At 37.4% G+C, this 72,089-nt stretch overlaps 2 protein-coding genes across 3 annotated transcripts; one reads left to right on the top strand and one right to left on the bottom strand.

The window, feature by feature from the left end:
- Positions 1-13,713: 13,713 nt before the first annotated feature.
- Positions 13,714-33,754, bottom strand: keap1a (kelch-like ECH-associated protein 1a). Its single transcript, XM_028437797.1, has 12 exons — positions 33,561-33,754; positions 25,203-25,814; positions 24,293-24,492; positions 24,049-24,205; positions 21,568-21,660; positions 20,930-21,076; positions 20,745-20,851; positions 19,812-19,941; positions 16,992-17,188; positions 15,659-15,864; positions 15,046-15,222; positions 13,714-14,079 (listed from the first exon to the last, which is right to left on the bottom strand). The coding sequence occupies exons 2-12, from the start codon at positions 25,401-25,403 to the stop codon at positions 13,829-13,831; spliced, it is 1,866 nt and encodes a 621-aa protein (XP_028293598.1). The 5' UTR covers positions 25,404-25,814; positions 33,561-33,754; the 3' UTR covers positions 13,714-13,828.
- Positions 33,755-46,473: 12,719 nt separating this feature from the next.
- crlf1a (cytokine receptor-like factor 1a) lies at positions 46,474-70,746 on the top strand. Of its 2 annotated transcripts, XM_028438027.1 has the most exons (10): positions 46,474-46,501; positions 49,516-49,676; positions 58,949-59,227; positions 60,478-60,607; positions 61,185-61,354; positions 65,653-65,810; positions 66,638-66,712; positions 66,794-66,887; positions 68,819-69,003; positions 70,258-70,746. In XM_028438027.1, exons 2-10 carry the CDS (start codon positions 49,586-49,588, stop codon positions 70,279-70,281), a joined length of 1,206 nt encoding a protein of 401 aa, XP_028293828.1. In that variant the 5' UTR covers positions 46,474-46,501; positions 49,516-49,585; the 3' UTR covers positions 70,282-70,746. The 2 variants fall into 2 exon arrangements, with proteins under 2 accessions (XP_028293828.1, XP_028293829.1); XM_028438028.1 differs by lacking the exon at positions 46,474-46,501 and having other exon boundaries at positions 49,297-49,676; positions 68,819-69,007.
- The last annotated feature ends 1,343 nt before the right edge of the window (positions 70,747-72,089 follow it).

Below are 72,089 nucleotides of genomic sequence, written 5' to 3'. Positions count from 1 at the left end.
TTTCCATGGTTTTCCTCTTTATTTAGGTTTTTGTAGCATTTTCTCTGCATTCTTACCTCCCCTAAGGAGGTTCTATTTTCACTGTCGTTTATTTATTTGTTTATTAGTTTGTCCATTAGCAGGATTACGTCAAAAGTACGAAAACTGATTTTAATCAAATATAGACCTTATGCTACCTGTATCAAACTCAAGGCCCGGGCTCCAAATGCAGCCCTATAAAGCAGGGGTTCTCAACCTTGGGGTCTGGACCACAATTGTGGTTTTGAGACAGTATGAGGGGGTTGCCAGATGCCTTCAAGAAACAAAGAATATGTTTTTGAACAATTTGAGCTATTTTTGCTTATTTTTACCCTTTTTCTGCAACAACACCAAACGTTCCACATTTTAACCAATTTTCATCACTTTTTCTTGCCATATTTTTGCTCCTTTTAATGTATTTTTGCTACATTTCTCCCATTTCTGACACTTTCCACTTTCAAAACATGTTTAGCACTTATAAACCCTTTACACCACTTTTACACCTAATGTCACATATGTTGACCCATTATTTTCACTTTTAACCTCTTTTCACCACATTTCATGATTTTTTTTTAACAATTTATCCACATTCACCATGTGTCATGTCCATTTTTTGCCAGTTTAAACTAATTGTTCCAATATTGACACTTTGAACCCTTTTTACCACTTTTTCCGTCAGTTTTTGTCTAATTTGCAACTTTCAACCAATTTCTGTGGTTTTTAAAAATCCTATTTCACCACTTTTTATACCATTTTTGGTCATTTTTATCCCATTTTATTTCTGATTAAAACAAGGATTTACATCTTTAAGATGACTATATACCATGGCCCAAATGATCACAATTACACAAAACAACCCAAAAACACAAACTTTTAAAAAAGTTACCAATTGAACACTTTACTTTAACTTCTACAAAGTAGCTCTATACACATGTATTATTTGTACATTGACAAAACAACCTCCCACACTGTGAAACCTGCACCTCCTCATATTTTTATTTAAATTATATGTATAATTCCTGCAAGATAATTTTTGTATAAGTTAGCATTTCATTTATTCATTTAAGACAAAAAGAATCTTGCTGGAATTATTATGTGGAAGTCAAAGGAAACATCAAAGCGATCAGCGGACGCCTCTGATGAAGACTGGCAATTGTCAGTGGAAACATGTCAGGAGATCAAAGCGGATTTGTCTGAATACATGAAACCATAACATATCAATCAAAAAAGAAGACAAAAATAATTTTGCTAGAATTATTATGCAAAAGTCAAGGAAACTTCAAAGGAAAACCTCAAAGCGATCACATCCATGTTCATGCACATGTTGACAATTCAAAATCTTTGAGTTGAGCTGAAGTGCAGCCTTTTTTACAGATGTCAATATTCTGTTGCTATCATCTGATTGCTGCTTCTTTCTATGCAGTTTGCATGTTCTCCCTGTGGATGATTGTATTGTATTTATCGTGTGGTGTGTTTCAATAGATTTTCTTTGTTGATTTGCATTGTTTGACTATTATTCAAACACAAAGGCTTCTCACAATTTATTTATTATCTTGTTAAGCTTAATTAAGTAACGATTGATCAGAAGTCATCTGTAAACAGACGTAATTTCAATATTTCATGTTTCCGACTCTGACTCTTTCTCCTGCTTCTTGTTGTGTGACCTCAGTGTTAAAAAACAATTTGATTTAATAATTAATGTGTGGGCCACTCCCAAACGTTTCCCACCAACGTCTCTTTGCTGCGGCTCGTCTTCTCTTCACTACGTTCACTTCTGCTTCGTTTACACTCAAATATGATTAAATATTGTTATTCAGTTATAATGAAATACATAAACATATACAAAGAAACATTGTTATAGGATTTCTACAATGTGGTTGTTTTCAACTGCTACATTTGTGTCTTATCTCTTTAAGAGTGTGTGCGTGTGCAGAGGGCCGATGCAGCGTGTGTGCGTGTGGTGTGTGTGTGTGTGTGTGTCAGGGACAGGCAGTGTAGTGTGTTGTTTTTGTGCTGTAGCTGTGGGAAGGGCACAGCTGACTGTTTCTGTGTGTGCATGTGTACGTGCACGCTGGTGTGTGTGTGTGTGTGTGTGTGTGTGTGTGTGTGTGTGTGTGTGTGTGTGTGTGTGTGTGTGTGTGTGAGAGAGGAATGGAGAAGAAGAAGAGCACGTCTGTCTGTGCTTCAGCTTCAGCTGTTTATGAAACATTCAAAAGATGGAAATACATTTAAAACAAAAGAGAATAAACAACAAAAACAAGTGTTTGTTTTAATGTTTTATTGTGTATCTCGTATAAAAAAAGATCATTTTCAAAATACCTAAGTATGAACATTTTACATGTGAAAAGTACTGCAACACTTTTACAACTACAGGCTTTTATTGGCTTTCTTTAATTAAACAAACAAGTACATTTCAACATATAGTGACAACCTGTGGCCCAGGGGCCACATGTGGCCCCCAACGTAAACGCAAAAAAATAAAAACAGCAAAAATAGACCAAATGACTGCAAAAATACATTAAAAAAATATCTGCAAAAACACATAAAAAAAAATAACTGCAAAAATACATGAAAAATGAATCCTTAGACATGTACAAACAATGACAAAACGAAACACAACAGCAACAAAGTGAGAGAAAAATATACAAAACGACTATACATATTCAGAAAAATATACAAAACAGCAGCATAAATGTACAGAATAACATAAAAATATACACAAAATGAATCCAAAAACACAGAACGACAATAACAAAAATGACCACTAAAACACAAATATGCAACAAAAACATGGAAAAAAAGAAAAATATACAAATTTCAACAAATATAGTAAAGTAACTACAAAAACAACAAATAAAAAAACGCACTCACATCTTTGCAGCCCTCACAAAGCTGCATTATTTATTCATCACAGGTGATCATGGATATACACTGTATGTAAAAAATAAATGATGGTTTTGTTTTTCTTTACATTTTTTTTCTTACACTTGTCATTTTTGTAACATAAATATTTTTTATTAAATAACAGTCACTATTGAAAACAAAAACCCATAATAACAACAAAAATACAAAAAAAAATACTTCAAAATCCTAAAACAACAATAAAACTGCACAAAAATGACAGAAAAACACACACAAAGCAACAACAAAAGTACATAAAACTATGCAAGATGAAAGAAAAATACACAAAAGGACATAGCATTAAGACAAAAAAAATAATTGTATTTTGTGGGGTTTTTTTAATACATTTTTCTTTCTTACACTTGGAATTTAAAAAAAATAAAAATAAAAATTTTGATTATATAACAGAGAAAAAAAAACTTTTCCTGTCTGCCTTCGGCCCCTTGTCTCACTCTCTCTCTCTGTTGCTCCTCCTCATCCTCACACTCTGACCCACTTTATGTCATCTCTCTGTTCATCCTTCCTCTCCATCTCTCACTCTCTCCTCATCATTTCCTCTCCTTCGTTCTCTGTCCATCCTTCACTTTTTTCCTACGTTCATCCTGATCTTTTGAACTAATCCTTTTCTTCTTATTCCTGATAACTTCTGTCTTCCGTCTGTTATTTCCTAAACTTTCCCAGATTCTTTCCCTCCTCCTCCTCCTCCTCCTCCTCCTCCTCTTCTTCTTCATCAGTGAGTCTTTCTCTCTTCTTCCCCTCTGAGCTACAAAGACATTTATCATTATCCTGAGATGATCGATGCTTCTCACCACATCTCCAGCAGCATGACGCCCCATGCATACAGATCCACCTTCAGCCATAGACAAGTGTAGGCAACTGGTGGCCCGGGGGCCACATGTGGCCGTCAGTCAAACAGAAAAATACATAACTTGATGGAAAAATATACAGAAGGACAACAAAAATAGATGACAAAAACCCAAAAACCCAAAATGAGAAAATAGATGACGCAATATAACAGAAAATGACAGAAAATAACAGGAAAAATACACAAAACAACAGATAAATACACAAAAGGACAAAAACTGTTTATAAATTACTCAAAAGACCCAAAACTACAACAAAAATATACAAAAATACTTCAAAAACCTAAAACAACAGAACTGCACAAAAATTAAAAAAATACACAAAATTACTACATGCAAAATAAATGAAAAATACACACACAAAAAACACAATGCAAGAGAAAAATACACACAATGACAATGAAAATGAGTCCATGACACACAAGATGACAGAGAAATACATAAAACAATGACAGAAAGTACACAAAATGACTCCAAAAGTGTGAGTGCATGTGTGTGTGTAAATTCCAAGCTAGTTTAGGTTAATTGGCTGTGAAAAAGAGGGGGCGTGTCCCTCTCCTCTATGACAGCCTTATTTACATGGAAACGCTGTAATTAGCCTAACGAAGCACACACACACACACACACCTCAATCATTCCAAACCTGTATTTTTCATCACTCCACGTCTCTCATTCATTCATACGTTCATTTCTGATTGAATGGCGTCATTATTGCTGCCAATCAGTGCGTTTGTTGGATGTTTGTCAATCATCATCTTCATCGTCATCATCGTCATCATCACCTCCTCAAACACATCCACTCTCTACATCTCTCAGCATCACTTCCTTTTTCTCTTCTTTTCCCGCTTTGTGTCACTTCAACATTCATCAAAAAAACCAAAGCTTTGTTACAGCAACGAGAACATCGTTAAACATTTACCGAGGTAAAAGTGAATAAAAAAAACACTTAAAATGAAAGAAAAATAGAGAAAAGTACAACAAAGTTCACAAAAAGACTCCAAAAACACACAAAATGAAAGAGAAATACACAACAGGGCGGCAAAAAAGACCCACAATGGGTCAGAAAAATACACAAAATCAAAAAGAGTTTCACATGAAAAAGGGTTCAAAGTGTTAGTATTAGAAGAATTAGTTTAAACAAATAATGGGCACGAGAAATGGTGAATGTGGTTAAAATGGCAAACATATTCATGACATGGTGAAAAGAGGTTAAAAGTGACATTAAAGGGTCAACATATGTGAAAAAGTGGTGGAAAGTGTTTATAAGTGCCAAAAATGTCTTGAAAGTGGAAGAAATGTGCAGAAAAGGCATTGAAATGTGATGTCGAAGTGTCAGAAATGGGAATATTGTAGCAAAAATGCATTAAAAGAAGCAAATAAATGGCAAGAAAAAGTGATGAAAAAAGATTCAAATATGGGGAGTTTGGTGTATTTGCAGAAAAATGGTAAAAACAAGCAAAAATGGGCTCAGATTGTTCAAGAAATATTCTTAGTTTCTTGAAGGCATCTGGCGACCTTCTCCCAGTGTCTCACGACCCCAATGGGGCCCTGACCCCAAGGTTGAGAACAACTGGTCTTCAGGATTCCACATCCCACAATGCACCAAACTTTTCCCACAATGTTAATACAGAGCAAACAAACCCTTCATCCAACCTTTATCATCCAACCTTCATCCATCCATCCCCCTCTCTGCGCTTTCTTTTCCAACAGGAAATGAATCTCCAAAGCCATCGTTGGTTTTCCTCTCCCCTGTTGTCACTAATGTTTACAAAATAACTTAAACCATTGCATTGTCTACAACAATATGTATCTTGGCCTATATCTGGTGTAAATGTAACTATTTCATAAAATCCTACTTATTTTGGATTAATGTTGATTAGTGAGTGGAAGGTGAGTGTGAGTAACCATTCTCAATGTGACGTTCTTTTAGTTTTACTACCGTAGCCTGGTGGCCTCTTTTCCTTTGATTTTGAACTTGTGACTTTTGAACTTATATTGACACAAAGTGTTATAAATGCACGTTTAGTCCATTTTGGGAAATTTGTAGTCACTAACCTTTGCGGCCGTCTGATTATTACGTCACCTAGTGGAAGTGCGTCTGATTGTCAAAACAAACGTGATGGACGTTTCCTAACTACTCTCCTAACACCTTTCCAAACCATCCACGGGTTAAGGAAAAGTGGGTAGAAGAGAAAAAAGGAGGGAGTATTCAGACGCAGCCCAAAAGTCCTTAAGGAGAGCTCTTCTTCTCTGCTTGATTGTCTACTACCAGACCACAGAGTTGGAACTGTCGCCCCCAGTGGTCACAGATTATTTTTTGATTCACAGTTGTTTTGAGCCTCTTTATGTTAACAAAACAGGTTTATATCGACAGCTTTAACTTTTCCTGGATTTTTTTAGAGCAACCAATAGCAGCACAAGTGCTAAATGATAGAAAATGCTGCTAAATAATCTAAAAAGCTACAAAATCAGGCTGAATGTTTCACTCCAATAGAAAACAATGGGATGTTTACAGGCAGTGGGGCCCTGTGACATCATCAATCATGTGATTTTAAGATGGAGGAACACAGGCTCTGAAACTGTAAAGTAGTCACATTTCTGAAATTTAATTAAATGAATATGGTGCAAAATAATGCGTTTTGTTAGACATAGATTTACTAATAAGTATATTTAGAAGATTTTTGGACACATTTCCAAAAGAGTGGAGGATCCCTTTAAAGAATAGGACAAATGTAAATGGTGAGACCAGAACGCTCAACACGGTACTTACCGGAATAGATGCCACCCAGTCAATCATTGACGTAATAAAGACAAAACAATAGACTTTATCATGGATCGTCTCTAATACTCATCAGTAACACTTCATTCCAAAGCGTCAGTCATGGCTTTGGTATGAGCAGCAAACGGCCAAGTTTGCAAAAGAAGAAGAAGGAGAGCTCCCAGGCTTTTCTTTACATTGACCTGAGAACCACGTGTTGCTGACCTGCGTCTCAATTCACATCCAGATTGTTCTTTTCCTGTTTTTCTTTCTTTTTTTGGTGTGTGTGTGTGTGTAGTGGATGAAGTGAGTGCACACACACACACACTGTCAGCAGATGTTATTTACCTTCAGCTAGTGAAGCGTTACACCTTCTTCTATTAAACAGGATTGATGAGTGGCTGATAACGAGCGCTAAATGTCCTCTGCAATCATTAACCGTTCGATCAGTGGACGAGACGCTTTGAAAAACACAAAACGCGTCGCGTTGCAGGATTGTTGGATGATTTCAATTTTCAGACTGAACTAGACAAAGTGTTCCTGCCAACATGTTGGAGGAAGTGTTGACATCTTGTGTTTCCATTACTCTTGGAAATGCGTAAAATCTAAATAGTTCAATAAAAGTTGGTAACGGAAACACATGAATTTCCAAAAAACACTCAAATATTGCTAAAAAGTAATATGTTAAGGTTTAATTTATTCAGACAACTTTTTTTTAGGAAATTTACTTTGATCTCTTGACATGTTTTGACTGCCAACTGTCATTCTTCTTCAGGGGCGTCTGCTGATTGCTTTGATATGTCCTTGACTTCCACATAGTAATTCCGATGAGTTCATTTTGTTATTCTTTTTTAATCATATGTTAAGGTTTAATTTATTCAGATAACTTTTTTACACATTACATCAAAGCGATTTACTTTGATCTCTTGACATGTTTCGACTGCCAACTGTCAGTCTTGTTCAGAGGCATCTGCTAATCTCTTTGTGTTGTGTACAATTTCCTTGACTTCCACATAGAATTACTCTATGTGGAAGTTGAGGAAACATCAAAGCGACCAGCAGATCAAAGTAAATTTCCCAAAAAAAAAGTCTGAATAAATGAAACCTTAGTACATTAATTTTAGCAATATTTTAGTGGGGTTTTTTTTAATTCAGGTGTTTCCATTACCAGTTTTTATTGAAATATTTAGATTTTGCACATTTCCAAGCGTAATGAAACACAATCAGAGACGTCATTACTTCCTCCTCCATGTTGTCGATATTGGCAGACGCTAAATCTCCGATATTTACCAATCACTACATTGATTGATTGGTGATAATTCCAGCAAATTACTTCTGTCTTCTTTTTTAAATCAATATGTTAAAGTGTCCTTTATTTAGACAACTTTTTTCAGGATATTTACTTTGACTTCTTGACATGTTTTGACTGTCACTGCCAGTCTTCTTCAGAGGCGTTGATGAGTTCTTTCTGGGCGTGGCCAACCTGTGTCCAGCCTTGACAGGACTGTCAAGTTGGCCACGCCTAGAAAGAAAGAAGGACACATCAAAACAATCAGCAAATTCCTCTGAGGAAGACTGACGGTTGGCAGTCGAAACATGTCAGGAGATCAAAGTAAATATCCTGAAAAAAGTTTGTCTGAATAATTGAAACCTTAACATATCATTTAAACATAGTAAGTCTGGGATTTATCACAAACAGTAGAGATGAGCTTTTCTTTTCCAATTCAGACCCTAATATTAATCAATACAGACATTGATTGATTGTTGAATGATGACATGGATGTTGTAATAAAAGATGACCATCTCTGGGTCAGAGCTTTATTTTTCTGGCATTGTCACACAGGAGGAGGTTGAAGGTTTGAATCCGTATGTTGTCGACTGTCTGCAGGGCCTCTTTCCCTGAACCTCCCCCCAACCTTTCCCCCATGATTCCCAACCATGTGCTCTGTCCTCACGGTCGATTCCACCGCTTTCTCTTTCACACACACATATAGACACACACACACGCCCATTCCATCCTTTTGCCTTTGCTCACTGCCCATATCTTTCTCCTTCCCACCCCCCAGCCTCCCCCCACCACATCCCCCATGAAACACTGCAAGTGTGTGCTCTGTCTCACACACACACACACGCGCACACACACACACACAAAGACGCACAGAAACTGGTGCTTTACCTCCCCTAGGAGTTGTTCTTAACTCGCTGACTGAGGCACGCTCTGTGTGTGTGTGTGTGTGCGCATGGGTGGGGGGATAGCATGTTTTTGTGTGTCTGCGCTGCTGACTCCACACATGATCCCCATTAAAAGCTGGCGGGAGTAGACACACACACACACAAACACTACACATGCACTTTCATCTGCACACACACACACACACACACACAAACACTACACATGCACTTTCATCAGCACACACACACAAAAACACTACACATGCACTTTCATCTGCACACACACACACAAACACTACACATGCACTTTCATCTGCACACACACACACACACACACACAAACACTACACATGCACTTTCATCAGCACACACACACACACACACACACAAACACTACACATGCACTTTCATCTGCACACACACACACACACACACACACACACACACACACAAACACTACACATGCACTTTCATCTGCACACACACACACACACACACACACACACACACACACACACACACACACACACACACACACACACACACACACACACACACACACACACACACACACACACACACACACACACACACACAGGTACACGCTGGAGTTTCATCCCTGAGGAACTTCCTCAAACCAGTCACGGATGTGGAGCTAAAAAAAAAAAAAAACAACATTTCATTGAATGTTTTCATAGATTTTCACGTCTACAAACATCACTTCGTTGTTCTGGACACAAACCTGTGTCGCCTCAGGCACAGCACCTCAGGCACAGCAGTAGCACCAACGACGAGAGGCGACAGTGGGTGTGTGTGTGGGGATCGGTGGGTGGTTGTGTGATGTCATCGCCGTGTAAAAGCTAACAATTCCTTGGCAACCACAGGTGTCCAAGGAAACCAGATGTATGTAGAGTTTTAGGCCTGATGGAGGAGTGAAGATCACGTGCAGCTGTGAGAGTGAACGGATGAATCTTGAAAAACTAGACGTGAAAAACTCCACAAACATCAGCAGCTGCTCGACTCCAGGAATTCCTCTTAGATCTGAGACAAGGTTTGGAGTCAGAAGTTTTGCTGGAAATTGTTTCAACATGTTGTGTCTCCAAATGTTGGGTCACACTTTGTTCCTGTGAATGTCAACGAATCTTCAGTTAATGTTAGCATCGCATTAGCAACATGTTTGTTAGCATCACATTAGCAATGTGTTTGTTAGCATCAGATTAGAAATATATTTGTTAGCATCACATTAGAAACGTATTTGTTAGCATCGCATTAGCAACGTGTTTGTTAGCATCATATTAGAAACGTGTTTGTTAGCCTCACATTAGAAACATGTTTGTTAGCATCACATTAGAAACTTATTTGTTAGCATCACATTAGAAATGTATTTGTTAGCATCGCATTAGCAACGTGTTTGTTAGCATCACATTAGAAACGTGTTTGTTAGCGTCATGTTAGAAACGCATTTGTTAGCTTGACATTAGAAACATATTTGTTAGCATCACATTAGAAATGTGTTTTTTAGCATGACATTAGAAACGTGTTTGTTAGCATGACATTAGAAATGTTTGTTAGCATCACATTAGAAATGTGTTTGTTAGCATGACATTAGAAACGCATTTGTTAGCATGACATTAGACATGTTTTTTAGCATCACATTAGAAACTTGAGCCTCCGATTTAAAAATGGAATTCACGTTGTGAAACTGAAAACAATTTCCCTTCTCTTCATAATTAAAATCAGGCCCTTTACTAAAATACAAGATTACACAAATTAACAAAAAAAACCTTTAAAATTACAATTTAATTTAACAGTAGCAATGGTAGCAATGACAGCAACGATAGCAACAAAGCAATAGTAGCTTTAGCAGCAACTGTAGCAACAGTAGCAATAGTAGGAATAGTAGCAGCAGTTGCAACTGTGACAACAGTAGCAACAATAGCAATGGTAGCAACAGTATAAATAATAGCAATAGTAGCAACAGCAGCAGCAGTTGCAACAGTAGCAACAGTAGCAGCAATAGCAACATTAGCAACATTAGCAACAGTAGCAACAGTAGCAATAGCAGCAATTGTAGCAACAGTAGCAACAGTAGTAATAGTAGCAGCAGTAGCAACGACAGCAAAAGTAGCAATCGTAGCAACAGTAGCAATAGTAGAAAAATAGCAATAGTAGCAATAGTAGAAAAATAGCAATAGTAGCAACAGTAGCATTATAACAAAGGCATCAGTGTGAGAGGTAATCAGTGGTAAATCCTCATCTAAACGACACCCAGTCTGTCCAACAATGGCTCAGCTGGACTTTTAATCCACTTAAAAGCAGAGGAGCTCTAGGAAGGGTTCGACCTATCACGCACTCGCACGCTCGCACGCACATGCACACCAACGTGCACGCACACATCCAAAGTGAAATATTTGTGCAAGTATGCACAGAAACGAAGCTTTTCCTCATGAACACATACAGAATGTTGCTTTTTCTCATACTTGTCGACAAATAGAGCAATGCAACACATTTAATATTAGCAATGCAACATGTTCAATATCAGCAACGCATTGTGGATATATTTGTGGATTTGAAAAACAAATGTGAAAACCTGAAAAACACATAAAAATCTAAATTAAAAAAACACGTGAAATCAAAAAAATGTGAACATTTAAAACATATGAAAATCTGAAAAACGTGAAATTCAAAAAAAAAAAAACGTGAAAAAATGCATGTGAAAATCTGAAAAACACATGAAATTCTTAAAAAACATGAAAATTTGAGAATCACGTGAAAATCTAAAAAATGTGAATAACTGAAAAACGTGAAAATATGAAAAACACGTAAAAATCTAAAAAACATGAATATCTGAAAAATTAAATTGTGGACATATTTGTGAATGTTTTTCAGTTAAATCTCTGCCATTATTCCACTTGGTTTCCTCCCTACGTCAGTATGACTAACACAAACATGACAAAACAAAAGAGGTATCGTGTTATTTTGGTTACAAAAAGGAACAGTAATAACTTTAGAGAATAAAAATGTTTTTCTGTCACAGTTTAATAGTTTAGTTTGAACTACGAACACAATGTGACACTTTTTCCTTTTCTTCCAGCGACGTTATGCCATTATCTAATTTGAAATGTACTAATTCCTTATTCTTGCGGAGGGAGGGTGAACCATTGACTGGAACAGCTGCTTCATGACCCAAAAAACTGTCAGTCTTTCCCTGGAATAAATTGTGGAATGTACCATGTTTGGGAACAGCGCGGGGGGGGGAGCTGGAAACAGGCCTGTGTCACAGAGCGGGAGTTAACGACGTGTGGACAAACACAACATCTACACAACTGTGTGTGGGTTGTGTTGCTGTGAACGGGTGGTGTAGAGTGTGTGTTGGTGTGAAGCTAAAGGTGAAGCTAAAGAGCGACCCCCCCTCCCCCCCTCCTCCGGAGGTCCGAGCGTGTTTCTTTAGGACCCATAGTAGAATCAATTCAGAGAAAGGGGAGCTTGAAACCGTCCACCATGCTTCGCTCTGAGTCTGAGAGAAACACAGTGAGAGCAGGAGGCAACACGGCAACATTCAACACAACAGGCAACATGCAACACACACGGCAACCCACAGCAACATAACAGGCAACATGCAATACAACAGGCAATACACAGCAACTTGACAGGCAACCTACAGAAACACAACAGGCAACATGCAATAAGACAGGCAACATATGGTAACATGCAACACACACACAGCAACACAACAGGCAACCCACAGAAACACACGGCAATATGCAATACGACAGGCAACTTACAGCAACATGCAACAGAACACAACCCACAGCTATATGCAACACAAAGCAACATACAACACAACAGGCAATACACAGCTACATGCAACCAAGAGCAACCTACTGCAACCAACCTCTTCAGAGACATATGGGCAACAGGGGGCTCGCGGGCCACAAGTGGCCCTCGCTCTGGTTCTCTGCAGTTTGGAGTTATTTTGATGTCATTATATATATATTTGTTCTCACTTTAGGTTTTTGAAAACATTTTTTCTATTTTTTTGTGTATTTTTGTTTTTATTGTGTGTATTTTTTATTTTGTGTGTGTTTGGAGTCATTTTGTGTGTTTTTGATCGAGGGCCACATGTGGCCCCTGTCTGTGGTCAGTAGTAACGTTTACCTCAGTGCTATGTGCACGTCGCTTTGTGCACGTGCTTCCACACCAAAGTCACCTTCATGGCCCGAGCATCACAATGAACACATTAGCTTTACTAGAGATGTTGATGAGGTCATCCCTTCCCAAGGTCACACACCTACAGGCCTAGGGCCGCTAAAGCCCCGCCCCCTTCAGCTCCTAGAGCCCCGATTGAGCGTGCACGTGTGCATTCCTCTAATTCATCTCGTGCACTTTTCTGTATGTTTGCTATTAGTTAAACACGTTGGAAAAGTTTACGCCTCACACAGCGTCACCTAAAGCAAAGGTAGGCAACTGGAGGCGCGGGGGCCACATGTGGCACTCGGTTTAAAAACTACACATCTATACACAAAATGAATAAAATGTCAACAAAAATTACCCAAAATGCATTAATAACACACAAAAACAATAAATTAAAAATGAAATACAAACAAAATAACACAAAACAACCACAACACGAGCTAAGAATATACAAAATATGAAAAAATACACAAAATATGAAAAAACACACAAAACAAGCAAAAATAGACAAGATGACAACAAAAATGACATAAATAATACACAAATAAAATACAAACAACAAAATAACACAAAACTACTACAACACACAAAATGAGCTAAAATGTACAAAACAACAGCTAAAATAGACAAAATGAAAAAAATAAATAAATAGAGAAAACACCTGACTTTGGTGATTGAGGAGATCAAAGTAAATCTTTATGGTGAGGCTCCTCCCCCTCCTTTAGAAGCTGTGATTCTCAAGCTGTGGCTCCATCTAGTGGTGAAACATCTGCATTACAAACAACTGGGAGAAATGAAACCATTAAACACATTTTCCCTCACATTTATTTATTCTAAAATCATTCTGTACAAAATAGATCTATGTTTAGTGTAGATCTGTGTGAAAAGGGGGCGTGGTCAACAGCCAAACGCTGGTAGCGGATCAATAATCCCAGTGTGAGGATTGTTCATCTGGAGGCTGACTTCCTCTTCCTCTTCCTGTCACATGGTGGGTACTTCCTCCTTCTTCTTCCTCTTCCTCCTGCTGAGGAAGGTTCCCGGGGCAGGGCTCCATGGTAACGGCCACTCCCATCCCGCTGCGCCCGACCGACATGTTGGTGAGGCTGGTCCACGTGTCAGACTGTGGACAATAACGTTCTACGTTGGGCAGGAAGTCGTTGTGTTCAAAACCTCCTGAAACACAAACACAGAGAGTTCAATCAATAATCAATAATCATTAAGCTTTCATTTCAATCAAAAGGTCACAAAAATATTATTTTCATTTTAGAAGCATCCCATATTTGCTTTGTGTAAAATGTCATTTGCCTCCAGTCGAACTTTAATTTGGTTCAATTTGTTTTGTTTTTTTATAGAAATGACAAATATTTTGTGTCAAATTTGAAAAGTTCTGTAGTTTCTATTTAAATCAGAAATTGGCAACTGGTGGTTCGGGGGCCAAAAAAGACACACAAATAAACAGGCAACATTAAAAATACACACAAAAGGAAAACAACAGAAAAATATATGAACAAAAATAATAGAGATTTACAAAATGACAAGAATATTACACAAAATCACTCAAAAAACAGACAAAATTACAGAAAAATAAACAACAAAAATTAATAAAAAACAAAAGAAATAAACAAATATTGATCAAAATGACAGAAAATGTAAAAAATGACAACAAAAACACACAAAAAACTTAAAATTAACAACAAATATATATGAAGAACAAAGACATTTAAAAAAAGACAAACAACTACAATTACAAACATTTAGAAAATCACAACAAAAATACACAAAATAACTAAATAAGAAACATACACAATTAAATGAAAATACACTAACAGAAACAAATGTACACAAAAACAAACTAAACAACTAAAAATTGCACAAGACGACTAAAAATACACAAAAATAACAGAGAAATTCACAAAAAGACAGAATTACACAAGACGACTCAAAAATAACAGAAAAATATGTAAAACCAAAAGAAAATATATTAAAAATGATTCATAAAACAAACTAAAATAATAAAAACAAACAGTTCCTTTGTTGTTATAATGCTCAGATTGGTCATTATTGTAAATGCTGACATGAATGCTGATCATGTGATCACAGGTTTGTGGCCCCGCCCCCTGTGATAACAGTTAGACTGACCCAGGACGTAGATGAGTCCCTCGTGCACGGCCACTCCATGCGCGCTGCGGCAGTGCATCATGGGAGCTCTGGGTTCCCACAGGTTTCCCACCGTGTCGTAACGTTCCGTAGAGTTCAGCTGCACATGACCATCGTAACCTCCGATAGCGTACAGGAAGGAGTTCACACACACCAGACCTACACACACACACACACACACAATATTACACATTTTTTCTCATAATATTATTATTTTTTTTCATATTATTATAAGTTCTTTTTCACGTATTACAAATTTTTTTATCTCATAATATAACACATTTTTTCCTTTCATAATTTTACACTTTTTTCTCTCAAGTTACATGTTTTTTTCTCATATTACAAGTTTTTTCTTTCATATTACACATTTTTTTATCATAATATTACATGATTTTTCTCATTACACATTTTTTCTCATATTATACGTTTTTTCCTCTCACAACATTACAGCTTTTAGTCTTCAAAATATAAACATTAAAACATAAAGTGTTTTCTTGTAAAATGATGACTTTTCCGATGTAATATTGTGACGTTTTTCCTCTGACAGCCAGACTTTAATCTCATTGTCAGTTTGTTTCTCGTAATGAATGCCCACCCAGTCCGCTGCGTGGGCTGCTCATGGAGGCTAGCTGGTGCCACGTGTCCGTGTCAGGATGATATTTCTCAGCAGTATTCCAACGTCTCATTCCATCGTAGCCTCCGACCACGTAGAGGAACCCCCCGCAGGCGGTGACCCCGGCACCCAGCCGTGCCACCGACATGGGACGGACAAACGTCCAGATGTTGGACTCTGGATCCCACCTGTAACGTCAGGGAGGAGGAGCTCTGATAATCACATTGGGTCTTTAAAGGGATTCACGGCAGCTCTGTGTGTGTGTGTGTACGGCAACATTAAGTGGATTAGGTTAAACCGGCAACCATGTTGGGCAACTTTTGATGAGATTTATTCTAATCCAGAGCAGAGACGTTTGCCACCAATTACAATTATGGCATAAATATAATTGTAATTCAAATAATCTGTTGCTGTCATAATCATAATTAAAATGTAATTGAGTTCAGATAATTGACTTTATAATTGTAATTGCCATAAAAATTCTATAAAACATGTCAAATATAATTTAACACAAACCTGGGGAACCATGTTACAGTTCTATGAACAGTTCTATACATATGTAGTTAATGATTATTAAAATATGTTTCAGATGTTTTTCCAATTAAACAAATGTAGGAGAATACTGACACAAAACAGGCCCAGACGTCCACACCATAAATATTAAAACCTATATTATCATTGATTATGGAGACTAACAAGGTAATCAATAGATAGGAAAGAAATTAGATGATAGATATTTGTTTAGTGTATTTTACAGCTGAATTAGGACCTGTTAGCATAAGAGATGCTAACAGAAGCTAACACAAGAAGAAGGTTAACTTTTATTAGGTCATTTATTTTGTACATTTTTCAGTATTTTTAGTTGTGTTGTGCAATATTTGGTTAAGTTTGTGTTTTTCATTTTATAGTCAACTTGTTAAAATGTGTTTAACTTTTGTATTTCTTTTGTTTTTATATATTTTTGTTATCCTTGTGTTTTTTGAGTTTCTTAATCATTTGTGAATCTTTTTGTGTATTTTCGCTGTTGTTGAATACATTTTTCTGTTTTCCTTTTGTAATTTTGCCGATATGTATTTTTTTTTGGGGGGGGGGGCATAATTAGAGCGAGGGCCACACGAAAGAACAAAGTTTGTGCATTTGTTATTTTTATGCTTTTTGGAGTCGCTTTTTGTGCTATTTTTGTGGTTTTTTTGTCCATGTGCATTTTCCTGGAGCGATAAAAGAGTTTGTGTGTTTTTGAAGATATTTTTTTGTATTCTTGTTGTCATTTTATAATATTTTTTGCAGCACATTTCCCACAGAGAGAACGTCTCACCTCTCCACCGTGTTGTGGTGAACGAAGCCCTGAGACCCGCCCACGGCGTAGATGCATCCGTCGACCACGCCTACTCCCACTCTGTTCCTGGGGAGGTTGAGGGGGGCTCTCTGACTCCACTGGTTGGTCATGGGGTTGTAGCAGCACAGCAGGTTGGACTCTGTGTTGTTGGGGAGGGAATAGTTTCTACCTCCAACCTGGGTCACAAACACAATAAAAACCACTTTGATTTCACACTGACATAGTCCTGTTTATGATTCTGTCACAGTTTGTGTTCACAGTGCAGTTTATGATAATTAATGTCAGCATTAGAAAAACAATCAGAGCATTAACACAGGACACAACAAATAGTTTGGTGTGTAAATGTCATTTGTGTTTTTGAAGTCATTTTGTATATTTTTCTCTCATTTTGAACTTTTTGTTTTTGTTTTCTTGTATTATTGTTGTTTTGGGTGTTACGAGTCATTTTATATTTGTTGTCATTTTGTGTGTTTTCATTGTGGTTTTGTAAAATTTCTGTAAATTGTAATTTTATGGGTTTTCTATCATGTTGTTTTTTTGTTGTTGTGTTGTGTGTTTTTGGAATGATTTTGAGTATATTTTTATTCTAATGTATTTTTATGTAATTTTGTATGTTTCTGTCATTTTGTGCTTTTTTGGTCATTTTGTCCATTTACTTTGGGGGCCACACAAAACAAGATCAATGTCTGCATGTGGGCCCCGTGTCCCCAGTTGCCCTTGTATGATCTATACTAATCAGTGTGAGTCTATTTACTGGTGAGATCTAGAACCTACGTTGTAAAGCAGATCTATAACATACAGTGTAAAGCAGATCTAGAACCTACGTTGTAAAGCAGGTCTAGAACCTACGTTGTAAAGCAAATCTAGAACCTACGTTGTAAAGCAGATCTATAACATACGGTGTAAAGCAGATCTAGAACCTACGTTGTAAAGTAGATCTAGAACCTACGTTGTAAAGCAGGTCTAGAACCTACGTTGTAAAGCAGATCTAGAACCTACGTTGTAAAGCAGATCTAGAACCTACATTGTAAAGCAGATCTATAACATACGGTGTAAAGCAGGTCTATAACCTACGTTGTAAAGCAGGTCTATAACCTACGTTGTAAAGTAGATCTAGAACCTACGTTGTAAAGTAGATCGAGAACCTACGTTGTAAAGCAGATCTATAACATACGGTGTAAAGCAGATCTAGAACCTACGTTGTAAAGCAGATCTAGAACCTACATGGTAAAGCAGGTCTATAACCTATGTTGTAAAGTAGATCTATAACTTATGTTGTAAAGCAGATCTAGAACCTACGTTGTAAAGTAGATCTAGAACCTACGTTGTAAAGTAGATCTAGAACCTACGGTGTAAAGCAGATCTAGAACCTACGTTGTAAAGCAGATCTAGAACCTACGTTGTAAAGTAGGTCTATAACCTATGTTGTAAAGTAGATCTGGAACCTACGTTGTAAAGTAGATCTAGAACCTACGTTGTAAAGTAGGTCTATAACCTATGTTGTAAAGCAGATCTAGAACCTACGTTGTAAAGCAGATCTAGAACCTACGTTGTAAAGTAGATCTAGAACCTACGTTGTAAAGTAGATCTAGAACCTACGTTGTAAAGTAGATCTAGAACCTACATTGTAAAGTAGATCTAGAACCTACGGTGTAAAGTAGATCTGGAACCTACGTTGTAAAGCAGATCTAGAACCTACGTTGTGAAGTAGATCTAGAACCTACGTTGTAAAGTAGATCTAGAACCTACGTTGTAAAGTAGATCTAGAACCTACGTTGTGAAGTAGATCTAGAACCTACGTTGTAAAGCAGATCTAGAACCTACGTTGTAAAGTAGGTCTATAACCTATGTTGTAAAGTAGATCTGGAACCTACGTTGTAAAGTAGATCTAGAACCTACGTTGTAAAGTAGGTCTATAACCTATGTTGTAAAGCAGATCTAGAACCTACGTTGTAAAGTAGATCTAGAACCTACGTTGTAAAGTAGATCTAGAACCTACGTTGTAAAGTAGATCTAGAACCTACATTGTAAAGTAGATCTAGAACCTACGGTGTAAAGTAGATCTGGAACCTACGTTGTAAAGCAGATCTAGAACCTACGTTGTGAAGTAGATCTAGAACCTACGTTGTAAAGTAGATCTAGAACCTACGTTGTAAAGTAGATCTAGAACCTACGTTGTGAAGTAGATCTAGAACCTACGTTGTAAAGCAGATCTAGAACCTACGTTGTAAAGTAGGTCTATAACCTATGTTGTAAAGTAGATCTGGAACCTACGTTGTAAAGTAGATCTAGAACCTAAGTTGTAAAGTAGGTCTATAACCTATGTTGTAAAGCAGATCTAGAACCTACGTTGTAAAGTAGATCTAGAACCTACGTTGTAAAGTAGATCTAGAACCTACGTTGTAAAGTAGATCTAGAACCTACATTGTAAAGTAGATCTAGAACCTACGGTGTAAAGTAGATCTGGAACCTACGTTGTAAAGCAGATCTAGAACCTACGTTGTGAAGTAGATCTAGAACCTACGTTGTAAAGTAGATCTAGAACCTACGTTGTAAAGTAGATCTAGAACCTACGTTGTGAAGTAGATCTAGAACCTACGTTGTAAAGTAGATCTAGAACCTACGTTGTAAAGTAGATCTAGAACCTACGTTGTAAAGTAGATCTAGAACCTACGTTGTAAAGTAGATCTAGAACCTACGTTGTAAAGTAGATCTAGAACCTACGTTGTGAAGTAGATCTAGAACCTACGTTGTAAAGTAGATCTAGAACCTACGGTGTAAAGTAGATCTAGAACCTACGGTGTAAAGCAGTCCCAGTAGCGTACAGGCTCCCAAACCGCTACACGGTGTTTCCATATCAGCCAGTTTAATCCAAACGTTCCTGATGGGATCAAACGCCTCCATCATGGACAGAGAACGTTGACGGTATCTGGACAAAGAGAATAAAGAGTCGCGTTACAACATCGTTCTGAACACAGATTCACAAAATGTGATGTATCTGATCTGAGGGTCACATGATCAACATTCATGTCAGCATTAGAATAACAATGACCAATCAGATCTTTAACACAGGAAACTACAAAGAGTTTTTGTGTTTTTGGAGTCGTTTTGTATATTTATGTTATTTTATGTATTTTTCTGTTGTTTCGCGTGGTTTTGTGCGATTCTGGACTTATTTTGTATATTCTACTTTTGTGAGTCATTTTGTATATTTTTCTTTCATTTGGAGGGATTTTTTTGTCTGTCATATTGTGGTTTTTTCCTGTTTAGTACGTTTTTGGAGACATTTTGTATTTCTGTTGATTCTTCTGTATTTTTGGAGAAATGTTGTTATTTTGTATCTGTCTTTTTGTGTATTTTTATCATTTTTCAGAGTAATTTTTTAGTTGTCATTCTTTGTTTTTCTGGCTGCATTTTGTATATTTTTCTGTCATTTTGCTTATTTTTATATTATTTTGTGTGTTATTGCTGTAATTTTGTGTGTTTCTGGCCTCATTTTGTATATTATTGTTACTTTCTGTATCTTTTTGTCAGGCTTCGCTCCCTAGATTTTTATTTTGTTGTCATTTTGTATTACTTTCTGCATTTTTTATCATTTTGTGCATTTATACACTCATTCTGAATATTTTTCTGTCATTTTCTTTATCTTTTTGTTTGTTTCTGCTCCCTGGATGTTATGAATTATTATAATAATTGTGCTGTTATTAGTGATACTAAGCTGTAACCAAGTACCCGCCGGCCACATAAATCAGCTGGGGACCTCTCTTTGGTGCAGGAGGAAAGTTCCCCTGGATTATGGCGTCATAGATTCTCCACAGGAGGTCCTTGCAGGAATCAGCCTGGAATATAAAAATAGAAAAACAGCCAGTGAGTGTGAGAAACCACATGGAGGAAGTTCACGTAGTCACGTGACTCACCTTGCTCAGGATGTCACAGGATTTAAGAACATTCTTCAGGAAGTTTGGAGGTAATGCATAGATTTTAACTGCGTTCAGGAGAGCATGAAGATACTGAACCCTGCTCTCCAGGTCGCCTCGCACCCAGTCCGTGCACGCCTTATACACCTGACAGGGTTTACATAAAGCACCTCAGTTTATATTCTGATTTACAGCGTCTACATATCAATTGATGAATGAAACATCTAAAATAAAACAAAGGTATTGTTTATTTCATACAACAAGCAAAAATCATTTAAAAAGGAAACAAAAACAACAGTAAAAATTTAGTTAAAGCACAAAGTGATAAAAACACTCTTATTTTGAAAGGGAAGGCATTGTTTGGCCCACATATCGCTCATAAAAACACTTATTTTGAAAGGGAAGACATGTTTGGCAAACACCACAGACTCAAAAAACTCTCTTATTTTGAAACAAAAATTTTTGGCACACTCGTCAGACTCATAAAACACTTTTATTTTGAAAGGGGAAGGTGTTGTTTGGCCTATATCACAGACTGAGAAAAACACTCTTACTTTGAAAGGGAAGGCATTGTTTGGCACATATCTGAGACTCGTAAAAGACTCTTATTTTGAAAGGGAAGGCATTGTGTTACCCACCTCAGACTCACAGAGAACCTTCAGATTGTTGTGAGTGAAGAGCGCCACCACCTGGCAGTGAGTGAGGCTTAAAAACTCTTCTTCTTTGGTCACCTGCAACACAAGAGCATTGATCAGCAGCTTTTCAAAATAAAACTATATTTTAGTAAGTTAGGCATGTAACTATCATCAAATCACTGAACGAAGCCCATTTAGACGCAAAATTCACAAATGTTATTAATAAATGCGCGCACACACACACACACACACACACACACACACACACACACACACACACACACACACACACACACACACACACACACACACACACACACACACACACACACACACACCTCTTTGTAGTTTCCTGTCTTAATGCTCTGATTGGTCATCATTCTAATGCTGACAAGCATTTTGATCATGTGACCCTCAGATCAGGTACAATACAGTATCATACAGTAACAGTAATGACATGAAGGCTGTAAAACCAACTCAAAAGTTTGGTGCAAAATTGTCTAAATACACACTAAAGGAAAACAAAAGAAAAAAATAATTATATATGAGATTTTATGAGAATAAAGTCAGAATTTTCTTCTTTTGACTGACTGTAATTTCTTGTGTTTGATTTCTTTTTTTTCTTTGCACATGCTGTCAAAGGTCAACACTACATGAAGTGTAATCTTTTTACGACAACAATGCATGTTTTTTTTGTTATTGCAGAGAAATAAATACATTTATTTTATTGCATAATTGTGACCATCACCAGCCCCCCTAAGGAAGAGTAAGAAACACTTTATTAAAGGGAAGATGTAAAAACAGAGGGCAGTGTTACACCTATGAGAGGGGGAAGGGAACAGGGAAGAGGGAGTCAGGGTAGGACAACAGAAGGGGTGGGGAAGAGTCGACCAAAACATTCCTGATGTTTTCACTGAAAGTTGCAGCAAAACAATGGAGGATGTTTATTATTTGTTTATTTGGTAAAAAATCAAACTGCATGTGTTGTAGTGATTACTGGGATTACTGGGAACAAACCAATCACTATCCTCCTCGTCTGGAGAAGAAACTCAAGAAATCACAGAAAGAATGTAAAAAAAGAAGTAAAAACTCTTCTATGTATCCGTCTACAGGACTCCACATCCCACAATGCAATGCACCAAGCTTTACCAACAATGTTAATAAGAGAGAGCAACAATTTCAACCTTTTCCCTCTTTTTTTTTTTTTTTTTTTAGATCAAACAATCTTTGACTTATTAATCCAAATAAAGGGTGTTATACCAGGTGCGTCCCTAAATCCTTTGGTGGCGCTGTTTCCTCACCTGCGTAAAGACGTGGTTGAGACCTCCCTAATTAAATAAACATTTTGCTCGTTCAATGTGGAGAAGTAAGGCTGCTGCACAAACATTTAATAATGTAAAAAACTAAATAAACATAGAAACATTTTTGTTTAAAAAACATCAACAACTTGAAAAACTAATGATATTTTTCCCCCTAGTTTAATGTGGTTGCTCCGTTAGGACCTGTAACTTTGCTCTGATCAGTCCATGAAAAACAAGCAGATTTGGACAGAAACCATCCTATTGATCTGAGCTAATGTCTGTCAATCAATCGATCAGCACCATCAGAAGATGATCTACTGAGCGTCATCCAGCAGGTCTGAGCTCCTGAGCAGCGCTGTGTCACGCACACTCGCATATGTGAACATTGTGCGTGAATTGTGCAGCTGATCAGCTGATGCTGGCCTGACGCTCCTCCCATCAAAGCAACACGAGAGTTTAACAATCAAAACATAGAGAAAAAGACACTGAGGTCATTGGAGCGTCGCGTACAGTGACCCTCAGCACCGCAGACACACCAGACTCCACACGCACCGCCTTTTTCTCTCCCTCACACTTTACTCTGCATTTTCTTATTCATTGGCTGTTAATATTGACGATTGTTTTATTGAAATTATTTGCCTTTATTAGAAAGGTTCACTGGAGCATCTTTTTCCATCTCTGCTGTGTTTTGTGTCAACATTCAGTGCAGCTGATCTCTGTGTGTGTGTTTGCACCTGCTTGTGAGTCGTACTATTTTCGGAACAGAAACAGTCACCGCAAACAGTTCCTGATTTGATGAATTGCATTGCGTCCACTGCATTAATTTATTTGCATTTCCTCCTCCCATTTTTGGCGCCCCTTATGAGCTCCGTCTTCTTTACATATTCAGAGGCAAACGCGCTAAATGGATTGAGGGCACATTGTGACACACGCAGTCCTGATTCCCTAGGGTTTTTACCCCTTATTAGCGCGTGGAGTGACGTTTGCACACGTTTTAATACCCGTAAACCTTTAGAGGATCCACCGTTATGTCTTTATCTGCAGACTAACGTGATTAGTAAAGTAAATGAGTTACTTTTTAGTTACTAATTCACAGTAAGTATCACAACACTGGATATTTAAATAGAGCTTATATTCCCAGGATGATGCTTTATTGATGATGTGACCTTAGTGTGTGTGTTACCTGACTGAAGTGTGTGTTGACATACTGCCAGCAGTGCTGGAGCAGCTCAGGGCAGCCGATGTCTTCAGCGAAGCGAGAGATTCCGATGACATTGGAAGCATCCAGATGTTTGGTGAGGAAATCACAGCAGGCCTTGGCCACGTCGTCAACCTGATACCTTCAACAAACGATAGAAGAAGAAGAGCATTCACTGCTACTACACTCCTCTGGTGTTTCTTCTTCTGTGGTGGAGCTGTGTGTTCACCTCATGGCAGCTAGGAGCAGGTGCAGCGCACACTGCTTTCCCACGGTGATGTGGGCGGTGTAGGCGTAGTCGATCAGCTTCCCCACCACCTGAGGGTTCAGATCCTGGATGGTGACCTCAGAGGCGTGGCGCTCTTTGAAGCTGCTGGTGAACATTGCTCTGAAGTAGGGGCTGCACGAGGCCAGGACCACCTTATGAACCTGGAACCACACAGTTTGAAGACTGAAGATTTGTGCATGTTGTGCTTTGAAAGAGTTGCAGTCAAACAAATTCAAAGTAAAGTGCGAGAACCGCGTTAAAAACTGATTTGTAGGGTCTTGTCTTGGTCAGTTCTGGAGTTTAAAGTGACCCTCCACTGTTTTTACAAATGTGTCCTAAAAGTTAAAGATGTCGACGTAAACCTCTTTTGTTTACAGAAAATCAGTTCAAAATCAGTGACAGCAGGAGGCGACAGTTCCAACTCTGAAGTTTGGTAGTAGACAATGAAGCAGAGAAAAAGAGCTCTCCTAAGGGACCTTAACTCTCCCTTAAACAGTGCGCTGACGCGCTCTGGTGGCTAAAGTTAGCGAGTAAATCACAGACAGTTGAAAAATTTCTATCCTCAGGGTTTGTGTCTTCAACAGTATGTGGCAATTAAATGAATATGGTGCAAAATAATGTGTTTTATTAGACATTAAATCTTCTAATAAATTTCAAAGACTTTAGGCCACATTTGTAAAAACAGGAGGATCCCTTTAACTGAGGAGAGTGTGTGTGTGTGTGTGTGTGTGTGTGTATAATGTGACTTTGTTATTGACAGTCTATTAATGGTTGAAGAAACATTCAAATCCAACCAATCAGAGGGCAGATGTGAAGAGTATTAGTGAGGTCATATTTATACCTTAAATGTGTCTGATTGTTTCTTAATTACCTTAAAGTCCACTGTGTTTTTGTCATTATTGGTCACATGTATGGTGAGGTCACACAACATGTCCTTCTGTCTGAACTCCTCCATGACCTTCATGGACCTGGACGCGTGCGTCTCCACCGTGTAGTCCAGATATCCAGATCCACGGATGGACGGAACCACGATAGCAGAGAAGTCTGGTTTCTTCCTCCAGAGACAATTCATCCTGCATGGAGCACTTCACAGGGGGGCGGAGCCTAAAGTGTTCAGGTTGGCTTTAATGTGGGAAAAAAATCAGTGTCCAATGTCCTTTGGTCCCACATGTTTACATGACCATCCAGCTGTTTTAATCTCTGTGTAGTGTATTAAACACATGAAGATGAAACAGGAAGAAGTAGCAGTGATTCCATCCGCCACCACCAGGTGGAGCAAACATCTCACACCACATCTCCATCAACACAAGAAAGAAATCATCCACATCATCCACTGTTTGTCCAGGATCAATAGGTTGAAAACACGTCACTCAGTCCATGATCACCATTATTAGTAATAGTAATCTATTACTTCTTCAACGCTTCATAGGAAAGAGGAAGGGAGTGTAGGCCATCACATCTGTGCAGGAATTACGTCTTCATCCTGTGAAAAAATAAAAATACAAACACATTGAGGAGAGATGGAAACAGGATCATTCCATTTCATTCATTCAGTTATTTATCTATTTAGCACACATTAAAAAACATTAAAGGGCTTGTATAAGAGCTCCGCCCCTTTCAATAAATACAAACAATTTAGAATAAGCCAAGCTAACAAATAAATAAATAAAATCATGAGACAAAATGCACAATTAAACTTTGATGTATGAGGAAAAGTTATAAACAAAGTACACAAAAATCAATATCAAAAGACAAATTAAAATTTTGAACAAAATATTAGTTGACAATCAAAAAAGAAATATAAACTTTTTAACTGCATTTTAAAGAGTGTTAAGTGTTAATGTATTGACAGAGATGTCCAGAAAAAAAGTAGTATGATTAATTAAAAAAAAAAGTAGAAGGCTAAAAGATGCGGTGAGTTCCCGCTGATGACGCAGGACAACTACAAGGGTCGGGGGCATTTAGCAAAAATGATGCTATATGGTGGTTTTTGATGCATTATATTAGTATAATTGTGGCTTTACTTTTGTCTATTTTGTAGCACTTTTCTTAGCATGATGTGTTTTCTCACCTCGTTTAATAATAATAATAATAATAATACATTTTATTTGTATAGCGCTTTTACAGTGTTTACATAAGTAAAAATACAGAGGCATAGACTTAAGTAAAAAACACAATGTAATAAATAATAGGTAGACTACAAGATAAAATGGCTATACATTAAAAGCAGTCCGAAATAAGTGGGTTTTCAGGTGTTTTTTGAAGGTGAGAAGGTCCGTGCAGTCTCTGAGATTTTGAGGGAGTGAGGGGGGGGGGCGGCAATAGAAAAAGCTCTGTCTCCCCATGTTTGTGTTTGCATGATGTATTTACAAGTTGAAATCTGGTATCCATGGTAATGATGACAAAGAATTGAGCATCATTATCACTTTATCTCTTTCCAGTTGAAAACATACCAACTTATAGTATAGCAGTAGTATGGGGGCGTGGTCTGTTAGTAGTCCTCTGTAGAATACTGTCTGGTACTGGAACATATCTGCATGACTTACATCATTTTTCTGTGGTTTGCTTGTAGTTGGTTTTGGTAAAATATTTAGTTGTATCAATGCACATTAATATTCATAATATATCTCACATATACCCTTACATTTGTGATTTTCATAACCCAGTACCCTGGACGCAGGACTTTTAATTCATAATTCATGATGATATTGATTATGAATGTTTTAAAAAATCCATATTCAATTTCATAGAGAAGAATTAAAAACATCTTCAAAATCTAATTTTTTACAAATTTGGTCTGTGAATTATTCTTACTAGCGACTCTTTTCTTTGTTGAATATTTCTTAAAGATAATGTTTATTTAATTTAGTTGAATTCACTAATGTTATGAATGTTAAAATTTATTATATTATTGGGGAAATGTTTAGAGAGAATAATTGTTTTCCTTCAGTTGCAGCCGCCAGATATTAGTTTGGACCAGCAGAGGGCGCTGGTAACCCAGTGTTTGGTTGGGATGCAGCTATTCTAGCAGTGAAGAAGAGATGCTATGCTAGCAGACAGAGCTGATATACAAACCTGACTTTTATATCCCCTAAAGGGACATGCTTTTATACATTTTTTTTCCTTCGTTTTCCCCGTGATCAGGACTTCATTTTCTTGAGATAACAAGACTTTGTTTTCCCGTGATAACGGGATAATTATCTCGAGATAATGAAACAATAGTGTAGTATGATAAATCATTGCAGGAAACATCATTCAGTAACAATGTCAGAGGAGCAGCAGAATATAGATCACACATCAGGACTTCAGTAAAGTTAACGTCTCATTCTGTCCGTTATGAGATAGCCAATGAGCTACAAGCTGCAACCAGCTGATCTTCAATACAATTATTGATCATTTCAGCAGAAAATATCCCATTGTTTCCTATGAGAATGCAGCCAACGACACAATAAATATTGAATATTCAATAAGTCTGTGATCATGCATAGCAATGTGAACAAATTTATGGCGGACGTTGATGGTCTTGATTTGGTCAAACTACTAATCTTATTTAGCTAAAATACCCTTTTGTATATTTTTGATTATATGTATATCATATTTATTCTTTTTTTTTTATTATCTTTTTTTACACATTTACAAAATGAGAGGAAAAACACTTTGATGATTTTTATTTAAATATAAAACTCTGAAACAGAGTGAAGTCAATTTGAAAGTGAAAATATGAGGCAATAAATCTGTGAGATTAAAACACAATAAAGGGAAGGGGGGGTGGTGGGGGGGGGGGGGTGTTTGTGTCGCTGCCTCGTCATCGTTTCTGTGTGTTCCAAATAGTCAGAGTGCACACGCACGCACACACACACACACACACACACACACACACACACACACGCACACACACACACACGCACACACACACACGCACGCGCACACACACGCACGCACACGCACACCCACACTCTGAGATAAGGAGGTGTTTGCTTTGTTAATCTGACACACTGTGTTTAGTGTGTTTTGTGTATTTTGTGTGACACGGTGACTGCTACCAACAACATGACGTGTTATTGAGCAACTGTGAAGTCTGCAGTGTGTGACTGAGTGTTCCTTTAACCCAGGGGTTCTCAACTTTAGGGTCGCGAGACACTGGGAGGGGGTCCCCATATGCTTTCAAAAAACTAAGAATATTTTAGGAACAATTTGAGCCAATTTTTCTGCAACTAAACCAAACTCACCATATTTTACCCTATTTTCAACACTTTTTTTGCAAAAATTTTGCTCTATTTAATGTATTTTTGCTACATTACTCACATTTCCGACACTTCTACGTCACATTTCAATGACTTTTTCTGCACATTTTTTCCACTTTCAAGACATGTTCAGCACTTATAAACCCTTTCTACCACTTTTTTACCTAATGTCACATGTTGACCCATTATTGTCACTTTTAACCTCTTTCACCATATTTCATGCATATTTTTGACAACACATTCACATTTGTAACGCCCATTATTTGTCAGTTTAAACTAATTGTTCCAATATTGACAATTTAAACCCTTTTTACCACTTTTTCTGTCTATTTTTGTCCAATCTAGTTTGCAACTTTTAACCAATTTCTGTGGTTTTTAAAATCCCATTTCACCACCATTTCCACCCTTATAGATGGTCCTGTCTCCACATGACTGTTCTTCAATGTTCATGTCTGTGTTCCACCACCTTCAGCTACAGTGGGGGTCCCCGCTCTCTGGGACCTTTATTTTGGGGGTCGAGACCTGATAAGGTTGAGAACCACTGCTTTAACCAATGAAAATGGCTCATTGTTCACCTGCAGCTGATTCCATCATTGTTGATCTGTTTAAGGTGAGTAAAGACTAAATGAAAAAGAGCCTTTGTCAGCAATATTTGACCTAAAGTCAGCTGTAAAATGATCTGTGGGATGACGGGGCAGAAAACCCTGAAGGTGACCTGTTAGTTAAAGCTTCCCAAATGAAAACTCCTGGACATTAATGTTGAAATTGCTCGTTTTCCTAAAATCTGTGGACAACTTAAGATCAAACTACTTTGTATTTGGGACCTGGACTAAAATGTGTTTAACACCCCTGGTTTAGACATTCATCCATTCATTCATTTTCCACGAAGTCTAGACCTTCAATCATCTGTTTTACAGTGAAACATATCATGTAAATGTATAATAATGTCCTTTAATATGCACGTGAGGCCTTTTCTGTGTCATATTTGGGCCTGATTTTAATGTAAATCTACATTTATGAAGTGGTTTGTTGTTTGTTTGACTTATTTTGATGTGATTTGAAAGCATGCTGGTTGATTTCCTGCACAGATTAATGTGGTGTAACGTCCTTTCTTTCTTTCTGTTTGTTCACCACCTCTAAAGCTGAGTTGTTCTGCTTCAAGCTCCAGTGATGTGAGGAGTGACACACAGAAGTTAAACATCTCACTTCATTTAAACCTAATGTACTGTAGTGTTGGACAATACGGACCAAAATTCATATCTCGATATTTATAATGTCTGGCTACCAGACTCAACACTAGTTCAAATCAATACTCCTCTGTTATTCATGAACGGATCAGGCTGAGATTTGGTAGATATTATCTAAGGATGTGTACGCATCAACGCTCGGAGCCTGGAAAAAAAATGGCACATACCAATATACGAATAGGGCCCATTACCCTGTATGAGCAAAAACATGGCAAGAAAAAGTGATGAAAATAGCTTCAAATATGGTGAGTTTGGTGTAGTTGCAGAAAAATTTAAAAAAAAATAAGCAAAAATGGGCTCAAATTGTTCAAAATATATTCTCATTTTCTTGAAGGCATCTGGTGACCCCCCTCCCAGTGTCTCACAGCCCCAAATGGGGTCCTGACCCCAAGGTTGAGAACCCCCGATTTAAAGGACACGTGTAATTGTTGTTGCTTTTGTTTGTTGTCAGGTTACACAAAAGCACGTTAACGTTAAACACGTCCACGACAACCTGTTGCTTCAGTTGCTCAACTTGTTGAGCAACAACATTGACTTACTGTATATTTGTTCTTGTTTTGTTTGCTTTGACACCTTGTTTAACACCTTGAAGTGTGTGTGTGTGTGTGTGTGTGTGTGTGTGTGTGTGTGTGTGTGTGTGTGTGTGTGTGTGTGTGTGTGTGTGTGACAAAAAGACAACTACAAAAAATAACACAGAAGGAATCAACACGCAGAACAACAAAATTACAAAGAAAACTCCAAAAACAAGACCACAAAAATAAAACAAAAATATACAAAAACACACAAGACAAATACAAAAATAACAAAACACAACACACAAAGTGAATCTACACACAAAAAAACAACAAAATTACAAAAAAGGTTCCAAAAACACACAAGATGACAACAAAAATACAAAAAAACCACAAAAATATATAAAACAAAAACACAAAAAAGGAATGAACACACAAAACAACAATGAAAATACACAAAGCAACAACACGAATGACAAAAAAAGACAAAATAACAAAAAAATATACAAAATAGACAGGAGAATATACTGTATGTCCAAAACAACAACAAAAACGCACACTCTTTGTAGTTTCCTGTGTTAATGCTCTGATTGGTCGTTATTCTAATGCTGACCTGAATGTTGATCATGTGACCCTCAGATCAGATACAATCACGTTTGTGGCCCCGCCCCCTGTGACAAAAGTTGCCCATAACAACAAATAATGTAATTCCAAAGATTATATGATTGTGTGTTGCTGTTGTGATGAATAATGGATGTTTATAAAAACCCTTAGTGTGTGTGTGTGTGTGTGTGTGTGTGTGTGTGTGTGTGTGTGTGTGTGTGTGCGTGTGTGTGTGTGTCACTACGTTGTTACTGCTGCTTTTGTCGAATTATGATTAATTTCATCTTTATTAAAGTATTACATTATTAAATTTATTCCACCCTTGTTATTCATGTTTCTTTTATTTATTCCTAATGTGTAAAGTTTTATTTCCTTTTCTTCGTTTCTGTAACAAACCAAATGTCCCCAACGTGTTACGAATAAAGCTCTTTATCTTGTCTTAAATGATCAAACTTAGATGCTATGATGTCTAAAAATATACACTCCCAAAGTAAACGCACAAAACAACACACAAAGCTACAGCAAAAAAAAAAAGACAAAACACAACTAGGAATATACAAAAAATAACTGAAAATATACAAAACAACAACAAAACTATGTTTTAATTAGGGTGACCATAGTCTGGTTTTACCCAGACATGTCCTCTTTTTACGAACCGTCCCTGAATGCAACTCGGGGAACACGTTCATTTAAATAACCCTAACTCCACTAATATTTGGTGTGTCAGAGAGGTTCCACCGGTTCCTGAAAGATAAATAATTTTACTGCCTGATGTCGGAATTAATAACATTCCGTTTAGTTTTGATGAAATTGTCACACGAGGAAAAAAGAAAGAGGAGCAACGTCCAAGATGTATTGAAAGAGACCAAATACTGGTGGATTTAATTATCATTATTTAATTAAAGTTCTGTTTTTTTATTTATTTATTTTAAAGTCTCGTAGCATATGTTTGTCATTGTTTCAATGATTGAGAGATTTTAAGAAGGTTTATATGACATTTCTCAAGGACAGTTTATTATTATAATGTATAATAAATGTGATTGTCTTAGTGTTTGTTATGAAGAGATTTTTAAAACTTATTTATCTACTATATCAGTAGAGAGAGAGTGGAAAATGTATAAATAAAGTGTCATTCTAAATGATAAAAACTATAGAAATCAATCTATTCAGGAGCCACTAAATCAGTGTTTTCCAACCTTGGGGTCAGGACCTCATGTGGGGTCGCCTGGAGTTGAAATTGAAAAATGAAAATACATTTTTAAAATTTTGAAATGATTATTATTTGTTTAAAAAAAAAATAAAACAACAGAATCTTGATAGTTTGTAAGTTTGTACAAGCTACGGCCGCGGAACGTCTCAGCGCTGAATAGCACGTACCACGTTCCTGAGAATGTCGTCCCTGGGGCCCCCGTAGAACATACGGAGGAATAGGTCACATGCATATATTAGTATGTGTCAATGATTCAGTTCCACCAACGGTTGCAATATTTGACTCAACAAATAAAAGATTAAACACTTTCATTTTTTTTCTTCTTTAGGGGCCCCCCAGGGCCCATCTGAGCCCCAAATCAAAAATAAGCCTCAGAGCGTTGATGCGTACACATTCATATATTATAGATACCAAATTTCAGCCTGATTCGTTCACGAATAACAGAGGAGTAATATTAATAATAATAATGGCTTGGATTTATATAGTTACACAAACCGTTATTCATTCACACCAGTCACTCACACTGTCATACCGGTGGTGGTAAGCTACAATGTAGCCACAGCTGCCCTAGGGTAGACTGACAGAGGCGTGGCTGCCATTTTGTGCCTACGGCCCCTCTGCCCACCACCGCCAACATTCATACACAATTCATACTCACTCATACAAGGCAATGTGGGTAAAGTGCCTTGCTCAAGGACACAACGACAATGACTCGATTAGAGCGGGATTTGAACCCCCAGCCCTTCGGTTACTGGACAACCCACCCTACCACTGAGCCATGGTAGTGATTTTAACTAGTGTCCACAACAACAACAACAACAACAACAACAACAACAACAACAACAACAACAACAACAACAGCCCGGCCTAAAAATGGGGTCACGATCCAAAAAAGGTTGTGAACCACTGCACTAAATACTGTTATTTACTAAATAAGATGATTTAAAACGTGTGTTATCACTAATTAATTCCATCATTATGATCTATAGATGTTTTTAAATAGTTTAAACAGCCAAATGTTGTAGTCGGACGAAGGGGGACTGGAACCTAAAAAGTGTGAGAACCACTGTACTCTGTTGCATTTTGCCGTTAAAAGAAAGATTCAAGAAATGTCCACGAAATCAAAATATGTTCAACCAAACTTTAATGACTTCAAAAACACTTGAAATAAGAACAAAAATACACACAATGGCAACAAAATACACACAAATGACTCCAAAAACACAGAACATTCAAAATGATTCTAATGCTGATGTTAATGTTGGTCATGTGACTGAGATCAAAGTGATCAGAATAACAAAGTTTAACACAAACATAAAGTGAGTCTGAACTAATGTTGAGCAACAGGAACCAAAGCTCACTGTGTGTGCGTGAGAAATGTGCACGAGCGCCATGTCTAGAGGATTTACTCACGGCGTCCATGAGCAGAGACTGTCTGTCTGTCTCTGTCTGTCTCTGTCTGTCCCGGTGTCAGTCCTCCGGTCGGTGTCGGTGCTGACGGTGTCGTTCAAAGTCTGTAGAACAGGAGGAGGAGGGGGAGGGGAGGGGAGGGTGACTCAGCAACTTTTTAATTCCGCTCTGCTTCCTGTGAGCACGCGGCCTGTCGGCATTCCTCAAACTGAAAGTAGCGGACACGCGCTCACGCACAGAACGCGCGTAAACACACTTTTTTTTTTAGGATTAACAGAGAAATTAAAAAATATACAACTAAATAATAAATAAAAACGTTCATAAACTACTGATTAGTTTTTGGATATTGGATCCAAACACACATACACACACACACACACACGCACACACACACACACACACACACACGCGCACACACACACACACACACGCACAGACGCACACACGCCACGCACACAGATGTAGGTGACAAGTAACGAAGTACAAATAGTTAAGTAGTTTTTTTCTGTACTTGAGTATTTTTTTTTATTTATTATTTATTTTTTTTTGGCGACTTTTTACCTTTTCTCCTTACTTTTTTAAACCTTCGAATATGACGTTTTTTTTCTTCTTTTCGGCAGATCCAATAGTTTTATGGGTTAAAATGTTCAAGTTTTTAAAAATGTTGAACTTAAAGCTGCTCTGGGTTTTATTGAGCATTTGCACTTTTTTTAATGACACATTTTATTTACAAATGTTATCTATAATAAGTGCTAAATTATCCAGTTGTTCAAAGGTAAAATATTTAATTTATTTCCATGTATCAGTTTTCTACAAGTTCTTGAACTTGGGCTTGGCCTGCTGGCTATGTGGTAGAAAAAAGTGTACAAGCAATAGTGATAGCCACGCCCCCTGGAGAGGATTGTGAAACAAAACCATTCAAAAATGTGGAGGAGATTCACAGAGTGACTGTAGCTGGAGTCAGTGCTTCAAGAACCACCACGTACAGACGTATGTAAGACATGTTTCAGCTGTAGCACATTCCTGGTGTCAAGACACTCATGAACTAGAGACAGTGTCAGAAGCGTCTCGTCTGGGCTAAAGACAAAAAGGACTGGACTGCTGCTGAGTGGTCCATAGTTATGTTCTCTGATGAAAGTACATTTAGCATGTTCTTTGGAGATCAAGGTCCCAGAGTCTGGTGGAAGAGAGGAGAGGAACAGAATCCACGTTGCTTGAGGTGGAGTGTAAAGTTTCCACAGTCAGTGATGGTTTGGGGTGCCATGTCATGTGCTGGTGTTGGTCCACTGTGTTTCCTTAGGTCCAAGGTCAACGTAGACGTCTACCAGGAGGTTTTAGAGCACTTCATGCTTCCTGCTGCTGACCAACTTTATGGAGATGTAGATTTCATTTTCCAACAGGACCTAACACCTGCACACAGTGCTAAAGCTACCAGTACCTGGTTTAAGGACCATGGTATCCCTGTTCTTCATTGGTCATCAAACTGGCCTGACCTTCACCCCATAGAACATCTATGAGGTATTTTGAAGAAGAAGATGTGAAACACCAGACCCAACAATGCAGAAGAGCTGAAGGTCACTGCTGCAGTAATTCAGGCAAAAGGAGCCTCAACGAAGCATTGAGTGATGTACATGATCATACTTTTCATCTTCATACTTTTCAGTTGGCCAACATTTTTAGAAATCTTTTTTATTTTGTATCGGTCTTAAGTAATATTCTAATTTTCTGAGATACTGAATTTGGGATTTTCATTAGTTGTCAGTTATAATCATCAACATTAAAATGAATAAACATTTGAAATATATCAGTCTGTGCGTAATGAATGAATATAATATACAAATTTCACTTTTTCAATGGAAATACTGAAATAAATCAACTTTTTCATGATATTCTAATTACTGTATATGACCAGCACCTGTATATCGTGTAAATAACCAGGGTCAGTCAAGGTTGAATTTATAACGTGTGTGACTCACAATGAACGAGTCACTTTGAAACTCAGAGGAATGAAGGGTGTGTTTAGTGCACGGATGGTTGATCAGAGAACACATGAAAACACTGAAGATAAAACTATGAATGTGGAGACAGTAAAACTACTGTAAGATCCACAGAAGAAGAAGAAGAAGAAGAAGAAGAAGAAGAAGAAGAAGAAGAAGAAGAAGAAGATTAAAGCTGCTGAAGACGAGCATATTTTTTTACAGGTGCAGGTCTCATGTATAAATAAATCAAAGATATTTGATTGAAAATAAATATGTAAAATTTTGGTGCATTGCATTGTGGGAAGTGGAGTCCTATAAATAGATGTATAGAAGTGTTTTGACCTTATTCTGTCTTTAACTGATAAAAATATTTATTGTTTTTTTTGTTTCCTGCAGATTAAATGATTTAATAATAATAATTGTATTGTACTATGTTATGTATTTTTTTCTTACTTTATTATATATTGATTACATCATGCAGTGCTTATATAAACAGTGAACTCATTAATCACACTCACAGCTGATAGTGACAGATCATTACAAAGGAAAAGTCAATGAGTGACAGATTATTATGACATCACGTGACTTCCTGTGATCACTCATCAGGATTCTAAGCAGGACTTTTTTTTTGCTCATTCTGTCCATTTAAGGAAATAAAGATATATTACAGAGATTGTTATAATTTTAACGACTGAGCAGTGAGTGAATTGATTAGGGAAGTAGAAACAACCAGCGATGGGAAAAGTGTAAGTAAAGTGACAGAAAATGGTTCAAAAGTGGCAAAAACATGGCAGGAAAAGAGTGTAAAGTGACTACAATGGGCCAAAAGCAGTTAAGAGTGACCAAAAAAAGACAAAAAAGAGGAAACAGGTGGTATGTAATGTAAATAGGGAGATGAAATGAGCAAAATGTGGAAAAAAAAAATAGTAAAAAAGGACAAGAATGTGGAACAAAAAGAGGCAAAATGTAGGGAAAAAGGAAACAAGTGAAATTTAATGGGCAAAAGGTTTCTTATTTAGATGAAAAGTAAAAAAAATAAATAAATGGTTAAAGAATCAACAAAAATATGATCAAAGTGTCAAAAAGAACTTACAAAAATGGACAAATTTTAGGATAAAGGGACATTTCTTGGCAAAAGGAAGCTAAAATCGGGAAAAACTAAAAAGTGTCTTATTCTGTGTTTTTGTTGCCGTTTTTGTGTGTTCTTGGTATTATTTAAATCATTCTCTCAGTGTGTGTGTGTGTTTTTTTGGTGTCGCATGGTTCTTTCTCATGTCATTTTGTATGTTTCTCTGCTATTTTTGATGTATTTTGTAGTGATCTTGTGTATTTTTCTCTCATTTTGTGTGTCTTTGTTATCGCTTTGTGTGTTGCTGGTCATTTTTAGTACGATTATCATTTTTTAACCAAAAATGAACAAAAAGTGGTTAAAAAAATCAACAAACATTGGATAAAAGTGTCAAAAACAACTTGCAAAAATGGACAAAAATTTGGAATATTTATTGGCAAAAGGAGCTAAAATCTCAAAAAACTAAATAGTGTCAAAAGGGCAAAAATGGGACAAAGGAAGTAAAAAAAAAAAAAAGAAAAGGAAAACAGCCACAGAAAAAGATAAAAGTCACATCGTGACTCAGCAAATAATTCACTCACCCTTATGTATGAAGTGTGTTATTGTTATGTTCATAGACATATTAAATGGTTATAGGTTCACACCCTCCATGTGTGCAGTGACAGTGCTGCCCTCTACCGACTGAAATAAGGCATCAGTGACGTAGAGCTGTACAGGAAGTAACGCACAGATTACTTTAATCAACATGTGGTTGTGTCTGATCTAAGGGTCACATGATAAACAGCATAAATCAGCATTAGAATAACATAAATAAAATCAGAGCATTAACACAGGAAACTACAAAGAGTTTCTGTCTTTTTGGATCATTTTGTAATTTTTATCTTATTTTGTTAGTTTCTGTTGTTATGTTGTGTAATTTGATCGTCATTCTTTGAGTTTTAGGAGTCATTTCGTGTATTTCTGCTGTGGTTTTGTCTATTCTTCTGTATTTCTGTAGTCATTTTCTGTGTTTTTGGAGAAATTTTGCGTTTTTTGAGTCACTGTTTTCTATTTGTTTCTGATTTTGTGGTTGCTTTGTATAGTTTTTTAAATCATTCTGTGTATTTTTGTTGTGGTCTGTATATTGATCTCTAATTTTGTGTGTTTTTGCAGTCATTTTGTGTATTTTTGTCATGATTTTGTGTTTTTTTTTTTAACTTCTGTTTTTCTATTTTCATGTATTTTTGTAACCATCTCGTGTGTTACTGGAATACATTTTGTGTATTTTTCATTCATTTGTGCGTTTACATGTGTGCGTGTATATCTATATATGTAAACTCTGTACATAACCTTTTCCCCTTTTATAACACTTATAATTTAATTGTAAATTTCATTCTACATATATAATGAAACTATTTTTATTCTATGTTATTGTTTTGGTTAATATTTATTATTTTTGTGTGTACATCGTTCTATGTCACACTTGCTTTGGCAACGTAAACTTGTTTCTCATTCAAATAAAATAAAGCTGTTTTGAATTGAAATGAATTGAGAGAATGGTTGACGTACATCTGTCATCCATTAATGGATTTAAACACACACACACACACACACACACACACACACACACACACACACACACGCACACACACACACACACACACACACACACACACACACAGAGAGAGAGAGTTTCTTCTCTCTAACAAGGTTCTGATGGTCCTGACCTTCTCTTCCGTCCAATCAGTGAGAGGAAACCTCCTGACTCTCTCTCCCTGATTACGCCCCCCCATCATCATCATCATCATCATCATCATCATCCCTCATGTTGCTGTCACTCCAATTATTCACACACGTTTTTACATACAGGCGTTTTAAGGCTACATTGAATAAACGTTTATTATCATGAGAATAAAGTCATAATATTACAAGGGAAAAAAATTTAACTCTATTCCGGAAATAAGGATTATTTTCAAAGTTGTGATAGTGATGATAATGTGATGCAGATGGACCAAAAGAATGAAGTATTTCTTTCCACAAATCTCATTTTGAATGCTCTGTAGATCCACATCTGTAGATCATAGATCTTAATATAAGGAATTGATTTTGATAAAATTATGACTTTATTCTCATAAAATTATGACTTTATTTTCATAAAAATACAATTTTATTCTCTTGAAATTATGTCTATTCTCAGGAAAATATTACTTTATTGTGATTACAATGAATTTAGTCAAAATTGTGAGTTTAAAAAGAAAATAAAATTATGACTTTTTCTCATAAAATACAAGTTTTATTCTCTTGAAATTATGACTAGTCACAGAAATTATTGCTTTATTCTCATTAAGAAATCCCTGTTAAAATTATGAATTTATTCTCATAAAACTATGATTTTATTCTCATAAAATTATGACTTTATTCTCATAGAAATACAATTTTATTCTCTTGAAATTATGTATATTCTCAGGAAAGTATTACTTTATTCTCATTACAATAAATTCAGTTAAAATTGTGAGTTTAAAAATAAAATAAAATAATGACTTTTCTCGTAGGCTTATGACTTCTTTATCAATCAATCTTCAATCAATCAATCTTTATTTGTATAGCGCCAAATCATAACCAATGGTATCTCAAGGCACTTTACAGTAGAGCAGTCTTAAGGACGGACTCTTCATTTTATGGATACACACATATGCATATATACGTATATACACATACATATGTATCCCACACCCAACATGAATTCATCATGGCGGCAAGGAAAACCTTCTGTTAAGCAGCAGGAACCTTGTGTGGATCCCATTCCTATGATGAACAGCCATCCACGTTATGCTGTGTTGGGTGTGTGCAGAGGAAAGGGTGGAGACAGAGTTGTTGAGACTCTGTAACTCCACACTGAGGATCCCACGGACCATGAAATATGACTTTTCTGCTCAACTTAAAATCATATACTCATAACATTATGACTTTGCTTTTTTTTTTTTATAAAATTTGACTTTATTCTTATAGAAATAAATAAAAAAATGCTCTTGAAATTATGACTATTCTCATAGAAAAACAATCTTATACTCTTAAAATTCTAATTTTTCTCAGGAATTTATTATTTTATTCTCATAAAACAAATTCTATTGAAATTGTGATTTTATTCTGAGAAAAATTTGACTTTACTTTCATTATAATACAAGTTTTTTTCTCTTGAAATTATGATGTTATTCTCATAAATATACTAGTTCTTACTCATAATATTATCTTATCTTAACGTGGCAAACTTAGAAGCTATGATATCAAAGATGTGTACACTACACAGTTTAAATTTGTGCGGCTCCCAAAGTAAACAGAAAAAATGACTAATACAACAAACTGTCCTTCATAAAGTCAGATTTGAGGCTGTGTTGTGTAACTCTAAATAAGGGACGACTAAAGGAGACTTCCTTAAAAACATCTGTTGCTGTTTAGCAGTGATGATGTTGCCTCTGATTGCTAAAAGTTGCTTGTATACACAACAATACCACAAAGTTAGTCAACCTTCCTCTGGGAGATTTTGTGTTGATTTGAATGGTTGGTTCAATGAAGAATAAACACAAACAGATCTAATTACACCCACACAAATGACATCATAGCTGGACTATGTTGTTTGGTCTCATCTGTACACAACTATTAGCTAACATTAGCTAATACCAGCTGTGGTGTTCTGTGTGTTATTAGAATACTACACATCCCAGCATGCCGCAGTAGTTAGGCGCATGCGCGGTAACACTAGTTGGTGGTACGCAGCCATGCAGGCAGCACGATATGGTTTATGTGTGAAGACTGCATTAAAGTTAACCTACACGTTATCACGCCTTGTCTGTTCATTGTGAACATACGAAGACAACACATGGTGTCAGAAGTGGCCGTGAGCAGCTACAGGAGGATGTTTTGCCACGGGAGAACGACGGAATAGAAAAAAAAAAAAAAAAGGAAAAGTCCGGTCGCGTGAGTGAAACGTGCTAACAAAGCAGCATGCCAGCGGAGTTTGCTAATGGCTACGGGCGTTGTTACGAGTAACAGTGGAAGTGAAACGGGGGAAGGAGAGGAGATCGAACAAGAAGAAGAGGATCTCGGGCTCGAATCGGAACACAACCAGCACCAACAGAGAGCTGTGGAAGTTGTCTCACCCCGACGTACGCTCATGGAGAAGCTAAGTCCACCCACTTCAATGCAACTGACTGGTAGTCTTGCTGATAACTGGAAACGCTTTAAGCAACGATTTAATATATATCTAGCAGCTAGTGGAGCAGGGGGTGATGATGATAAACAGAAAGCTCATATCTTTTTGCATGTTATTGGAGAAGATGCTTTGGACATATACAATAGCTTTCAGTTAGATGAAGCTAATCTGACGTTGGCAGAGCTAATGACAAAGTTTGAGAACTACTTCGTGCCTAGTCAGAACGTGACCTTTGAGAGGTACAAGTTTTTCACCCATGACCAAAAGCAAGGAATACCTTTTGATCAGTACCTAGCAGAGCTCCACACGCTGAGTAAAACATGTGAATTTGACACATTGAGAGACTCATTAGTGAGAGACAGGATAGTTTGTGGCACAGTGGATAATGGTCTCAGAGAAAGACTGCTCAGAGAGACAGGACTCACACTGGACAAGTGTGTTAGTATGTGCAGAGCAGCAGAAACCACCCGAGCACAAGCAAAAGAGCTACGGAGAGGTGAAACTACAGTTCATGCAATACATAAAGAACAAAGGAAAAAGAAAACATTTACCAAACAAAAAGACCAAAAAGAGAAATCTGAAGAGTTCAAGTGTGGTAAATGTGGAGGCAGCCACAAGCCTAAGTCATGTCCTGCATTTGGAAAATCATGTAACAACTGTGGAAAAAGCAATCACTATGCTAAATGTTGCAAGGCAGCTACAAAACAGAAAGTTCACACAGTCGATGAGGAAGAAGAGGATGACGAGTTCATTGTGGATGTGGTGCAGACCTGTACAATCGAAAAGGAGGAATGGGTTCTGCCAATCGAGGTAAATGAGACTGTAATACCATTCAAGTTAGACACAGGTGCCCACGTAAATCTGCTATCTATGGAGGACTACAAAACACTCACTGTAAAGAGCAAAATCTATCCAGTGAAAACAAAAGTGACAGGATACACAGGAGAACGTGTCCCTGTTAAAGGTGGATGCATTGCAACCTTCAAACACAAAAGCCGGCAGATAAAAGCACAGCTACTGATCGTGGACATGAGAGTACAACCAATCCTGGGACTCAGCGCATGTGCCAAGCTCGATCTGGTAAAAAGAGTGTTTGTTGTGACATCACCAGAATCTGCAAATGATCAAGACTCACTCATGGAGGAGTATAAAGACTGTTTCGAAGGACTTGGATGTCTACCTGGAATACATAAAATACATGTGGATAAAAGTGTGCCTCCTGTTGTTCATCCCTGCAGGAAAATCCCGTTCGCACTGCGAGAAAAACTCAAAGAGGAACTAGTGCGCATGGAAAAACTGGAGGTCATCAAGAAGATAGATGAACCAACTGAATGGGTCAGTTCGCTGGTCGTCGTGCAAAAGAAAACAGGTGCTCTGAGGACGTGCTTGGATCCAAGGGACCTAAACAAAGCAATCAGAAGAGAACATTTCAAGTTACCAACCAGAGAAGAAATTATGGCACAGTTTGCTGGAGCTAAATGGTTCAGTAAGCTAGACGCGTCGTCTGGGTTTTGGCAACTGAGACTGGACGAGGAAAGTTCGCGACTGTGCACATTCAACACGCCGGAGGGCAGGTACAGGTTTCTTCGTCTGCCGTATGGTATCTTGTCAGCGCCGGAAGTCTACCACAAGACTATTCACATGATCTTTGAACACATTCCAGGCGTAGAGACAATGATGGATGACATCATAGTATGGGGGTCAACGCGACAAGAACACGACGAAAGGCTGAGACAAGTGCTAGACAAAACAAGGGAAGTAAATTTGAAACTCAACAAGGACAAATGTGAGTTTGGAGTGAAAACACTCACCTTTGTGGGAGACGTCGTCAGTGAAGAGGGGGTGAAGCCAGACCCGAGAAAAACATCAGCAATCAACAACATGGAAAGACCGACCAATAAAGATGAGGTCAGACGGTTTTTAGGGATGGTTACCTACCTTGCTAAGTTTGTCCCACAGCTTTCAACACAGTCAGCACCTCTCAGGAGTCTTCTTGAACAAAAAAAACGAATGGACGTGGTCCCACGAGCAGGAACAGTGTTTTCTGAAACTGAAAGAGACGCTGACACGTGAGCCCGTGTTACAGTTTTATGACCCAGAGAGGAGCACCAGGATATCGGCAGATGCATCACAGTACGGCCTGGGAGCGGTGCTACTGCAGAAACACGACGAGCAGTGGCTACCCGTCGCTTATGCATCCAGAGCCCTGAGCAGCGCCGAATCCAGGTACGCTCAAATTGAGAAAGAACTGTTAGCGAGTTTGTATGCATGTGAGCGCTTCCACCAATATGTCTATGGTCAGTCTTTTGAAGTAGAAACTGATCATAAACCGCTGGTGTCCATCATGTCAAAACCTCTAAATGACTGTCCAGTACGGATACAGCGCATGCTGATCAGGCTGCAAAAGTACGATGTGCACATGCTGTACACACAAGGAAAATACATGTACACCGCCGACACTTTGTCTAGAGCAGTGGACAAGGAGGAACGTGCCGACAGTGAGAAAAGCGCAGAAATACAGGCATATGTGGACATGATCGTGACATCTCTGCCAGTAACAGCTGACAGAACAGAAAAAATACGGAGAGAGACTGATGCAGATGAAACAATGAAAGAACTGAAATGCACAGTACAGAACGGTTGGCCTGAAAACAAAAAACACTGCCCTGTGAAAATACGTGACTACTGGAACTACAGAGCAGAGCTCACAGTGGTGGATGGCATAGTGTTAAAGGGGAGCAAATTTGTGATTCCACCCTCACTGCGCAAACAAATGCTCCAAAAGATACACGAAGGCCACCTCGGAGAAGTCAAGTGTAAGCGCAGAGCAAGAGAAGTGATGTTCTGGCCAAGAATCAACCAAGACATCAGCCAGACAACAGCGTCATGTGACCTGTGCCGCACCTACAGGCCAAAACAACAAGCGGAGCCACTGATGACTCATCCGGTGCCCCACAGACCTTACTATAAGGTAGGAACTGATCTGCTGGACTATGATGGTAAGAGTTACATCGTGGTCACCGACTACTTCTCTAACTATCCTGAAGTTGGAGCACTGCAGTCAACCTCGAGTAAAGCTGTCATCAGCTACCTCAAGACTGTCTTCGCCAGACATGGCGTCCCGTGCGAACTGTTTTCAGACAATGGCCCGCAGTTTTCGAGCTGTGAGTTCGCTGCCTTTGCCAAAGAATGGGGGTTCCAGCACAGTACGTCGAGCCCAACCTATCCAAAGTCCAACGGCTTGGCAGAAAGCTCTGTGAAAACAGTAAAAAACATGATGAAAAAAGCACAGGACAGAGATGACTTTCAGAAAAGCTTACTGATCTACAGGAGTGCACCTTTGCAAAATGGACTGTCACCGGCCCAAATGCTGATGGGTAGGCGCATTCGCTCTAACCTGCCAGTAAGTGAAGACCTGCTGACACCCAAAAGTGCACACAAAGTCAGGCAAGCAAAGGAGGAACAAAAAGTGAAACAAAAACAGCTGCATGATCGTACAGCAAAGCACCTTCCCATGCTGAAGCCTGGAGACACAGTGCGTCTCAGGGACATCTCTACAGGCACGTGGAGACAAAAGGGACAAGTCACGGAGGAAGTTGCGCCACGCTCCTTCAGGATTCAGATGGAGAATGGATTGTCTCTGAGGAGGAACCGAACAGATGTTCAACTACAGCAGACTAAAAAGGACACTGCAGTTCAGGACACGGTTCAGCAGGACACAGCTGAATCTGTAGAGCCAACTAACAGTGGGCCTGACCACACTGACTGTGGTCTGACAGCAGCGTCTGCGTCACCAGCTGCTGAGAGACTTTCCAAACTCTCACAGTCGCCAGCTGTTGAAGGACTGTTTAGACCTAAGAGACATGCTCAGCCACCTAAAAGGCTGATTGAGAGTTGCTGAAGACTCCTGACTATGGACTGTTGCTAAGCACAGGTGCAACCTGGACCCTTAAGTTGATAGTAATATGTAAAAAAAAAAAAAAAAAAAAAAAAAAAATGTATGTGAAAAATGTTTACATGAATCTAAGTTGATGTTTTAATGCTTAGTGAGTTTGCACTTTATTATTCTTCAAAACAAAAAGTGTTTACATTGAAAGGTCGTTTACAAGTGTTATAATGCTTAAGGGGAAATGCAAAGTTTTAAAATAATTAGTATTATACCTAAGCATGGTTTGTTGTAAGGAGTAAATATTATGTCTTCTTTATAGGGGGAAAGATGTGGTGTTCTGTGTGTTATTAGAATACTACACATCCCAGCATGCCGCAGTAGTTAGGCGCATGCGCGGTAACACTAGTTGGTGGTACGCAGCCATGCAGGCAGCACGATATGGTTTATGTGTGAAGACTGCATTAAAGTTAACCTACACGTTATCACGCCTTGTCTGTTCATTGTGAACATACGAAGACAACACACCAGCTATCAGCTAACATTAACTAATACCAACTATTAGCTAACAGCTAATACCAGCTATCAGCTAACATTAACTAATACCAGCTATTAGCTAACATTAGCTAATACCAGCTATCAGCTAACATTAACTAATACCAGCTATTAGCTAAATTTGCTAATACCAGCTATCAGCTAACATTAACTAATACCAGCTATTAGCTAACATTAGCTAATACCAGCTATCAGCTAACATTAACTAATACCAACTATTAGCTAACATCCGCTATCAGCTAACTAACAACAGCCATCAGCTAACAGCTAACTAATAATAGCTATCAGCTACCAGCTAACTAACATCCGCTATCAACTAACAACTGCTATCAGCTACCAGCTAACTAACATCAGCTATTAGCTAAATAACACCAGCTATCAGCAAACACCAGCTATGAGCTAACATCAGCTTTAAGCTAACACCTGTTATCAGCTAACTAACACCTATCCTGATATGGTCAACTACCTGATTTGTTTACCTGCTCAGTAGCTACAATATGGCGACTTCCGGTTTGATGACGCGGTGATGACATGCCGTGAAAACCTGTAATCAGCTATTAGACTGTTAGCTCATAGCTGATGTTAGCTGATAGGGGACTAACATCATCTATGAGCTAACGACAGCTATCAGCTAACACCAGCTACCAGCTGCTATCAGCTAACTTTAGCTATTAGGACATAAACCATGAGACCAGAACCTTTAACTATAAAATACATTTATAACATGTTAGTCACATGGTTTATTGTTAAAGTACAATGAAATGTTCATGATTATTTCAATGTCAACAAGCGTCTACTTTGAAAAAAACATTTATGAACGACTAAACTAGGTTCATCCATTCATCCATCCATTCATCCATCCATCCATCCATCCATTCATCCATTCATCCATTCATCCATTCATCCATTCAAGTCCAGGTAAAAGAAGCACCAGACATAAAGGCGTTCCTGGTACGTGATCCAGTGACTCAAAGCCAACGTAGAGGAAGTAAAACCCTCAAAGGTTCTTTATCTGTGACTCACTTTGTCTAGTTCTGGTTGGACCAACAGTGACTCAGCAGAACCACAATGTCCTCCTTTATCTGCACTCAGAGACACGCTTGTTCCCCCAAATAGTTCCCGCTCATCGCCCACAGCTTCTGTCCAGGAAACATTCATGAAAAGATTGTTGTGTTGACATTGTGTGAGTGAGAAGAGATCGGCTGACCTTTGACCTCTCATACTCATCATCTACACAAGGAAAACAGCTTACACACACACACACACACACACGCGCACAGACACACACACACGGGGTGCCAAATGTAAGTCTTGTTCACTGTTTCATAGCCAACATATTTTGAACATTTATCTAATTTATCTAAATGCCCACTTTCTATAATTTCTAAACATTTACCTTTCCACTTGGTGACCAATTTAACATTTAGATTTAGATTTAACATTTAGATTTAGATTGAACATTTGTATTTACTTTTACATTTACATTTAGATAAAACATTTAAAATTAACGTTTATATTTTAATTTATATATATATAAATAAATATAAATGTTAAATATAAATATAAATATAAATATAAATGTTAAATTGGCTGCATGCCCACACCTGCCCACTTTGTACAATTTCTAAACATTTAACTTTACATTTGGCAACTGATTTAACCTTTAGATTTACATTTATATTTAAACATTAGATTTAGATTTAATATTTAGATTTAGATGTAAATGTAACATTCAGGTTTATATTTAACATTTATACATTATATAATGATGAAGATAGCAGCGATGCTAACAAAGCACAGGGTCTCTAATGATGAAGCTAACAGAAATGCTAACATAGATGCTAAAAGAGCACAGGGTCTCTAATGATGAAGCTAACAGAGATGCTAACATAGACGCTAACAGAGCACAGGGTCTCTAATGATGATGCTAACAGAGATGCTAACATAGATGCTAACAGAGTACAGGGTCTCTAATGATGATGCTAACAGAGATGCTAACATAGATGCTAACAGAGTACAGGGTCTCTAATGATGATGCTAACAGAGATGCTAACATAGATGCTAACAGAGTACAGGGTCTCTAATGATGATGCTAACAGAGATGCTAACATAGATGCTAACAGAGTACAGGGTCTCTAATGATGAAGCTAACAGAGATGCTAACATAGACGCTAACAGAGCACAGGGTCTCTAATGATGATGCTAACAGAGATGCTAACATAGATGCTAACAGAGTACAGGGTCTCTAATGATGATGCTAACAGAGATGCTAACATAGATGCTAACAGAGTACAGGGTCTCTAATGATGATGCTAACAGAGATGCTAACATAGATGCTAACAGAGCACAGGGTCTCTAATGATGATGCTAACAGAGATGCTAACAGAGCACAGGGTCTCTAATGATGATGCTAACAGAGATGCTAACATAGATGCTAACAGAGTACAGGGTCTCTAATGATGATCAGTCACATGAGGACAACAAGCTTTAGCTGCTGGAACCACAACATTAGTAGAGTCTGGGAACAAACCAATGACACATGTAGCAGCCATTGTTAAATGTGAAATGTGGTAAAACTAGGATCCAGCTGTGAAACACGTCTGAGTGACAGTTTTAGGGTTTCTAAATATTCCTAATGTTCCAGCAGCGTTCATCAAACATATTCCACATGTGTACAACGCTCCGTAAACAAAGGACAGCGTTCATTTCCCATGGAATTAAAGCTCTTTATCTCATGTTATCCAGGAAGTTTACCATTATTTGGGCCATAGTATATAGTCAACTTAAAGATAGAAATCCTTGTTTTAATCAGAAATAAAATGGGTTAAAATACGAGCTCTGGCTTTTAAACTGGACGGAAAACTGGCATTATTGGTTTTGTATCTTTATTTATTTTATGTCATTTTCTTTTACTTGTAAAAACTTTTATAACTTCCGTACAGCACTTTGGTCAATGACTTGACTTGAAAGTGACCAAAAATGGTGGAATAAGTGGTGAAATGGGATTTTTTTTAAAAACCACAAAAATTGGTTCCAAGTTGCAAATTAGGGTGGGTTCAATTGGCTTAAAATTGCCAGTTTAAATTGGTAAATATTGGGCATTACAAATTATGAATGGGGTTAAATTGCCAATAATAAGCATGAAATATGGTGAAAAGAGGTTAAAAGTGACAATAATGGGTCAACATATGTCTTGAAAGTGGAAATGTGCAGAAAAGGCATTGAAACCGAGAAGTGTCCGAAATGGGAGTAATGTAAATGTAAAAAATACGGCAAGTTTGGCGTAGTTGCAGAAAAATGGGTAAAAATGAGCAAAAATGGGGTCAAATTGTTCAAAAAATATTCTTAGTTTCTTGAAAGTATCTGGCAACCGTTTGAAGGGGAACATCATCAGCCAATAGGATGCAGTCTTTACGGGGGTCAATTAGCTTAAACTGGTAAATATTGGGCATAACAAATGGTGAATGTGGTTAAATTGACAATAATAAGCATGAAATATGGTGAAAAGAGGTAAAAAAAAGTGACAATAATGGATCAATATTGAATGTGTGTGAGTGAGTGTTGGTGGTGGTCGGAGGGGCCGATGGTGCCCTTTGGCAGCCTCGCCTCCGTCAGTCTGCCCCAGGGCAGCTGTGGCTACAATAGTAGCTTACCACCACTAAGTGTGGAGTGAAAGAATAATCCCTTAATTCTGTAAAGTGTGTAAAGAGTGTCCAATAAAGCGCCATATAAAATTGATGCATTATTATTATTAGGTGGAAAAGTGGTGGAAAGGGTTTATTAGTGCAGAACATGTGTAGAAAACACATTGACATGTGATCAAATGGGAGTAATGTAGCAAAAATACATTAAAAGGAGCAAAAATAATAATTTAATAATGTGATGAAATGGTTTCTATGTGTTTTTGCTGTAACTAGTGACTCATCAGATCAGGAATGGAAAGAAACTATAGAGAGAGAGAGAGAGAGAGAGAGAGAGAGAGAGAGAGAGAGAGAGAGAGAGAGAGAGTGGGGGGGGAGAGAGAGAGAGAGAGAGTGGGAGAGAGAGTGGGAGTGGCCTAAACTATGAACTTGTGTATGGTTTCAGTGCAGGAAGCTTTAAGAAGAGACGCGCTCTTTAAACACGGACTGTGTCCATGGATCCTCACAGCTGGGTCTGACTAAAGGTCCACAGACCCCCACAGACCCGGGACCCGGGAGTCCTCCACAGAGCCGGGACGAGCCGTTCCTCCCTCCTCCACCGTGCGTAATTTGGAGCCAGGACAAGGAGAACCAGCTCTGACACACACACACACACACACACACACACACACACACACACACACACACACACACATCAAAGTGTGTGAAAATGAGCCTCCTGTTGGATACCTGTCCTCCTCTGTTCCTGTTCCTCCTGCTGCTCCTGGTGCACGCGCCCGGCGTGAGCTCCCTGTCCACACGTAAGTTACACACTCCTGTCCATCGGTGCGTAAACACACACACACACACACACACACACACACACACACACACGGTCATAGAGAGCTGCTGTCCTGCATGTTTATTCAAGTCATCAACATCTGGACTGTCTGATTATTCGATTATTAGGGGTGGACGATATACAAAGTTTATGAGATGACACCATACACAATGGCTTCTCAACCTTGGGGTCAGGACCCCATTTGTGGTCGCGAGACACTGTGAGAAACTAAGATAATATTTTGAACAATTTGAGCCCATTTTTAATCTGTGTCCCTTCGTTCTTTAGTTTTTCCGTTTTAAAAACAAATCAAAAGAACAAATAAACAGTGTGGTTATTTTGTGATTTAAAACCAAAACAGAAAAACCAGATAAGCAGCGTTAGTGTGATATTTATGGGGAAATTAGTCTACACCTGGTTTCCCTCCTCAGGTCCTGGACCAGGTCTCCTCACACAACAGGATTTATTTCAGCCGTTTTCTGATCCTGCTCATGTTTTCATTCAATCTGTGGATGTTTTAGCTCGTATAAAGCTGCTCACGTTTATGTTTTGTTTAGCGGTGTTACGGTCCAAATAGTATCCAGATAATCTGCTGACCGGGCGGACTTTTGCTCCCAGTCCCGACATAAAAAGAAGCAACACATAAGTAACATTACTGGTGATTTTAAACCTTATTAATATATAAATCAATTAAAACCAAAAATGGATGTTACATAAAACATGCACATGATATGTGGAACCAGAGGTGGTGTAATGAATCTACTGGTGGTCCTCGTTTCTTGAGATCAACTTCTGTGTGTTGACGGCTGCCGTTAGCGGTATTTATAACGTGCAAAATAAACATTTTTACTGCCCTCAAAAAAGCTGTAGATGTTTTTGTAAAAGTGTCAAATAGTAGAAGTTCTAACATCTATTGTTCCTCACGCCAGCCTCACAGTCGATAGTCAGTCACCAGATTATCTGGATACTATTTGGACCGTAACACTGTTTGGTAAAGTTGGCAGATATTCTCAGATTCAGACTTCCAGCATCAATAACTGTTTAACGAAATGGACACAAATTAAACCTCAGTGTGAGGTGGAAAACATGATCATTTTATCAAACGCAGCAGAATTAAAGTCCGTCTGTGTGGTGAGATTAAACATGCAAATATCTGATAAACATAAACAGATTTCATTTTAAAACAGAAAAACGCTGCTTGTTTGGTTTTTGGTTTTTCCTGTTTCTGGTTTTAAATGAATAAAACAAAAAAAACAAACCTTTTTTCCAATTTTTCTGTTTGGTTTTGAAACAAAATAACCAAAGAACGAAAGGTACATGGATTAATTTTGCTTTTTTCTTTTTTTTGCCATATTTTTGCTCCTTTTAATGTATTTTTGCTACATTACTCTAATTTCTGACACTTCTACATCACATGTTAATGACTTTTCTGCAAGTTTTTTCCACTTTCTAGACATTTTCAGCACTTTCAAACCCTTTCCACCTAATGTCACATATGTTGATCCATTATTGTCACTTTTAACATCTTTCCAACATTTGTCACGCCCATTATTTACCAGTTTAAACTAATTGTTCCAATATTGTCCCACTTTTTCTCTCTGTTTTTATCCACTCTAATTTGCACTTTTTAATCATTTCACCACCTTTTCCACCATTTTTGGTCACTTTGAACCCATTTTATTTCTGATTAAAACAATGATTTCCATCTTTAAGATGACTATAATAATAATAAACTTCCTGGGTAACAGTGGATATGTTTTTGGGAAAGAAAACGTCTTTTATTTGACTTTAACGCTGGACAAACTTACAAACTAGGTGTCAACTTTGAACTCAAACGTAAACAATACATATTTTATATGATATTTCTTTGCACTCTAACTGACTTTGTGCTGCTTATCTCCTTATGGTCACATTTTATTTAGTTTGTTTGTGTGGTTTGTTCAGATTTAATGAGACTTTTTGGTTAGTTTTTTTTTTAACATTAGCTTATTTGATATTTACAGTGCACATTAATAAACACTGTTTATACAATAATAGACGTTACATAATATGTTATAGAAACAATGATGGTTTAGATCAGAGGCAGAAAAACACGGCAACATTACGGAGAAACACATCAAATCAAATAATGAAATCAATAATAATGCAGCTAAGCTCCGCCCCCACGCTGGGATGTGGTCCCTCTGATTCCTTGAAAACACACACACACACACACACACACACGCACACACACACACACACACACACACACACACACACACACACACACACACACACACACACACACACACACACACACACACACACAGTGACCTCACTGCTTTGGTTTGTGGAGAATGTTAAGCAGCAGCAGCTTAATGCACAATAAGCTAAATAAATGACAGGCGTGTTGCTAAGTGGTGGATTAGTTTTTATGGCCGACTCACTGACACACAGCAGCTCTTCTGAGACCATCTCCTGCTATTCAGCGTGTTTGAAAGGATCCAATAAAAAGCAGAATAGTTCCAGAGGCTTAGAGGAGACAATGGGCCTCCTGCTGTTTATGACTGCGTCTAATCGCTCATTACGCTTTTATTCACTCTTATTATTCACTGTTATTACTCACTGTTACTATTCACTGTTATTTACTGTTATTTACTGCTCTCTGCTTCACTCACACCATAGCACAGGAAATGTCATGTAAAATAAATAGAATGACCTCCTGCTCTCATGTTCTGTGATCATAACGATGACATCACAAAGATAAAAAACACAAAGAACAGATTTAATTGAGTTTATAAATCACACGTTTAGCAAAAAGAGATCGTTTGTCTTTTATAACGAGTACTGGAGATTTCTGTTGTGTTATGGAGTAATTATTGTGTATTTTTTGAGTCATCTGGTGTATTTGTTGTCTTTTCTCTCTTTTTGTGTTTTTTAGAGTCATTTTTGTGTATTTTTGGAGTAAGTCTCTATATTTTGTGAGTCATTTTGGATATTTTTGTTGTCATATTGGATACTTTTCTCTCATTTTGTGTATTTTTTTCTATGTTTTGTGAGGCATTTAGTGTATTTTTGTTGTCGTTTTGTCTGTCTTTCTCCCATTTTTCATATTTTTGTTGTCATTTTGTTTATTTTTGTTGGTGTTTGGAGTCATTTTTGGAATAATTTTGTATATTTTGTGTGTCATTTAGTGTATTTCTGTTGTGGTTTTGTTTGTTTCCTGTGATGATGAGTTGTGCGTCTCTGCTTTAAACTCTAACTTTGTGAGAAAGTGAAACGCAGTAACTCGTTTTTGTGTTTTTTTCCTGATACTTGGCTGCTTGTCGTCTAATGTTGCGTGACTTCTTCTACTTTGCTCCTGGTTGAAAGCGTAGCACATGTCGTGCTATTGTGAGGCTGAGCTTTGGCTCTTTGAACTGTTCATGGATGAGTGAAGAGTAAACATTTCTTTGGCACAAACACAGGATGGCAGGATGGCGTCTACCTTTGAAGGCTCTCACAGTTAAGACCACATAAGCTCTAAAGCAGTCAGAGCGCTGACTCAGCACACAAAAGTCCTTTTCTATTCCTCCACAGCTCCCGTCCAATCACAAGGCAGACACTTACGCTCGTCGTCCAACCAAGCCCGATCTCGTCCAACGCAGAGCAAACGCTCCGAGTCGTTAGAGACAATAAACATCAGTGATTGTGCGTCTCTCTCTCTCTGTGCTCAACGACTACGTCAACATACTTGTTATTCAGCCAGAGACGCTACATGTTAGCTAATCACAGTTTTATGTGGTCATGAATATGTAGAGACACAAAGTTTCCTTCAGAAGTTCATCCATTTCGTGTCAGTTTCCTCGTCTTTCTCTGATCAAAATCATTACAGGCTGTTTTTTGGAGTCATTTTGTATATTTTAGGAGTCATTAAGTGTATTTTTGCTGTTCTTACATATATTTCCCCTCATTTTATGGGTTTTTGTTGTTTTTCGGAGTCATTAGGTGTATTTTTGTTGTTTTGTATATTTTTTTCCCATTTTATTTTTATTTTTTGGAGTTGATAAGGGCCTTTACCACCTCTTATCGCGATAACTTCCAGGTGTGCTGTACTACGAAGCTTGCTAACGTCTTACGGAGCTAAATCACCATGGTAACTTAGGCTGAATGACTACCTGGTCGGGACCAGGTTTTGTATCTGAGCCAGTACTAAAGTCCCGCCTCCTGACCAATCAGATCTCTTAGAAAATGAGCTGTCCTATAAAAGGAGGATCATTGTGAACACGTCTTTGTGTGGATCAGATGTGATGCTGATATTTATCCTTTATTTACTGATGACATCCTATAGAACAGAGATTTATATCTGTTTGACTGATAATAAAATAAGTCAAATTATTCAGTTGATAAAACCTGCGTCATCAGGCGCTTTCACACCAATACATTTATAACTGAATTCACGTATTCTGTAGCGACGCTGAGAGCCTCAGTCCTGTAGATAATATAAATATATTCCACCTTATGATGTAGGCTGATCTGTATGAACGCAGCATCAGAGACACAGAAAGGTAAAAGAGAAAGTGAAACTGATCAAAGTGTCTGTTTGTAATCTCACTAATTTAATCATTAATGCTCATCAGTTCCTGCATTAATTACTTTCTAAGTTTACTGCAGCAACAGTGTTGTTTTTGGTCTGAATTATGGATTTTAATTCTTCAATTTCTCTCCAGTTTTTCTGTGATTGTGATTGGTCTGACGCTGTAATCTCCTCCTCTGCCACTAGAGCGCGCACATAACTAGGCTGGAATTAACTCGCTTAATTTAGTGAGTTGTAATCTAGATTCATAGGACAGCTTCAGTCTGACGGACAATGTTTGGTTTGGTGAAGCTAATAGAGATAAATCCAGGATAGAATTACAGTATCTAGCTTCGTAGTACAGGCTCTTGTTTTATAGGTTTTTGTTGTTTTTCGTGAATCATTTAGTGTACTTTTATTGTCGTTTTTGTATATTTTCTCTCATTTTGTGTGTTTTTTGTTGTGTGGAGAATTTTTTGTCTATTTTTGGAGTAATTTTGTACAATTTGTTGTTCTTTAGTGTATTTTTGTCATCATTTTGTATTATTTTTCTCTCATTTTGTTCATTTTTGTTTCCTAAGACTAAATGTCTGTTTTCTGCTCTACTAAATGGAAATGTGTGACATTTGAAATTTGACATATTTGTTTGTTTAGTAAACTTGGTGGACATTCATTCATCGTTTTCTCGGAAATAAATAGCGTTTAAATGCATGTGAGGATTTATTTAGTGTTAGATTAGTGTTTAGTTAGATTTTGTTTAAAATAATATTATTGTTGAATTAGTATTTCCTCTCTGTGTGTGTGTGTGTTAACATGTTGTGGTGTGGAAGTCGTCACGTTAAACCGTAGCCGTCTGTCATGTTGAGGGCGTGGGGGGCGTGGGGGGGTGAGGAGAGGACGTGTCCTCGGGCGAGCGTTGACATTTTCACTCTTTAGCTCCTCAGACGTCACTGAAAGATGAAGTCGTCTCGTTTAAAAAGACTGACAGCTTTTAAAAAGAGTTCAAGTGAGAGGTTAAATGAAGCTGTAGGAGATCAAAGCTGTTCATACAAACGATGATAAATATTACATTTATTCTTTCATTTAATGCCTTTTCAAGAGATTTTAGGTTTTATTCTATACGTACGCAGCATTGTGACTAAAAACTCTTCCTCTGACACTGTTCACAGCCTGTCTGCTGCATTTTTCATTGGTTTAGTTATTATTTAGTTAATCAAGTATTCTATCAATTAATCAAGTAAACAGATAAAATATACATTTGTTTATTCAAAGCTGTGTTTTTGAATAAACAACAAAAAATAAGACCAATTGCTAAATAATATCAACAAATGTGTTTTCCTTTTAAGAAAAATGTAGATTTATTTATTATTACATAGGTATTATAGTAGAAAAAAAAACAATATTTGTCACAAAAAGATTCTACAATATGTGCGGTGGACATAAGATGACAAATACAGGCATGTGTAGGAAAAAAAAAAGATAATTCAAAAACATTAAATTATATATATATATATAATGCACAGAAAAAACTCCAGAAACACAAAACAACAACCAAAACACAACACAAAAATACATGAAGGGACGACAAAAATAACTCCAGAAACACACAAAATGAGAACAAAATACACAAAAAAAAGATTCCAAACACACAAAACAACAACATAGACACACATCACTCCAAAAATTATACAAAATGACAGAAAATTATGTGAAAGGACAACAATAATGTCTCCAAAAACCACTAAAAACACACAAAGCCTTTGTTGTTTGCTGTTAAAACTCAGATCGGTCGTTATTCTAAACGTTGGTCATGTGACCCTCAGATCAGACTCACATGTTGTGATAAAGTTGTGCGTCTGTGCTGTAAAGTGTTGTCAGGGTTTAATATTTTATGATGGAGCTTTGTGGCCTTTAAAGTAAAGGAGCCTCAGGCTAAAGCAGAGCGTCCTATAATCTGTTATTGTGTCAATGTTTGTTCACAGCCTGCGCTCACTCATGTTCTTTACTCACTGTCAGGCCTCTGATGATGGATCACACTCCAACTCAAGGAAATTATCAATCACTTTTTAAAATGACTTGAGAAAATACAAAAGGAGGAAAAATATACAAAAAATAAAAAGCAGCCACAAAAATATAAATATTTGAGTAAAATACACTCCAAAAGACAAAAAGAAATACACAAAAGGACTGCAAAAACCAAAAATTATGAAAATAAAAACACAAAAATCATTTAGAAAAAGGAAAAATATACAAATTGACTTCAAAAACTCACAAAAGGACAACGAGCTTTAAAACTGCTCTTTTCCAGATATTCTCAGTTATCTGGATCAATGATCCTGATCATGTTACAATGATCATAGAACTACTTTTTATTCCCATTAATAATCATACAGTAGGTCACAATGGACGGACACACATTTCATTTTAGAAAAATCACAATCAAATGTGAAATATGATTAAAATCTGGATGAAACTCTGGAATAATTGATAATAATTCATTCATAAAGATCAATCAATTATGAAGAGAGATAAAATATACAAATTGACTCCAAGAACTCACAAAAGGACTCGAACAAACACACAAAATGATTCCAAAAACAGACAAAAATGACTTAAAAAAAGAGAAAAGATACACAAAATTACAAAAATTTGAGTAAAATATACTCCAAAAACACAAAGAAACAGACAAAAATTATTTAAAACAAATATGAAAGGAGGAAAAATATACAAAAAAGGCAACAAATACAAATATTTAAGTAATATACACTCCAAAAAGACAAAAAAATACACAAAAGAACAACAAAAACACACAGAACGACTCAGAAAACAGACAAAATGGAGAAAAAAAGGAAATAAAAGGCAATAAAAATACCAAATTTGAGTAAAATATACTCAAAATACTCACAAAATGACATAAAATAGATAAAAGGACAACAAAAAATACAGTAACTCAGAAACGAGACAAAATTATTTTAAAAAAGGAAAAAAAGGCAACACAAATATAGATATTTGAGTAAAATATAAAATATGACTCAAAACACAAAAAGACAAAAAAAAAGAAATACACAAAAGTACTGAAAACACAGAAAAATTACCAAAAACTCACAAAATGACATGATTTCTGTAAGTTTACCAGCCTGTAATGATCTGATAATTAGACAAAGACTCAAAGTAAAGTGTGTTAAACTTTAAAAGTCAACGTTGGACGCTCCACATGTGAATAAATCCAGAGCGTTTGATGATAGAAGCTGAACATCAATGTAGAATCTATTAAAGACGACAGTAAAGTGTGAGTGTGAAGAAGCAGGGCCTCACACTGGGAGTGTGCATGTGCACGTGCACGCTCCCAGTGTGAGGCCAGAGCAGGGTTAGAGGATGATGTCACCAACCCACGGCGCTGATATCCAAACATGGTCCACACAGCTGTGGTAGAGACTTCCTGTTTCTAATCATCCAGAGGAAAGCACTTCCTGTTGGTGATTTTTTTCATCAATAAGTCAATAATGATTATTGGGATCAAACTGATCATAACTATATTCAAACTCTACTAGTATCACATTTAAAGTACATGTACTCATTTATCGTTTACTAGAGCACCAGTACACTTTACTAGTGAAGCAAAACATGCTAGTAGTTAGCATCATATGCTAATAAGGGGGCGAGGAAAAATAAATCTATTTTAGAAAAAATTACAACCAATCAGAGAGCTGGATTTAATTCTAATTCCTCCTACTTTATTTGCATTTGGTGTAGTAGTACTACTAGTGAGATAGTGAGTGTACTAGTAATACTAGTAAAGGTAAATGGTCTAGGGTCAGGGTTGCGTTATTGAGATTTTTCAGTGTAAAAGAGGTTTTATTTCAAACATTGTTTTATTTTACATATTGTACTGTAGAATATTATATCTGTCATTATTTAATATATATTATATTAATATTATCTCTATCATTATTTATTATTATATTAATATTTGGTCTCTTAATGCGATCGACCAAATTTTCTCAATGAGAAGACCAGGCCTGCGTGTCCGGACGGAACGTTTGCACACGCCCTTCCTTTTGTTCCAAGAATCCCTACGATGGATTCTTGGAACAAAAGGAAGGGCGTGTGTCTGTCTTTACTTTCCGTGGAGGACGTGGAGGATATCTACATGATTGGAATCATGGCAACAGGGATGTTGTTGATTGGAGCTGGCAGCATTCTGAACCCCCCCCCCCCCCCCCCCCCCCCCAACTGCCACCTGGACTTTTGTCTTCTGAACCAGGCCTACCAAGGTCACCACATAACATCTGACTGTATCAGAGAAAGAGCAAAGGTTGATTTTGTCTACGCCTTCATTGCCCCCCCCCCTCCCCTCCCCTCTGCTAGCTCAGGGAAGGTGTCAGTGGAGGAGCGCCCAGAGAGGCGGCATTAATATTATTTCCGTCATTATTTATTATATTCATTTTATCTCTGTATTATCTCTGTCATCATTTATTATTATATTAATATTATCTCTGCCATTATTTATTATTTATTTTATATTAATATTATCTCTGTCATTATTTATGATTCATTATTATATTAATATTATCTCTGTCATTATTTATGATTCATTATTATATTAATATTATCTCTGTCATTATGTATTATTAATATTATATCTGCCATTATTTATTTGAGGAGAGGTTTTCATTTGTGTGATTGTGTTTAAACTCTGAGGTTCCTCTACGTTCCAGATGTGGCCCTCATCTACCCCCAGGACCCGGTTCTCCGTATCGGCTCCAACCTGACGGCCAGCTGCTGGGTCCACCCTGAGCTGGGGGTCCACTCCAGCTCTCTGTTCTGGACCCTGAACGGACAACAGCTGTCCAGCTCCCTGTACCGCGTGTTGAGCCCCACCAACCTCAGCGTGACCCTGGCGCCCCTCAACGCCTCACGACAGAAGTCAGGCGACAACCTGGTGTGTCACAACCACAAGGGCCACATCCTGGCCGGGTCCTGCCTCTACGTAGGAAGTAAGTGCTGCTTCCTGTCTCTATGTGGGAAGTAAGTGCTGCTTCTGTGGGACACAGAGAGGAAACAGAGAGATAACAAAGAGGAAAGAAAGGGGAAGCAGAGGAAAGAGAGGAAATGGATCGGAAACAAAGAAAACTAAGAGGAAACAAAGAGGAAACAGAGAGGAAATGGAGAGAATCCAAAAAGGAAACAGAGAGGAAGCAAAGAGGAAAGAAAGGGGAAGAAGAGGAAACTAATTGGAAACGGAGAGCATTGCACAACCTTTAACTGCTGTTTTACACACGCCCTCGGGAATCAGAGTTTACTTTTAAATTGTTCTTAAATTCTGTTTCAGGGTTTTTATTATTTCTGCGTCTCATTACAATTTAACGTTTCCATGTTTAGATACATTACTGGTTATGAAACCTCATGAAATCATAGCAAATATCATCATAAATAGAGTTAAAAGACATTTTATTTGCTTCAGATGGGATTGTTACGCTGAAATCACACAATAGCGACATTAGCCACATGCTAATCCTCAGACACTTGTTTAACAGTAATAATCCCAGAGGAATGTGTGATATGATCCCATGTGTTTATTTACCTGCTAAGGAAAGTGTTTCTATGTTTTAATTGAGCTGATGGTCCGTCAACCACAGGCCGTAGCTCATTAACAGCTAATGCTAATTAAGTTTTGAAGAAGTGACAAAGAGGAAAATGTTCACATTTGATTTTATTCACTTTCAGAGTTTACACATTTCTGTTTAGTTTCCTGCTCTTTCTCTAATAATCAGATCTTTATAGACTAATAAACATCCTGAAATCATTCCAAACATGTTTAATAATGTTAATTATTGTCATTAGTTTCATATTTAAAAACAGCAGAAATGCACTGAAACAAACAGAGATCATGTGAGATTTGACGTCGAATCGTTAGCTTCACATGCTAAAGTGTTTAAAGGTGAAGTCAACATATTGCCTCATATTATGTCAGATTTTGCATCAAAATTTACATTTTGTCAACACGTTTATGAGACACATTGTGTAAATGTGTGATATTTTCCCAAAACATGCATGGGAGGATATATTCAGTGTCAGATTGATTCTGTAACAGTAATAATAATGATTAAGTAATAAAAATATGCGTTTATGGAAGAACATTTTATATTTTCTAATCCTCCTTTTGTCTCCCTCTTCTTTCTTGTTTGTCTGAAACCTTTTTTCCTGATGTTCCGTCTCTCTTTTCACCTCCTTCACTGGTTCCCAGTGCCTCCACAGAAGCCGGTTAATCTGACCTGTTGGTCCAGGAACACCAAAGACCTGACGTGCAGCTGGGCCCCTGGGGGCCCAGGAGAAACCAACATTAGTACACAGTACAAACTCAAGTACAAACTCAGGTACTCACAGGATCTATTGATCTTCACATTTTAAAACTCACTCAGAAGTAGTTCTGTTACATTAGTTTGACACATTTAATATGTTTTTAATATTATATATTTTCTTTATGTATATATATATATTTTTTTTTTACTATTATTATTTTAACATTCATATTTTTATTATTATTATTATCATTATTAATAATATTTGTAATTGTTATTACTATCATCATCATTATTTTATGCAAAAATAATTAATGTGTTATTTAAATGTTTTGCAAGAATCAAACATGCATAGTCATGAAAATATTGCACTTGAACCTATGATGACATAATGCAGACATGGGGAAAAAACGTGAACTATTATTATAAAAGCGATCATTTTCCCACCGCAGCAAAGATTTGTACGATTTATTTTACATTATTGTTTTATTCGTCATAATCAACAGAATCAGGAGGAAAATTTTAATAAAAAAAAAACAACTGAACATCTTTAGTTAAATCTTGTTTTTACAAAGAAAAACCTCCTCGAACATCTCCTCATGCTGTGATGTGACTGTGGAGCGTTTCTAAATGTGTGGCGTGTGTCCCTCAGATGGTACGGCACAGAGAAGGAGTGTGGGGATTACTCCCACGCTAAGCCGTACTCCTGCAGCATCACACAGGACCTGCATCTGTTCACACCCTACGAGATCTGGGTGGAGGCCTCCAACCAGCTGGGCGGGGCCACCTCTGATGTCATCACGCTGGACATCCTGGACGTGGGTGAGTGAGTTTCACTCCGTCACCTCACTGTGCTTTGACAGTAAACACTGTGCATGTCAACCTCAAACGTGCTTTTGAAGAGTAAACAATTTACTCGCTAACTTCAGCCACCAGAGCGTGTCAGCGCACTGTTTAAGGGTGAGTAAAGGTCCCTTAGGAGAGCTCTTCTTCTGTGCTTCATTGTCTCCTACCAAACCTCAGAGTTGGAATTGTCGCCCCCTGTTGTCAAAACTGTTTTTATCGTCTTTTTGTAAACAAAAGAGGTTTACATCCACATCTTTAACTTTTCCTGTTTTTTTAGAGCAAACACAAGCAGCACAAGTTGTTATTGTGACTGAAAAGCTACTAAATAATGTAAAAAGTTACTAAATGATCTAAAAATCTGCTAAATAATGTAAAAAGTTACTAAATGATCTAAAATACTGCTAAATGATGTAAAAAGCTACTAAATGATGTAAAAATCAGGCTGAATGTTTCACTCCAATAGAAAACAATGGGATGTTTACAAGCAGTGGGGGCGTGTGACATCATCAATCACGTGATTTCAAGATGGAGGAACACAGGCTCTAAAACTGTAAAATAGAAATGAATATGCTTCATAATAATGTATTTGTTGACATAGATCTACTAATAAAGACATTTACAAGGTTTTATGAAACATTTGTAAAAACACTGGAGGATCTCGTCCAATGAAATGTAGTCAATTGAAGACGTGACTGCAAAGTAAGTGGAAGTGATGGTTTTACAAAATAAAATTACCTGAACATACATGAAAAAAAAAATTAAAAATTTAAACATTTTTTAAAACTTAGTTTTTTCTTTGTGACCCGGTATTGGCCCGCAGCCCGGTGTTTGAGAACAGCTGGCTGTGGAAAACATATTACATTTACAAAATGGAATAAAATCAAAGTATTTTTGCATCTTTTTCTCTTTTTTAAATATCGTATCGTGAACCCACCCCTACTACTAACTGGTTAATTAGGGCTGATTTGATTTTATCTCTAAACTTGGGTGTCGTTTAAATAGATATCGCAATTCTACAAGTTTTATGATTCGATAATAAGGATTATTAAGATTTTATTTCCTTATTTTCCTTGTACGAGACACATTTATTAATCATTATAATGTCACAAGTGTAACATCGGTTTCATCAGACACACTAAAACACAAATGCACTTATTCTGTATCTCAGCCCAACTGGACAAAAACGTAAATAAATAAAACATAATGAGTCACAAAATGTCCTTGAAGCAAAACTATTGTTTGGAATTGAAGTGAAAATGTAAATCATGTGATAAATGAAAGCTTTGTGAACGCTGGGCCTGGGAAAGTTAAAGTGGGACTAATGGGAAGCAGATGGAGGAGCACGTTTCCAACCACTAAGGTTAACTGGCAGCAGCACTGGGACTTCTACGAGTCTGAAAAACACCAGCCAATGAATGTTGGGAAACAAAAGGACGGATTTTAAAAAGTAAAACACATTGATTCTCATTATTTTTAAAGGAAAAATCTTGTCCTGTGTGTTCGTACCACCACAGATACTCATTACATTCATCGTACAAGCACTTTGGATTACATATACAGGATTTATACTGTATAGTCTACATCACACAGCCCCCTAAGGTGAAAACACTAAATGATTCAAAAACTCACAAAATGACCCAAAAACATACAAAGTGACTCGAAATACAAATCCAAAAACACTAAATTACTCCAAAATGACAAGCAACTACTCAAAAAAACACACAAAATGACTACAACTTTCACAAAAATTGCTTCGAAGACACAAAATACAAACAACTAGTAATGAAACTATTCTTTAACAAACACGGAGAGAATCTGAAGCGTTCCTTTTCTCCTTATAAAGCTCTGTTAGGTGGTCTACTGCCTAGCTTAGCTTAGCTTATAGTGGGCTTACAGCTAGCACGCACACGCACACACACACACACACACACACACACACAAAGCATGCCTGCACCTGGACAGGCGTAGGTGTTTAACGCTAAGTAAACGCCCTCTCTGTGGATGAGCTAATTTTTCCTTTACTCATGCTCTCTGGATGGACACACACACACACACACACACACACACACACACACACACACACACACACACACACACACACACACACACACACACACACACACACACACACACACACACACACACACACACACACACACACACACACACACACACACACTCTGTTTTTATGAAGGAATGTTGAGGCTGATCCTTGAAGCTAATCCCATGTTGGAGGACGAGCCCTGAGGCCTGAGAGGCTCACACAATAATCCACCTGATTAGCTCAGGAATCCTCACCTGGTTTCCTCTGAAAAGAACCAAAAACCATCCAAAGATGGTGAAGGAAAACGATTCTTAAAGAGGAACGTTGAAGGTTCTGGAGGAGGTGACGTGATGTGAGTGATGGAGAAGCAGCTGAAGCAGCAGCGTGCCCTCCTGTTGCTAACACACACACCTGTTTACACACCTGAGGGCAGGGTGGGGGGGGCGGGGCTTCGAGGAAAGACACCCACAGGTGTGTGTGTGTGTGTTGGATACACGCTGTATCCACAACAACAGCAGCAGCTCATAAAACATCAGCCAAGCCCTCACTGCAGCTGAGTCACTCACTCGCCTCCGATGGCGAGGAGGGTGAGGTGGGCGTGGCCTCCATCAGCAGAAGGCGTGGCCACAGTCATCTGAAACCCCCTGAACTCACAGACGAGAGGAAACTTGCTCTTTAGTGATGACATGACATATGTTTGCAGTTATTCAGCAGTAATTTGTCACGTCTCATTGACTCTTCATCATCGTCTCCATTTGTTATTTTTTTTATTATTATTCACTTTCCATCCTCTGTCCCACCACAGATACTCACTACATTCATCATACAAGCACTTTGGATTACATATTAAGGATTTAGGAAGTTTACATCACACAGCTTTAAAAAGTGTAAACACAAAGTGACTCCAAACACACAAGAAATACACAAAATGACTCCAAAAATAGAAACAATTCCTCAAAAAACACATACATGAAAAACAAAATGACTTAAGATGACTAGAAAAACACACAAAATCACTGAAAAATATACAAAGTGACTCCAAATACTCAAAAAAAGCCCAGAAAACACAAAATTACTCAAAAATACAAACAATTAATCAAAAAACACGCAAATGAAACACAATGTCTCCAGAAACACACAAAATTACTCAAGATCACTAGAGAAATACACAAAATAATAGAAAAATATACAAAATGAACATGAATACAGACATCAGAATAAAAGTACACAAATTAACTCCATAAATACACACGTAAATTCACACACACGTAGCTCAAAGCTGGAACAGTTTTTAAAAGTGTATTAAAGTATAAAACACATAAACACGCATCCAGAACTGAGTCTTAGGAGCAGCAGTCGATGTTTTAAATCTATTCTTTTATTTATGAAATGAAACGTTGTAATAGTTTGGGGATCAAAGGGATCAAAGGGATCAAAGGGATCAAAGTGATCAGTAAAATACGCTGATGTTTATTTGTGTTAAAGCAGAGAAGCAGAAAGTCCAAACTGTTCCTCTGATGGTAGTGTGATGTGTTCCTGCCCTCGGCTCCTCTCTACACTCTGTTTCACGTTTTACTCTGAAAGGTAACCTGTGAGGAAACATAATCGATGTCAGATGAACAAGCCCCTCCCCCTCCTCCTCTTCCTCTAAGTCTTTAAAAAGAAGAAGAAGAAGAAGAAGAAGAAGAAGAGAGTGAAGCCACTACTGGAATCATCTTCATAAAATAGAAATCATCCACTTCTTCCTTTTTCTAATTTTATTCTGTATTCTAACTTCCCTGTTTTTGATGAATGATGTGTCTTTGCTACACAACAAAAGAACACATTCTTTTATCACAAATAAGTGTTTGTATCTGACCCGAGGGTCACATGACCAACATTAACACACTTCATATATTTTTGTTGTCATTTTCTGAGTAATCTTGACTAATGTTGTGTTGATGTTTTGAGGACGGCTCAAACATAGATTGTGTTGCTTATGTCTGCAGTACAAAGACGCTTCTTACATTTCATGTAAACATTTTTAAAAACACATGAAAGCAGGTTCTTTCTCACAACTCTGTAATGGAAGCTAACCGCTAAGTGCTAGCAATGATGTGTTCATGTTATAGAAAAGCAGACATGCTTTAGAGAAGCTTTAAGAAGCTGAATCAAACATTTCAGTGTAAATAGAAAAAGAAACGTTCACAGGGAACATAATTGCTCAGTGTTTCTTCTTCTACTCCTCCAGTGACCACAGACCCTCCGTCAGGGGTGAGCGTGAGTCGCGTGGGCCAATTGGAGGACCAGCTGAGCGTGCGCTGGGAGGCTCCGCCCGCTCTCAAAGACTTCCTGTTTCAGGCCAAATATCAGATCCGCTACAGGCTGGAGGACAACCAGGACTGGAAGGTGAGGGCACAGAGGATCAGGGGGCGGGGCCTGAAAGGTCAAACCCTCAGGCTTTCCTTCTGACTCCGCCCCCAACCATGAGCCAATCAGGCTGAGGAATGTAAATTAATATCTGAGATAATAAACGACTTTAATCACAAAACAACAACAACTCACATCCACGTTTACAAGAATCAACAATATGAGAATTATCAACATTTCTCTTTATATCTCTTATTGGGAGCATTTCTCTAGTTCTTTGTGTTCTTGGTTACGTTTGGTACATTTTTCTCTCATTTTGTGTGTTTTTGTTATATTGTGTGTGTTTTGTTGTCATTTAGTAAATATTTTTCTTATTGTGTGTGTTTTTGTTGTTGTTTTGTGTGTTCTTGATAATATAAGTAAATATTTCTCATTTTTGGTGCCATTTTGTAAATATTTCTCTTATTTTATGTGTTTTTGATAATAAGTAAAGATGTTTCTGGTTTTGTATGTTCTTGATATCATTTTGTACATTTTCTGTCTATTTATTTTGTGTGTCCTTTGTGTCTTTTTGTGTGTTCTTGATGATATTAAGTAAATATATTCTTGTTTTTGGTGTAATTTTGTAAATATTTCTCTTTTTTTGTGTGTGTTTTCAGTGTTTTTTTGTTTTGTTTTTGTTTTTTACAGTAATCTGTTAGTGTGTATTTTGTGTATTTGCCAGTTGCTGTAGATGTTCTGCATCTTCATTCCTCTTTGTGTTGTGTGTGTGTGTGTGTGTGTGTGTGTGTGTGTGTGTGTGTGTGTGTGTGTGTGTGTGTGTGTGTGTGTGTGTGTGTGTGTGTGTGTGTGTGTGTGTTGTGCAGGTAATGGATGATGTGGGGAATCAGACGTCCTGTCGACTGGCTGGACTGAGACCAGGGACTGTTTACTTTGTGCAGGTTTGTTGCTGATCGTTGCCTCTGTTGCTCATGTGTGTCTCATGTGTGTCTCTGGGTGTTTTAACGTTAACTTCTTTCCAGGTTCGCTGTAACCCCGTCGGTATCTACGGTTCTCGTAAAGCTGGGATTTGGAGTGAGTGGAGCCACCCGACGGCCGCCTCCACGCCTCACAGTGGTCAGTTCAACATCTTTAACTCATTACATTTAGTTACATTAAAATATGATCACATTTGTTTAAATTAAAATATGATCACATTTGTTTAAATTAAAATATGATCACATTTGTTTAAATTAAAATATGATCACATTTGTTTAAATTAAAATATGATCACATTTGTTTAAATTAAAATATGATCACATTTGTTTAAATTAAAATTTGAAGCTAAAAGAAGATGCTTTTTCTTTTCTTGGTCGAAACTTTACACTAATTATCTTTTCATAATTTTTTGTTTTTTATGATGGATTTTGAGAGTTTTTGTTGTTTTATTTAGCTTTTCTATTCTTAATTTTTAAAACATTTTTGTGAGTTTTTGTTGTTGTTTTTAGTCATTTAGTTTTTTTTTTAGATTTTTTCTATTTTGTAAGCTTTTTTTCTTTAATTTTTTTTTCTTCTTTTTTTGTTTTTTTTTTAATGATGGATTTTGTCAGTTTTTGTTGATTTTAGTCATTTTGTTTTTATAGATTTTTAAATTTTTCTATTTTATGTGCTTTTTTCTTTAAAATGTTTCCCTTTTTAAAGATACATGTTTGGTTTTTAGGAAAAATTTTGGTGAGTTTTTGTATTTCTTTTTCTTTTTGTATTATATTGTTAAACAATAATAATTTAATAATTATAATTGGAAAAAAAGATGCTGAAAGTGTGTTTTAGTGAGTGTGTTCCAGAGCTGAGTGTTTCCTCTGTCGGGGTCTGAGAGAGAAATGATTTTCACTAAATCATTGGGAACATTCAGTTCTTTCTCTTCTTCTTCTCTCACTCGTTTCCTGTCACTCTGAGAATTTAACCCATTTTAACCCATTATGGCATAAAAGAACAGTGAGTGAGTGGATCCTCAAAGTCCTCCAAACATTAGTGAAGGACCAAGAAAAAACAACAAAAACAGTAGAAAGTAGAAATAAATAGTGTTATTTGTCTGTTTTTAAAACATATTTTTAGTTTAATTTGGGTATATGAGTATTTTTAGTTGTGTTTTTTGTTATAGTTTTGTTTATTTTCTTTTATTACTTTGTGTTTTTGTTGGAGTTTTGTATTTTTTCTGTGATTAATATGTTTTACCAGTCATTTGTATCTCTCTCTCATTTTTTGTTGTTTTGTGTGTTTTTCTGTTATTTTGTAGTCATCTTGTGTGTTTTAGGAGTCATGTCGTGTGTTTTTGACGTTGTTTTGTGTGTTTTTCTGTCATTAATGTGCATTGTTGTAGCCTTGTGTGCTTATGGAGACATTTTGTGTACTTTCTTTCATTTTGTTGGTGTTTTTTTGTGTGTTTTCTGTTATTTTTGTGTATGTTTTTGCAGTACATTTAGTGTAATTTGTTTTTCATTTTATGGGTTTACTTTTAAAGAAAATTGATAGAAAGTAGAAACAAATAGTGTTATTTGTCCATTTTTGAAATTGTATTTTTTAGTTAAATTCCATGAAACTGTGCATTCACTGATAGCTGATCAGCTGTTCCACTAAGCTGACTTTGCTGACCGCTCTCTCTGCTTATGCCTTTCCATGTAGCTAATGAAAGAGCGAGGGAGGGGTCCTTAGCTTCAGGCTTTCCACACAGCTGCTGGAAAGGCAGAGAGGTCCTAGAACAGAGCCTTACCGCCAAATCTAACCTACATGCTACTGTAATTAAACAATCTGACTAAAGTGATCCTGACTGAAATGGTATTTATCACAGAATTAAAGCAGTCAGTGCTTCACTTCCTTGTATTTCTACAGGCGACTCATTTCATCACAGTGGCTTATTGAGTGTAAACAGAGGTCAAAACTAAACACTCGTTATATTGTTTACAGAAAACAATCCTCCTCTGAGCTTCTGTTTATTCCCACGCTCCACAAACACATCACCTCCGTCCACAGTGACTCAGCTCTTCTTCGTCTCCTCCTCCCCCCCACAGAGCGTCTGATGTCTGGATCATGTGACTCTAAGTCCAGCTCTGACTCGAACTCTACTCTGAGGAGGGAACTGAAGCAGTTCTTCGGTTGGGTGAGGAAACACGCGTACGGCTGTAGCAGCATGTCCATGAAACTGTACGACCAGTGGAGGGTTCTCATGCAGAAGACCCATAAAACACGCAACCAGGTAGGTAAGCATCACTAACACACACACACACACACACACACACACACACACACACACACACAAAACCTGTGGTGTATTCCAGGAAGGAGGTTCAACAAACTCTGAGTCTATCCATAAACTCTAGGTCAACATACAGTATGGTATAGATAGCTGCTATAAAGTGGGTCGATCAACCCTGAGTATGTAAACCTTGGGTTACTCACTGAAACGTCCAAGTCCTTTAACTTTGTCCACTTCTGGTGGTGCAGGGATTGTTGTTTTGACAGACACTTGGTTGGTAAAGAATATGAAACTTGTTCGTTGGTGTTTTAGAATTATTTGCTCTTTAATATAGGAAATAAACGGGGGACTGTGAATACAAAAAATGTACCATTTAAATGTCCGGTAAAACTGAATACAGAGAACCCATTCACAAGAGCCCCGGGAGTACCTTGAGTACCGTCAAAAACGGTTTGCTTCGCCCTGATTCACCACACCTGTGCAATCACCATGGCAACCTAAATAACCTGTATGCTCCGCCCGTGTACGGGTCAGGTAGACGCTAAACATATGAGGTAACAGAAAAATAAATCATGGCTCCTACACTTACGTGCACAAGCACAAAAAAAAGCCATCGTCAATGGAGCAAAGATAACACAAACTACCATGGTAACGAGCTGGAAGAGAGTGATTTATTCACCCCGATGGGTGAAATAAGCAGGTGTTTATAGAGGAATATGAGTTTGTTCTAAAGGTGTTCACACAGAACGCGACTTCAACAACTATAGTCGCTTAAATTGCCTGTGATGAGTTGCTTTAACATTGTCACGCTTTTTGGTCTCTTGATCACTTCATCGCTCCAATAACGACCAGGGAGGGCTGCTGCACTCCGGCCGTACGTTTACAGCACTTATCATAGATGGATCAACTTAAATAGTTCCTAAAGGATGAGTTCACTCAGTTATACTTAGAATTTAAAAGGTTTATTCAAGAACTTTATTTGGGTGGGCGGAGCCAGGTAGAAACCTAGGGTTTCTTAGACAAAACCTGCCAGTGAGCAGGTTCAGTTCACAGAGAATGTTACCATGGTGACAGACTCAGAGAGGAACATACCTCGTTTTATACAACCACAAACTCACAGTTTCAGAACATTTTCACTTTCCACTTTCTGGAATACCCCTGTGGTAGGTAAGCATCACTAACACACACACACACACACACACACACACACACACACTGGTGTGTAACAGTGTGTGTGTTATGTGTTACTTTCAGGTTCTCCAAGGGGATAAATCGTAGCACATGCTGAACACTGAGCTGAGATTCCCGCTGTGACCACCAGAGGGCGCCTGAACACACACACACACACACACACACACACACACACACACACACACACACAGAGGATTACTGCGCATGTGCACACCAGTAAAGGCATGTGCACGTGAACAAACCTAAAGTATTGGGACGTGTTGGTTTATCTCCAGTGGATCCACAGCGCCCTCTAGTGGATGCAGACCTCCACTCATCATTCACTGGTCCAGTGTCTGTGCACGTGGCCGTGCACGATTGGATCCACATCTGTTCCCAGTGGGACTGACTTTGTTTTTGTACTGAACTCTACAGCATATTTAAAGTATAAAGTTATGTTTTATTTGCTAAGTTATGCTAAGTTAGTAAAGACTATACGATGACTGAAGATGTTACTAATGTTTACTGATGCTCTATAAAAGATTTGTTCATAAAATAAAACAATGTTTGGCAGTGAGTTATGTTACATTAAGAAGAAGTAGAAGAAGACAAAGTCCATGCAGAGACAATAGAGGTTTTGTTGCAACATAATAAACATAGAATAAAAAATTGAATAAAATAAATAAGTAAATAATAATATTTTATTTAAAAAAATAAAAAGAACAAATAGAAACTAAAATCATGTGATGATTGTGCAGTAATAATAAACGAAGTCACAGTTAAAGCTTCCATCAACAAATAATAGCCTCATCAGGAGGTCACATTTATTCATCTAATACACAGACGTTTTACTCCCATGATCACTGATTTTATTAATAATAATAATAATAATAACTAGGCAAGACCTGTATTTGCAAGGCAAGTATGTATTTGGCAATTGAAAATTGGCAAATATGACAACCTGTGTTTGGATTTTTTGACACGTTACATAATGCAGGAAAAACAGAAGAATGACCTTGACCTTAAATATGACCTTGAGTGAAGGTGAAGGTCACACATTGAAAGGAAATGTTGTTCAATGGTACCAGTCTGAGCACTGGATCTCAATTTGTAAACAAGTTATAGGAACATTTTTCTTTTTTTTCCTTTGTGAACTCATGAACTTTGACCCCTACAAATCTTTTTACTGGTAGGTCGTACAGCTTCATTCTGATTAAATAAAATACTTCACTTGAGATGAGCTTTTCATACATGTAAGCATCGAACTTGTACGATAAATATTCATAGAGATATGAAAATGTTGACCTTGACATTTTGGCTCCAAAAAAGGTCAACAAAAATCATTGTCCCTATGAGATACGTGTCATTAGTGCTGCATTAATAGCCTAGGAGGAGTTCAACGACAAAGGAGTTGTGGAAGAAAAAAAAATAAGAACTCCTACGATTACAATCAGTGACGTGCCGTGACCACTAGGGTTGGGTAGGCACGTTTCAAATCGATACCACCAATGACATTTTCATATGTTTCTGCTATCAAGTGTTAATCACACAATATCAACACCGTAAAACACCATTAAAGAAACATAAACAATTATTTAATATAGCCTCCATACTCTAACAACAAGATATATCTCATGACACGGCAGCACATCTGTTGTTTGTGTTGGAAACATAGAAACATGGAGAAAATGACAACAACAACAACAACAACTCAGAACATCCTCAGTGAGGAGCATCCACAAAGTCAATCCTTCCTTTTGTTCCATTTCCTGTAGAAAGTACCAACAATGTTCTGACCTTACCTTTGCTGAAGGTCTGGTAGCTCAGGTGTTGGTCTCCATCTTTTAAAAGCTGTTGTTTTTCCTCAAAAAAAGTTTCTCTATCATCTCTGGCGCTGTCATCCTGACTGTAGTGTT

Source organism: Gouania willdenowi, chromosome 22, assembly GCF_900634775.1.
Source record: "Gouania willdenowi chromosome 22, fGouWil2.1, whole genome shotgun sequence".
NCBI lineage: Eukaryota > Metazoa > Chordata > Actinopteri > Blenniiformes > Gobiesocidae > Gouania > Gouania willdenowi.
This window is presented reverse-complemented; position numbering and strand designations above follow the sequence as displayed.

Coding starts and splice junctions, on each gene's coding strand:
- keap1a (XM_028437797.1), bottom strand. CDS start 25,403: ATGAATTGTCTCTGGAGGAAGAAACCAGACTTCTCTGCTATCGTGGTT. Junction 21,661..24,048: donor TCAACACACACTTCAGTCAG/GTAACACACACA, acceptor CTTGTGTTGCAG/GTGACCAAAGAAGAAGAGTT. Junction 21,077..21,567: donor AGGTTCTCTGTGAGTCTGAG/GTGGGTAACACA, acceptor AAACCCTGTCAG/GTGTATAAGGCGTGCACGGA.
- crlf1a (XM_028438027.1), top strand. CDS start 49,586: ATGAGCCTCCTGTTGGATACCTGTCCTCCTCTGTTCCTGTTCCTCCTG. Junction 49,677..58,948: donor CGTGAGCTCCCTGTCCACAC/GTAAGTTACACA, acceptor TCTACGTTCCAG/ATGTGGCCCTCATCTACCCC. Junction 59,228..60,477: donor GTCCTGCCTCTACGTAGGAA/GTAAGTGCTGCT, acceptor ACTGGTTCCCAG/TGCCTCCACAGAAGCCGGTT.